This window comes from Schistocerca gregaria, chromosome 2 (genome assembly GCF_023897955.1).
Source record: "Schistocerca gregaria isolate iqSchGreg1 chromosome 2, iqSchGreg1.2, whole genome shotgun sequence".
NCBI classification, from domain to species: Eukaryota; Metazoa; Arthropoda; class Insecta; order Orthoptera; family Acrididae; genus Schistocerca; species Schistocerca gregaria.
In genome coordinates this window covers 368,992,170-369,064,258 of record NC_064921.1, presented here as the reverse complement: position 1 = coordinate 369,064,258, position 72,089 = coordinate 368,992,170, and positions in this window count along the sequence as shown.

Genomic DNA, 72,089 nt, shown 5'->3' with positions numbered 1-72,089 from the left:
TATTTTGAAAAAAAGAAAGAAATAAAAAGTAACTGAAAGTAATCAAAATTGATTTTTTATCAATATGAAATCATAACTAATCATTGAAACTCTGTTCTGTGATTAAAACATTTTTTTACATCAATATTACAGGCGTCACTCCAAACAACACCTAAAAGATCTCTGGATCTTCACCTAACTTCCATATCAACACCTCTGGACTGCTTCAGCTGTTATTGGTTCATTAATAAATATTGGCTTAAATCTTCAAATTTTTTATGATCATCTACGTCTACATTAATTCTAATTGCTTGGTTTGTGTCTTTATGTTCTAAAATCAGAGTGTCTTTTGCTTTAAGCAATGGAACATTATTTCTGTCAATAATCACAAGTTCTTCTTGATTGAAAACTTGAAAATTTTGAATTACCTACAGTGCTTTATCATATTCCAAAAACTGAGAGTGGAATTAATGTATCTATTAATGTTTTATACTTTTGATGAAAAATATGTAGTATGCTTTACTTTTTACATAATTTATCTGGATATGATTCCACTTTATTTATGATAATAAAGACATACATTTATTACCAGAAAATGAAGATAGATATATTAATTTTGGAAATAAGTCACAATCATTGAAGATGAGATTTACTGACATATTTAAATAGATGGCTTCTTCAGCTGACAAACTTTTATCAAATGAATAATATTAGAAAATTTTACACAAACAATTTATTGCATCTAGTGATCATCAATGGTTTTTATCTATGTGATTACATGGATTCTTGGGAAAAATTTGAAGAAAACTATTACCAGCAAAAGAATAATTTTACAATAAACTGAATGACAGCAAAATAAGTAATAAAAATTATAAAATTGCAAAATGAGTTTGGAAAAAATGTAATATGTAAAATATTGGTGAATATCACGTTTTATATCTGAAAACTTATGTAATGTTGATGTCTGATGTGTTTGAAAATTTTAGAAAAACTTGTATGAAAGCATATGGTTTAGATCCATCTTGGTATTATATTGTACCTGGTTTACCTCTGATGCAATATTGAAAATGACTAAGCCACCATTTGATTTATTATGTGATTATGATACAGTTCTTATAGTGGAAAAAAGAATAAGAGAAGGAATATCTTATTGATGTAAAAGATATGTAAAAGCAAATAATAAATAGTTGAAAGACTATGATGACAAAAAATATTGAATTTTTAGCATATTTATGTGCTATGAGACTATTTGTCATTTAATGGACTTGAATGGGATGAACGAAGTAATTTTGATTGGTCCAAAGACCTGATCATCTCGTGCAATTTTACAAACATAAATGAAATATCAGATACGATTAAAACTAGATATATTTTCGAGGTAGAGTTACAATACCAGAAAGAGTTACATGATTTACATAAAGATTTACCACTCGCTCCTGAAAGTAAAGTTTTTGTGGGAACTCAAGAAAGCAAATTCAGATAACAAAAATAATAATGTAGTTCACGACACAAATGTTAAAAATTATCTGTCTCTTGGAATGAAAATAACAAATAAAGATAGAGTTTTAAAATGAAATCCACCAGATTGGCTGAAGAAGTATATAGATTTCAGTACAGAAATAAGAACAAAAGCCAAACCTGATTTTGAAAAAGATTTTAATTAACTGATGAGTAATTGAATGTTTGGAAAATTAATGGAAAAAATTAGAAACAGAGTGGATATAAAATTATTTTCAGATGGGGAAAAATCTGATAAATTAATAGCAAAGCCAAACTTAAAAGAAGTACAATATGTAATGAAAATCTTGTTGCCATTAATGTGCATAAGACAAAAATCACACTTAATATGCCTATCTATGTTGAAATCAGCATACTGTATTTATCCAAAGATTTGATAGATGATTTTCACTATACAATAATAAATCGAAAATAATGGGAAAATACTTAAATTACATTTACAGATACCGATGCTTTCATACACAATATAGAAACTGAAGATTTGTATAAAGACTTAAAATGGATGATTAATTACTTTCATACAAGTGATTATCCAGTAAAAAGTATTTATGAAATTTCACAAGTAAATAAGAAAGTTCTACAAAAAATGAAAGACGAGTGTAATGACAAACTAATGGAAGAATTCTGCGGTTTAAGAGAAAAGAAAGAGAACTAACTCGTGAGTCAGCTAGTGAGTCAAAACTGAGCCAGAACATACAGAATGTAACTACTGAATATAATAAACCTTCTTGATACTCATAAGCTTATGTCCACAAATCAGCATGGTTTTATAAAAAGTATAGCTTGTGAGAAACTCAAATTGCTTTTTCTGACGTGATATACTGAGAACAATAGACGAAGGGCAACAGGCAGATTCCATATTTCTAGATTTCAGGAATGCATTTGACACATGACTCATTGCAACTTGTTAACGAAGATATGAACAAATGGAAAAAGTTTTCAGGTTCGTGAGTGGCTCGAAGACGCCTTAGATAATAGAACCCAGTATGCTTTCCTCAGTGGCGAGTGTTCATCAGAGACAACGGCATCATCAGGAATGCCACAGGAATGTGTGATAGTCCTGCTGTTGTTCTATATACACATAGATGATTTGGTGGAGAGGGATGGACAGCAATTTGCGGTAGTTTGATGATGATACTGTGGTGTACTGTAAGGTGCCGAAGTTGAGTGACTGTGGGAAGATACAGCACGAATAAGACAAAATTACCAATTGGCGCGATGAATGACAGCTCGCTCTAGATGGGTAAAAATGTAAGTTAAAGCGGATGGGTAGGAAGAACAAACCTGTAATGTTCGGATACAGTATTAGTAGTGTCCTGCTTGACACAGTCAAGTCGTCTAAATATTTTAGCGTAACATTGCAGAGTGATATGAGGTGGAACGACATGTGAGAACTGTAGCAGGAAAGGCGAATAGTCGACTTCGGTTTATTGGCAGAACTTTAGGAGAGAGTCGTTTACCTGTCAAGGAGAGTGTCAGTTCCGCTAGAGTGTATCGGATCCGTACCAGGTCGGATTGAAGGAAGCTATCGAAGCAATTCAGAGGCGAGCTGCTACATTTGTTACCGTTTGGTTTAAACAACACGTAAGAGTTAGGCCAAGTTTCGGGAACTGAAATGGGAACCCCGGGGGGATGGCGACGTTCTTCTCGAGAAATATTATCGAGAAAATTTAGAGAACTGGCATTTGAAGCTGACTGCCGGACGATTGTGCTGCCGCCAACATATGTCTGCTGCCGCCAACATACATCAGGACAGCAATCTTTCATTTTATTCGTGATGGAGACGTCTGACCTTTTAAAGTGCATTATTGTGCATAACAATCACTTAAATGCTTAGGATCGAAACCTGTCGTTTCGTTTGAACTTATTTGCTTTTTTGCGTTAAGTATGCTGTGGATCATTTATGTTACATCACAGGTGTTTCACTTTTATTTTCAAGGAATCTTTGGTGTTGGTTCTATGAAAACAGTGACGGAAAGAAATGGCAACACCAAGAAGGATTTGTATGACAGAAACGAAAGTTGGCAGGTGTCTTTCTATATTTTAAAGACGACGTCTGCTTATGTTTCGCGCCAGTCTCATAAGAGTGGCAGAGCAGCGCTGCTATGAGAGTGCAAATCTGGTTTGCTTTAAATATCACATTTGCTGTAAATAGACGCTTTATTGGTCGTGTGCATTAGTTACCTTTGAGATTGGAAATGGTTTGATGATGCTGGCCAAGAATGCTTTTAAGGCGACAACCACGCCATTATCGACACTTCACCGAGTTTGGACCAGATAGTGTAATAGGTCTACGGGAACTTGGATATTCTTTCTGCAATACTGCTGAAACACTTGAGAGGAATGTAGCCACTGTACAAGATTGACGGCTGCGGTTGTCACCAGAATGTACGGCCGCAGGAAGATGGCCACGTGGCACTACCGAGAGGAGTCCATCGTGCTCGGCGTATGGCTCTGGCGTATCGTACTGCATCTGCAGCGTTAATTGAGCTGCACAGTGCCACAACGAACTGTAACAAATCAGTTATTTTAAGGACAGCTCTGTTGCATCTTGTAGGGTTCAGTACACTGAACTCAAACAATCGCCATTTGCAACTTCGGTGGTGTCGAGCGAGTTCTCATTGGCGTGCGGGATGGAGGTCTGTTGCGTTTCCTGATAGAAGCTGATTCTGCCTCTGTAGCAGTGCTGGCAGTGTGGTGGTTAAAGGGACAGCAGTTGAGGCCTGCAACGAACCCGTCTGTGTGCTTAACACGCTGGACCTACACCTGTAGTTACGTTCACGGGTGCGATTTTGTATGACACCAGAACCACTCTCGTTGTTATCCCACTGCAAATTTGTCCGTCAATCTGGTGATTCGACCTATTGTGCTGCCTTTCATGGGCAGCATTCCAAGGGGTGTTTTCCCACAAGATAAAGCTCGCCCATAAACCGCTGTTGTAACCCATCGTGCTCTATAGTGTCAACATGTTGCCTTGGTCTGCTTGATCACCAGATCTGTCTCCCACAAAGCACGTGTGAGACATTATCGGACGACAACTCCAGCGTCATCCACAATCAGCATTAACTGCCCCTTTATTTGAGTGACCAAGGGCAACAGGCATGAAACTCTATCCCACAAACTGATATCCGGAAACCGCACTACACAGTAAATGCACGTGTTCACGTTTGGCATCAAAATTTTGGCGGCTACCATCTCACTTTTCCAACGCCTTATCTCGTGCTTAAATTAACCTGTGATATTGCAATGTTAAGCACTCACATTTGTTACCTACACAAGTGTATTCCCGAAATTTGATTACTGTACATTATTTTTCGATGTAGCCATGTATTTCCATTAGTGCAACAAATGAGTGCGTGCTGACCTCCGAATTTTTTGTATAAAACTCCTTGTAGCTTTTTAAAAATAAAACTGACGTTATTGATATATTGCCACTTTATTCTTCATGTCTACGTATTTATTTCGCAAAGTAGTTACCATGGCGACGAACACATTTCTCCAAAAGAGAGGCCATCTTGTTGGTACCGTCTCTGTGCAATGTTTGACTTCGTGCATGGAAACACACTCTCAGCTCTGCCTACACCGCTTCATCACTATTAAGGTTGAGTCCTCGAAGGCGTTCCTAAGTTTCGGAAATATATGAAAATCAGGTAGGACCTTAAGTTGAGACTTTATGGGAGACGAACGATGTCAGTGAACCCAAAGGATCGGATTGTTCCAGATGACGTAGCGCTCGTGTGTGGTCTGGTATTGTCTTGTTCAACGGGAGGCTACTCCAAGTGTGGACGAACTCTTCGATTTCGAAACTCGATTACAGCACGCTGTTTCTCACACACCGACATAGGTACGTTACACACCACGATGTTAAATGCTACAATTGGGAGGCTTTCAACGGCATGGGGTTGCAGATAAGAACACATGAAGAACGATGATGTAAAATGTTAATAATGTTTGTCCTATTTTAAAAAACGTTAATAGTTTTCATATAAAAAATTCGGAGGCATTACTTTTCAGCAAGCTCCCGTAAACAATAATTTACTACATTATCATTTAGATTAAAGAAAAGATTTTCCTTAAAAATTTGCTATACTCTACTTGTAACGTTCATTATAACTTCTTACATGCTTTGAAGAAGAAAGTATTGTCCCTCATTGTTAGCAAATTAACTCACTTGCAGAATAAACCTTCATAATTTTTCTGTGTTGAAATAGTAAACTGGAGAGCAACGAGGATCCATCTATACAATTCTAAACATGTAGGACAAACAGCGGGCGTCAGGGTGTAGAAATATACCTCCAACAGTGACCATAGGATCTGTTGAGGGAACAGTGAAAAGAGCAGGACGTATCAAAACCTCTTTACAGCGATTACGTTGCCATGATTTGTTGGTCAGGGGGTTATGATCCTCTGGCAAAGAATGTTGTTGTTGCGAGACTTTTCCTACCGTACTAACTCTTCTAGATATTCACCAGATCTCTTTGTAGCACGATTAACTTTTCTCTCACGTTACCTCACGAAGCAATTCTTTATACGCCAATTATTCATCCCTCTAAGTGGTAACGTCATATTAAATTGAATAATCAAGCTATCAGTTTTTAAATTATTGCAACCGTTTAAGAATCGCAGTACTACACGACGTCTGACGTCACTGTCACTTAAAAGTGTCATCACTCAGGTGTAGAGCTGACAGATTGCTGCTACCATCATTGTTATCTCAACCAATTTATTAACATAAAATGTCAGTTTACTAATGTAATTTGCATTTTTTGAGCTTTTATAAGCGTTTGGTATTTATGGCATACTAACAGATATGATTCCTGAAGCAGAGATGTTTGTTTCCTTTCTTTAAGTGTATTTGAAAGTAATATTTTTTGCTAGCTAATGTAGCGTCTCCTGGCCAGTCGTCATAAAAAGCGTGTGATTTTATCCGTGTGTAAGACCAGTTAACATATATCGTTATAGTGCCTCGCATAAGGCGAAAGTGAAATAATTTAAACACGACCAATTGAAGTAATAAAGCAAGACTGTGTAGACATTTCACGAATGTACTATGTATGTACGTAGAACATTAGTAATTATTTGACGTTTAATGCATTTGTTAACTTTGAATTCATGACATATTATTATATTCGAAAATCTTGTTATATGAATTAATGATTATGATCTGTGCCTCAGATAAAAGAACAATTCAGTACATGTAAAAATAGTAAAAAGCATTGTAATAATCTCTTTCATCTCTTTTGGGTTCGCTACCAGTAACACTCGCGTGTTAAGCAAATCTATATGCTAGCTGTGAGTCTTTAGTTCATGAACCTTGAGATCCGCCACTAGGTGAGTTGTTGTAAATAGGTGTCTAAAATTAATGCATTTTTGTTTGAATATATAGAGTTTGAGCAAATATGTTTTTAAAATAATTTGTAAAGTTGCCAGCAATTCGTCCCGGAAATAATTTAGACATTTTCAGCATTTAATTTAGCGGAAGCCGCTGTACGAATCTGCGAGGGCAGCGGCCGCAGACGCGGCACATTTAAAAGATATTTATTTCAGGCATCGCAGTCGCCTAGCCGGTAAAGCGAGGTAACATAATAATATTCAACATTTTCTTACAGCTTCCAGCAGTGTCAGCAGGCTAGATCTTAGATATTATTTATGGAAGGTGCTGTGCGACATGTTCCACGCGGCCGCAAAATATAAAACGAATAACTGTGTTATGACTTTATCGTTTTCACATTCTGTGGCAAGGTCTGCTCTGCGAAACTAAAGCAATATTTTACATTTTTTCCCTGAGATTAAGAGAACTCGGGCTAGCCGCACGCCTATTCTAATTAACAGTAATAAAAAATCCACTGCATAACGTAAACAACAATCAGTACTGTAACGATCATTTGAATTTCAGTACTAACTTTTCTGAATATTATGCAAGGTAGTGAGTTCAGATACAGTTCTCTTTCTTTCTTGATTACGTTACAGCAGCAAGTGAATGTTCCCTACATAATTATCCAGAGCAGATGTGGAAAAGCAATAATTTGATGCACGGTGTGCCACACTTATTATAAAAGTGTTTATTCCCTCTCCCACTCCATAACCACAAGCCGAATAAAATTATCTCCAGTAGTAAAAAAGTGAGAGGTGGAGTAAGGGAGACGGAATACTAAAAATGATCGAGCATGTTCTCTGTAGATTCTGTAACTAACACAAATGAGATATATACACTCCTGGAAATGGAAAAAAGAAGACATTGACACCGGTGTGTCAGACCCACCATACTTGCTCCGGATACTGCGAGACGGCTGTACAAGCAATGATCACACGCGCAGCACAGCGGACACACCAGGAACCGAGGTGTTGGCCGTCGAATGGCGCTAGCTGCGCAGCATTTGTGCACCGCCGCCGTCAGTGTCAGCCAGTTTGCCGTGGCATACGGAGCTCCACCGCAGTATTTAACATTGGTAGCATGCCGCGACAGCGTGGAGGTGAACCGTATGTGCAGTTGACGGACTTTGAGCGAGGGCGTATAATGGGCATGCGGGAGGCCGGGTGGACGTACTGCCGAATTGCTCAACACGTGGGGCGTGAGGTCTCCACAGTACATCGATGTTGTCGCCAGTGGTCGGCGGAAGCTGCACGTGCCCGTCGACCTGGGACCGGACCGCAGCGACGCACGGATGCACGCCAAGACCGTAGGATATTATGTAGTGCCTTAGGGGACTTCACCGCCACTTCCCAGCAAATTAGGGACACTGTTGCTCCTGGGGTATCGGCGAGGACCATTCGCAACCTTCTCCATGAAGCTGGGCTACGGTCCCGCACACCGTTAGGCCGTCTTCCACTCACGCCCCAACATCGTGCAGCCCGCCTCCAGTGGTGTCGCGACAGGCGTGAATGGAGGGACAAATGGAGACGTGTCGTCTTCAGCGATGAGAGTCGCTTCTGCCTTGGTGCCAATGATGGTCGTATGCGTGTTTGGCGCCGTGCAATCAGGACTGCATACGACCGAGGCACACAGGGCCAACACCCGGCATCGTGGTGTGGGAGCGATCTCCTACACTGGCCGTACACCTCTGGTGATCGTCGAGGGGACACTGAATAGTGCACGGTACATCCAAACCGTCATCGAACCCATCGTTCTACCATTCCTAGACCGGCAAGGGAACTTGCTGTTCCAACAGGACAATGCACGTCCGCATGTATCCCGTGCCATCCAACGAGCTCTAGAAGGTGTAAGTCAACTACCCTGGCCAGCAAGATCTCCGGATCTGTCCCCCATTGAGCATGTTTGGGACTGGATGAAGCGTCGTCTCACGCGGTCTGCATGTCCAGCACGAACGCTGGTCCAACTGAGGCGCCAGGTGGAAATGGCATGGCAAGCCGTTCCACAGGACTACATCCAGCATCTCTACGATCGTCTCCATGGGAGAATAGCAGCGTGCATTGCTGCGAAAGGTGGATATACACTGTACTAGTGCCGACATTGTGCATGCTCTGTTGCCTGTGTCTATGTGCCTGTGGTTCTGTCAGTGTGATCATGTGATGTATCTGACCCCAGGAATGTGTCAATAAAGTTTCCCCTTCCTCGGACAATGAATTCACGGTGTTCTTATTTCAATTTCCAGGAGTGTAGATTATGCACAACTATCGTACATTTGCATCATTATTTAACTTGCGAGAATCTCACAGGTTGTTTTTCAACTATTAATAACTCGTTTTGAGCGACATGTAAAGTCAACTGCCCTAATCTTTTTTGCATCTTGTGACTAGGACTGATGACATAAATGCACAATATCCCTGAAGAAAACATTGTTACCAGTCACATTCTTTGAATGATGGATTTTTTTCGTCCTAACTACACTGCGCAACAGAATTAAAGAATCACTTTGTCGTAACGCCGTAAATGTATCCCACTGCGACGGAGGAGTTCGAAATTTGTGTCAAACTTGTCTACAGTCTTCCTCTATAAGGACTGAAAAGCGTGGCGCTGTGCGACGTCACCCTCGAGCCCGGAGTCGCTTCAAACAATAAGGCATCGATACACTCGAAAAAACGTCAGAGCTCAGTAGTTCATGTCAGGTGCAATGTGGGTTAATTATGGCATTATTGCCACCAAATTTCACCAAATTCTGTCTAACGCCGCAGTGAATGAATCACATGATAGAAACGTCTTTCCTCTACCTCTTACTCACATTTCACATTTCACCCTTCTTTTGACGCCTTTGCGATGGAGGTCATGGTTGAAATCAGGCAGATTTCTTACGGGTGACTAAGAAAAACATATCAGACACACCGACGCTCACAATCGACTTGCAAAGGCGTTAGGCCGCATTCTACGTAAGCGAGAGAAGCGACCAATGGCGCGCGACAGCTTCAGGTGACAAAACACAAACTCAGGTATAGTTAAGGAAGTGTCCTAATGTAAGCGACATCTGTGTCGCTGCCTGTATCCCTCTGCAACAGGCGACGTTTGAATTCAGACGTTTGAATCTTGTCAGTGCAGCACGCGCGACAGAGAGCGATAGCCACGTGTGTTCTAGGAAAATCAGTGGAGCGGACGCGACGGCAGCTATGAATTACTTAACATCCGATTTTAAGAAAACTGTTCGGTGATAAAATTTGATTTTTTCGAGTCTAATAGCATGATATGTTTGAACGATAGAGGACTGATTTTTTTTCCTTATTCGTCATAGTTACTCTGCTGCACGAAATTGGGTACATGGCTGCACGAATTTTTTAAGAATTCGCAGAGGGAAAACCACATTGCGTAAACTTTCCGTATTAATTTATGGCCATAAATTATTGCGTATGAAATGTATCCAATATATGTAAATTGTATTTAAAGTTGAGACCGAAATGATTTCTCTTTTCATTCTTGAGATATTGGTTGTTATATCAGCGGCGCGTCCGAAACTTTCCTGCGCTTCGGGAATCAAGTGGTAGTAAAAATCGTCGGAACTCAGAAACGATTCAATATATCGAAACGAAGATTTTTGGAAATAGGAGCATGCAGAAAGGACTATTTTGTCGTATGATTAACACTAGATACGTTTTTGTAAACATGTGAGCAGAGCGAAAACAAGACTCCCTGTAAATTACACCATGAGGTTTTGTCCAAATTTTCAGAACCAAACAAGGCAGAGAAACAGGTAAACGCGGTATCAAAGCGACCATCATGAAGTCTAATTTGGCATGAAAATATTTAACTGCTTGAAAAGAATCAGGGTAACTAACTAAAACTTAATTAATAAGCTGAGGAAAAACTGAAATATTCCACGATAAGCTGCTGCCAGGCTATGTAAATGAAATGTCAAAAGTTTTATCTGTTCAAGACCTAGCTATTTTTCACGTAAAAAGATACACTAGTGTGGTATTTAAATGTCAAAAAGGCTTCCTTCCCAATAAGTACGTTTAGAAGGCAAACCAGAAGGCAGTAATATCATGCTTTCTGAATAACAATTGAAATTAAAAAATTATAGAAACCAGTCCAATATTTTATGAAATTATTTGTGTAAAACATATATGTAGATCAGAGAAATGATCTACGTGCCTTTGAATGATGCTCGAAATCATGAACAGAACATGAGTAGCACCAAACATTTTCCTAATATTTTTTATTTTATTCTTTTAGACAAATCAATTTTTTCTTTTTAAAAAAAATTGTATGCTTTACTTTTACATACTATTTAGAGTAATTGAAACGCTTGGCCTTAACATTAACTTTGTCTGTTAACTTTGACTCCTAACCCCAACTCCCACAAAAAAATTAAAAATATTGTGTGTCATGTAATATTTTGCGTAATGTAATATCTTGTATAGGCACCTTTTACTAACCTGACACGTTCCACATCATTACGCAGTGTCTTATTCATGATCTACGGAACAAGTACTAATCACAATCTAATCTAATCTAATCTCTAATATCTGTAAAATTTCATGGTTCATTGTAATTGATTAGGAATTAAATGTGAGAGATATACTGGGATAGGTGTGAAGATCAAATTCTTTGCAAGACCTTATAAATATACTTAGCGACACAGTGTAAGCAGTATACATGAACTTAGTATACAGAATTATAACTGAGCCACTAAAACAATAAAAACGACCCGATATCGAACCCAGGACATTTTCGTAACACGTAATCAAAAAATGTAACGCCCCCCCTTTTTTTATACAAATGGATAAAGGAAAGCCGTTCCTCTTCGGATACATAAACATAATAATAGGAAGTCGTCCCGTTGCTGTGTTGTTTCCGTTGTTTGTTCAATCTCATAAAAAAAGGAACTGGAAAGAGGTGCTACGGTTATCTTCTCACGTCATCGATAATCCAGCTGCGAGGCGGATTATGGTATGCGCTCCAAAGAAAATTTGAAAAATAGTGCCTGTATTTAGGGTTCTTGATGATCGCACAGTGTCGTTCGTTGAGGTAATACCAAAAATCGGGTACTGTCTTTTCGCCATTGCCGAATAGGTAGTGAACAGTGTGGCCGCTAATCCACGTCACAGAGTTGTGTTTTTGCTATAGGGAAATACATCTCATCGGGGAAAAGAAGTGATCGGGTAGTTACCCTGTCGGGAGTCGTGCGTGTGAGAAAATACATTATCTGGCGCACCAAATACCAAACGTCCTGTGCCGACCCGCATTCGAAACGATGTGCATTCAAGGGAGGTGGCATTCACTGCCTGCCACCGAGGCACGTCACTTTGTAGTGGGGTGTTTGCTTTCAATCACATTCGGCGTCCTGTTCGTTTGCATGGCAGCATACATCGCCCGCGTTATCTTCAAGCGTGTGGGTGGTAGTGCGGTACGGATGTAGCTTAATTCAAGGAAGAATTATCTAATGCAGAGGAAAGGTCCTGGGATGTCTGATATCATCACAGGGGATGCGAGTGAGGTCGGTCGTAAGGCCTCCAGTAAGAGGCTTGTGAGGCACGTCGGGCTACAGTGCCACAGTTGCAGGTGACAGCTGACGAACAGGGCCTTCGCTCTGTTCTGAACATGACAATGGCCTAAACCCCCTCTGCTCCTCTGGAGGATTAGGGACTCGTGACGAATCTTAAATAACACGCCCGTATTAACAAAGAATCCTAAAACGGCCAACATGCGGTGAGGCAGATTAGGTGGTATCGGGAGTATGTGTGCAAAATGGGGGATACGTGACGCCAAACAGATGTTAGCATATTGCGTCCGTTGCAAGAGGTTTAGATGTCTAAGACGGTGGTCACTTATTCCTGCTCTCATCTGATTCAATAAAGGCTGGTAGTTAAGGCTGTTGAGCGCTTCATGTCAGATATGAATTCAATGCCAAGACAGCGAATTGTGTACTGATTCGTAGCTGTGCTACGCTCTCGTCGGGTAAACATCTGCCTACAGACAGGGCGTGCTATTTGTGGAGATTGAGATTGCTCCTCGATGCCGCGCCGTAGGTCGCCATCCACGCCAGTGCTGCACAAACATCGTCATTACTGCTAAAAAGGAGTACCACATCATCTGCATAGGCAGTGCAGCAAAAAGTGTGTCCATCAGGGGACATCCCAGTCAGGCGTTGTCGGAGGCCACAGAGGAGTGGTTCCAAGACGAGGGCGTACTTATCACCGAAAGAGGGCAGCCTTCACGCACCGATCGTTGGATCTGTATTGGCGGCGTGCAACGGCCACTATATAACATCTTAGACGTCGCGCAGCGTAGGAGACGCATCAGCACATTAACTATGTTGTCCGTATACCCCATGTGTCCCAGTGCCTCCATCAAAAATGTGTGGTCGACTCTATCAAAAGCCTGGCTAAAGTCGAGTGAGAACAAAATTCCAGGCAGTTGGCGAGCTTTGGCTAGCGTGATCGTATCTCGATATCGGTACAGTGCAGTGAAAATATTATGGTCACCACCTAATGATGCCTGGTCCTGCGACAGAACACATTGTACTGATGCTTGCCGCCTGAAGCCGGGTGAAAATCCTTAAGTCAATGTTGAGTACGGTCAAGGGACGATACTCACTGACCCTGGATCCGCCTCGTGGTTTGTGTGTTAGCACAATCAGTCCTTGTAGGAACACCCCAGGGATCTGTGTCGTGGGAGACATAAGATCGCGAAAATATCAGTCCATGCTGGTGCCATCAATTGTTGATATGTCCGGTAAAATTCCAGAGGATGGCCACCAAGTCCTGGGGACTAATGAGCAGCCCCCGCCTGTATTGCTTCAATGGTTTCCTCTTCCGTTATATCTGCAGTCAAATCCGCCGACGCTGTCGGAGAGATCGTGCCATAAGTGAGATAACTGACTTCGGCGATCCAGGGGGATATCGGTGTTCCGAGTACACCCTAGTGTAGTGAGCATGAAGGGCGTTTCCTATATCACGCTGGGTATCAAGGCGTCGTCCGTCTTCCGTCGTCATAGCATGGATCAGTGTCCTGCAGTGACGTGGTACATGGACGGTTCCTCCTGGGCCATTCTGTCTTGAGTGCGCGCTCTGACGAACACACCCTCAAGGTGGCAACGTCTTAATCTGTTGGTATGTGCCTTGGCACGTTTCACAGTCACCTGCCTTGCAGGTCATTACGGCAATGTCGTACAGTCCCTTAATATGTTGTAGTAAAAGTCAATGGTATGTCTCTCCCATACTGCAACATCTCGTGCGTAGCCTATCAAGTACTTCCGGAGAACTGGCTTGGCGCAGAGTAACTACAACGACAGTGTAGAGCGGTAGGTGCCACGCAGGTGGCTACAAGAATTTGATTACTGTACATTATTTTTCGATGTAGCCATCTATTTCCAAAAGTGCAACAAATGAGTGCGTGCTCAGCACCGAATTTTTTTTTATGAAACTCCTTATAGTTTTTAAAAATAAAACTGACGTTATTGATATATTGCCACGTTATTCTTCATGTCTACGTATTTATTTCGCAAAGTAGTTACCATGGCGACGAACACATTTCTCCAAAAGAGAGGCCATCTTGTTGGTACCGTCTCTGTGCAATGTTTGACTTCGTGCACGGAAGCACACTCTCAGCTCTGCCTACACCGCTTCATCACTATTAAGGTTGAGTCCTCGAAGGCGCTCCTAAGTTTCGAAAATATATGAAAATCAGGTAGGCGCTTAAGTTGAGACTTTATGAGAGACGAGCGATGTCAGTGAACCCAAAGAGTCGGATTGTTGCAGATGACGTAGCGCTCGTGTGTGGTCTGGTATTGTCTTGTTCAACGGGAGGCTACTCCACGTGCGGATGAACTCTTCGAATTCGAAACTCGGTTACAGCACGCTGTTTTTCACACACCGACATAGGTACGTTACACACCACGATGTTACATGCTACAGTTGGGAGACTTTCAGCGGCATGGGGTTGCAGATAAGAACACATGAAGAACGAAGATGTAAAATGTTAATAATGTTTGTCCTATTTTAAAAACGTTAATAGTTTTCATATAAAAATTCGGAGGCATTACGTTTCAGCAAGCTCCCGTAAACAATAATTTCCTACATTATCATTTAGATTAAGAAAAGATTTTCCTTAAAAATTAGCTATACTCTACTTGTAACGTTCATTAGACCTTCTTACATGATTTGAAGAAGATAGTATTGTCCCTCATTGTTAGGAAATTAACTCACTTGCAGAATAAACCTTCATAATTTTTCTGTGTTGAAATAGCTGGTGTAGTGAGTAAATCCGGGCCGATCGCCACAGCAATGTTCCCACGAGTCCATCAATTGAACGTTATTTATAACTGTCGAAAGTTCTGTGCAGGGAGAATGATGAGGAAACTCATCCTTAGGTGCTTGGCTACAGTTGAAGTCCCGTCCGAACATCAGGGCGTCTTGACGGCCCATAAAGAGGCGCGTTATTGTATGAGCGAGAAAGGTGGATCGTTTGGACGCCGACTATATCCTAACGGCGCATAGGTATTAATAAGTTTGACTCCTTGCACAGTAAGAGCCATGCCTCTAGCGTCAGGGAGATACTCGACGTCTTCTGCGGGAATCCCTTCGCTGAGGAGGATCGCCACACCACTGCCATTGGCCGACGCATGTGAGCCCCAAGTCTTGTAGCCATAGGGTTCCTTGAAGTCTGCGACATACACCTCTTGAAGGGGGGCAATGTCCATGTCTGCTGCTTTGAGTAGATCCTGTAGCATCACTATGTTATGTCGGGCACGTACGTTGTTGATGTTAATCGTTGCTAGACGTTATGTATGGTTAGCCAGGTCGGCAACTGGGTTGTTTAGGAGGCCAGGTGTGGGCTGTAGGGACGGCCCCACATAGGTTGACGATACAGCCTTAGTCACTGTGGTTAGTCGGGGCTGAGTACAGCCGAGGGAGCATCTCTGCCCTCGGCATCCTGCTGATGCTGTGGCTCATCCTCGATATCATCCGCCCACGAATCAGATGTAGAAATTGATAACTGTTGATTAGTGCTGTCAGTAGAGCGCTCGCGCGCCTGTTCAGTAGTAGAAGTGGTATTGTCAGACCGAGGCTCAGAAACGGTATTCTCCGTAATATCGTGACAGAAATGGTCAGTCGTGGCGGTAGAGTCCTGAGTGTCGTCCGACGCCAGATGTTCGTTCGGCTCACACATCCGAGGCAAGCAATCATCGGATGGCGTATGGCGCCGTTTCTTGCGTTTTTGAGGGGACCGTTGTTTACGGACATGTTGTTCTGTGTCAGAGTGCGGGCGACAATCGTCTGATGCGGTCTCCATTGGCAGGAAGGCAGAAGGCGGCACAGTTTCTGTTTCTACTTCCATCTTCTCTTTAGGCTCGTCTTGGTGGCACAATTGGTCACCGTCTTGAGGCAAGTCTGCCGATGACGTCATGGAGGAGGATATGCTGACCGCCACACTGTCATCGACCATTGACTGCAATATGGTGTTTCAATCTTGGGCAGGAACAGCTGTTACGGTTGTAGCCGCTGCATTCGTAATGGGGAGTGAAGTAGGCGACGCCGTGGATGAAACTTCACCAACCGGTGTCTGAGTCAGTCGGCGTTGAAATCTGGCCGATCGGACATGTCCTTCCTGGCCGCAGCCGGCGCAAGTACGCGGTTGTCCGTTGTACATGACAATGGCTCTAAAACCGCCAATTACTAAGTAGGATGGCACATGCTTCGTCAGTTCAATCTTAATTTGTCTCAAACGTTTGCCATTTTTCAGCTAGGTGGCTTAGCACGTTGACGAACGGTTTGTAAGCTGTCATCACAAGATCTGGTGGGACTTCAAACGGCTGCTCGGTGACCCTCAGAGTGCGAAGGTCTAATCCAGTGTGGTCGATCGTTACAGTTCCTATGTGGCCTTCGGAGATGCTTAAATTTAAGTCTATGAGTGTGTCGACACACAAGATCACTGCACGCCTCTTCATTGATCTGTTTTATGTATACGACACTTTGTGCTATAGAAAACTGGATCCCAATGATGTCTTGAGGTGCAATATGAAGTTCTTCCCGGATGAATCGTTCAATGTCAAGTGCTCGAGGTCTAGCGTAGTCGTTTGGAAAGTGATCTTAATTGTGGACTTGCAGTACGAGTGCGCCATGGCACTACACAGACACGGACGCGTAAGACTCGTCGCAGCGGAACAGTAAACAATCGCGCGCGGTGCGCAATCAGGCGGGACACAGGCACGACGACCTTGCCCCACCGCTGCTAACAGCGGACTGACCACTACGCTACAACTAGCTGTCTTTTTCTGCTTTTGATCTGTGTACTTACGTTTGCATTTAGCATAGTTAGTCATGAAGAGTCATTCTTCCGCATTTATTGCCTGTTAAAAGTTCTTGATCATGTAAAATACCTTTGTATTTAATTTACTGATGAGATAGTCGAATGCTCCTCTGCTCATTCGTGTGTATTTCTCCATGGAGATTCCTTCCTTTGTAAATTTCATTCCTTTTCGCTCTATTTTCTTAAGTAAACCTAATTTTGTAGGCTTTCTCTCCATCTACAGTATTCTTTAGGTTAGGGACGCCGTTTTATAAAAACAGCTGGTTGGCTCTAAGGAGCCATCTTGTGGGGCGACATGGTCTCTCACGCGCACAACACCCGAGCTTTTCGCCCGATGCTGTCGCTTGTCGCTAGAGTGTCGCGCATCCAGAAATCGCTCGCTGTCGGTTACTTCTGTCGCTCACGTAGGACACGGCCTTAGGGAATGGCATAGATGACGTCATTGAACATGATCACACTCGTTTGAAGTCAGGATCGACTACAGTTTTTGTTCCATTGAGCACTCATTCATTGCAGTCAGCAGTGTCAAAGGTTATGAAGAACTCCGTGATGCTGCTCATCGCACTGCGAACTATCATTTTCGGTAGCGAAATGTGTGGGATTTAGCGATCCAAAGGTTGTACTGGCGTCATTGACGTCCTTATGATACTCTCTAACGTCTTTGAATCTCAGTGGCTGTTTGTCTGAACGGTTGTCCTCGGCCATCCACAAGAAAACCGAATGATTTCAACTCTGGGTGTCCTGGTGCTAATATACATTGCTGAGGCGTCAAAAGAAGGGATGAAATCTGAGTAAGAAGAGGGATGAAGTCCTTTCCATGGTGCAACATGTCCACAGTGGCGTTCGGCTAATTGTGGTGAAATTTTGTGCCAGTGTGACCCAATGAAGCAACCTCACACCTCACATGAATTAAGTTCTGCTTTTCTCTTCACATGTGTCGATACCTAGCTGTTTGAAGCGTCGCCAACTTTCGTGTTGACGTCTCTCACGCCGTGGCTTTGCACCTTCACAGAGGAGCGTTCTGTGAGCCTTTGAGCCCAATTTCGAACTCCCACATGGAAATTGGGCACAGTTACAGAGTTACGAAAAACTGATTCTTTGGTTGTGATGCACAGTGTAGTTTCTGGCTTCGGCACAGCATGGGACGGCAGCGAGGATTTACTTTAAGCATTACACCATAGACGTCTACTTTGCTGATATGCCACACACGCAGTCTTGAGTTCCGTCACATTAGTTTCACACGTTAATACAAACCAAAACTATATTTTCTTAGCTGTAAACCATTGTATTTCACTACTTACGGAATAGCACTAAAATTCGAATCAGTTTCATGTAATCAGTATCTTTGGCGACTTTGTGCCCATCGGCGATTTAGATACTAACGTCAACACGTACACAAAGCGGTATATTTACTTGAGAGAGTGTTACGTTGCAATAGTGAAGGAGAAATTCGTTTGCACTTTTATGGCGACGATCTAGTTGAGGCCATTTTGAGGATATCGAATAACGCCTTCAGAGTCGCAGAGCTCCGTTGCGACGACTTTGCCGGCTGAGAGCGCTGCTTTGAGCCTTTTCTTTGGAGAAGAGGTGGCGTTGCACCACTCCATGGATCATAGTTTTGTTTCCGATTCGAAGTGGTGAAATATCGTTGCATCGTCTGTGACAATGTTCGACAAACAATTGTCACCATCAGCGTCGTAACATGCAAGCAGTTCCTCACAAGAAAAAAGAAAACAAATGGCTCTTAGCACTTTGGGACTTAACTGCTGAATTCATCAGGCCCCTAGAACTTAGAACTAATTAAACCTAACTAACCTAAGGACATCACACACATCCATGCCCGAGGCAGGATTCGAACCTGCGACCGTAGCGCAGTTCCTCACAGATTGTCCTTTGTTGCTCTTTATGCTCTTCTGTTAGGAGGCGAGAAACACAGTGTGTAAAAACCTTTGAGTACCATAACTGATGGACGAGTGTGTCAGCACTACCAACAGAGGCATCAAGTTGTGCAGCGAAGCGTTTGATTGTGATTCGTCGATTATCTTGAATGAGAGTATCCGCACGTTACAGCGTTGCAGGAATCACAGCTGTGTGTAGCTGGCTTGCAGGCTAGAGATCCGGCAGGTTTGCGTGACGTGGCTGTGATGACAACAGACGCCTCGCCTAACGGCTCACCGCGCTTTTGTTGACTTCCACTACTCCTTAGGCACTCTGCAAGCGGCAATGAATACCTGCGATGCTCTGAAAATCCATCAAAAGAAACTCAATGACAGCTCTCTGCTTGGAACTCATCTACGTGACAAACGCCATTTTGAAGGCTACGTGTAGCGCCGCTGCCTATAGGAAATTAATGAAACTAAAGAAAATGAAACGGAAATGTACCACTATGTCCCACAACAAATCCCGAACTTTTTTTTCTACAGAAACTGGCAGAGAAAAAAAAGGTGTTGATTACTTACTGAATGTTCACATGCATTCCTGACATCTACGAACAGAACTTTCTACTGGTGTTGAGGGCAGTGCAATATATTCAGTCTAACGTGTTTGTGTGTTTTGCACTCTGCGGTCGTAGTCTGGGTGGACCATGAGTGCAGAGCGCCGGCCAGCATTGTGTGGGGTGTCAAAGGCAGATAATCCCCCCTCTTCCGGCGTAGCGCGGAGTAAACGCCTGCAGTGCGGGTTGCAGACCTTCGGGGCCAGCTGCCGCGCGTTTCTGCACCCACGAAATCCACCCAAGTTTCAGGACCGTGTTGTCCCTACACCCTCCACATCTGGAAAATGCGCTGCCTCTGACCGGCGCCAAATCTGGCAAGTTTATAGCCTTTTATTTTATCCTTTGTTTTTCTCTTTCTGACGCTGCTCCGGACTCCATTGTCCATTCGTGGTGAAATACAAAGGGCACAGTGAGTCGTCTCAGAACAGTACGTGTTTAATCTGTGCGTCCGGTGAAAACAAGTGTGAGGGTTGTTTCCCGGCGAAATGTTAGATACTTAGTTCCAACACGGAAAATTGTTTTCAATATCTTTCATGCCCCAGGTTCACAGTATTCCTGAAACGAATATTAATGTTTTACGGTTCCAAACAACCACTGCCACAATCAACATATCTTTCATTTTAAAGTGAGAATGTGGGTTACCTCTTCCGTATACAGACAACAATGGCCGCATTAGAGTTACGAATTTTTTATTTGTTACAAAATAATTGACTAGTGCCAAGGAGATTTCAGTGGATATAATTAAAATGGAGTTGATTGAGCTATGTTTTGTGTTTTGTTTTTATTGATCATAAAGTGAGTCCATGAACTTTGTTTAGCAGATTCCAAGTGTGTGGGTAGGAACCGTGCCAATCAAAACTTTTCGACTGGCTGAAACTGCAAACTATAACTTGGCGTTTCACCGGTAAAGCTATTATATGGAACAAATTTCCTTGTAGCCTCTCCTGTTACAACACATTTTATGTTATATGCCTTGCATCACTAATATAATAGATATTGTCCACTTCGTTTGCAGTGTGTGTCTTAAGAAATTGATTGACTTCATCTTTTGTAACTATTTATATGAAACTGACATTTTACAAGTAATTTAGGTCATTTAAATGCAGTGATCTTAGTCTTAGCTTGTAATACGTTATTCTCTGGAAGAAGTCTAGCGGACGTCATCAGCAACTCTTTCTAAAAGTTTCTGAATGCCAGTAAGTATCCCAGTAGGGCTAAGAAATGTGAAAATAACCGTTTCATTAAAAACTGTTTATTCTAATACCAGTCTGTGGTCCAACCTCAGTTGTAAACTTTCCCAAAAGAATTGCACTGTGCAGAAGTGCCTAAGAAAACAATTTTTTTCTATGTGAGGACATTATGAATTAAATCAATGAATTAGTGTTCAGTTTTAAATGTGTTATCAGACCATAGTGACCTCCTCAGGATAGCAACCGACATGACTCTCTGACGTTTTATTGACAAAGACCATTATGATATTTCTTAAAAGACATCATGGTCGTCGTTGACAGTATGAAATATGTTTTATTATGATTGCAATTTCGCCCTTAGGGCCATTTTCAAGTAACACTGCCAAAGTTACATTCTGTCAGAATGTAAGACTATCTGACATTAGTAAATATTCTATTCTGACAGAATGTATCTTTTGAAGTGTTACTTGAAAATGGCGCAAGGCCGAAATTATTATCATAATAATAAATATTTCATACAGTCAATGGCGACTATGATGTCTTTTAAGAAATATTATATGGCTGTCAATCCCAACCAAGAGAAATTAACCAGTACGATAGTTAATACACTGTGGCAGAATCCTTTGGAAGGAACATGAAAAGCATCAATGGAAATGGTTGTGAATTCATAACGTCATGTATTTCTATGTAAATGTTTAACGTCATGCATTTCCATCTAAATTTCTCTCCAACTTTAACATGTGTTTCTCTAACGAAAACTTAGAAATATGACACCAGTAGTCAATTAAACAAACCTTGGAAAACAAAAGTAATTAAAATAACTTGCAATGTAGAGAGACAACTGCAAGAATTATTAGTATACAAAATACGTGCAACTATGTTAATATTATAGAAGTGTATTGTGTTTTATTCGGAAGAGTTATAAGGAAATAAAGCTGCACGTTACGTCAAGGGTTAATGTTCCCGAAAATAAAACTAAAATGTTAAGGGGCACAGTTATAAGAGGCTACTTTGGAACGAGAACTTACAGGAATTTAAAAAAGTGACCAAATGATAAGTGACACCAAACTTTTAGAAAGGCTCTGTAATAGTAAAGTTCTAAATGTACCCAAGGATTCTGTGTAGTCAGTTTTTCTATGTATTATTAAGTAGTCAATAAATTGTAGACCACTCCACCATCGTCCAAGAAAGTAAGAAAAATAACGAACTCCTCAAAATCAAAGTTACTCCTGGAGGTAATAAAATTTGAGATAAAGTATTAAAATCATGTTCTCCTGAAACAATTACGATATTCAGCAATATTTTTACTGCACCAGTTGCAGGATGTACAATCTTACACAGACTAAACTAAGCCATTGCTGTACTTTTCTTCAACAAAGTTATTGGGATAGATATTAGTAACCAAGGTCGTATTTCAATAGTAACTTACTTTTGAGCAGTTTTCGAAAAAAAAACAATGTTGTAAGAACTATTGAGCGTCTTTCTTGGAGGTCTTCTCCACTGGACATGCCATCAATGGTTTCACTCGATGTGCTCAAAATATCTAAATGACTAATGTGTTCTAACTGGGATCGCTTGTTTCTGCCTAAGGCATTTCACTTTGCAAGTCTCAACATTATATAAGAGAAAGTTAATGATTGTTGGCTACTGTGGAGCAATGTGTATTGGTCCACTTGATATTTAATTTGTAGGAGAAAAAGATCGTATTATATAGCTCATGTAGCGTTCATGATGAATCTTCATCAAAGTGGGAACAAAAGTACTGGCGTTGCACATGTTTCCGCTCTAAGGCTATTCTTGTTCGTGCTATATGCAAATCAGATTTCTATGTAATACCCATTGCCGAGGATGCAAGAACACGGTTAAGCCCAACAGAGCTTTAAGCAGACAATGACCAAAAATTAAAATAAAGTAATATTTTTGGGCTCTTGGTAAATGATTTATCACTTAATCTCCAAAAAAGTTCAGTTTATTCAATTCTGTACAACTCTGGTTACATCATCAATAACTATAGAACTGAGGAAAAGGAAATATACGAACATGATTGTTCAAAACTGCTAAGCGTACTGATTGATCAGAACTTGAACTGCAAATCACGTATTTTAGATTCTCACAATTGCCTGAGTTCTGCAACATTTTCTCTAGGAATTGTTGCCAATTTTGGTCATGAAAGTACTAGAAAGTTGTTTTTCTTTTGATAAAAATTTTAAAAACGTTTACTTACTATCATCGAAAGTAAACGACTGTTGTCATTGTCACGATCGCTTTAACATACACTCCTGGAAATTGAAATAAGAACACCGTGGATTCATTGTCCCAGGAAGGGGAAACTTTATTGACACATTCCTGGGGTCAGATACATCACATGATCACACTGACAGAACCACAGGCACATAGACAAAGGCAACAGAGCATGCACAATGTCGGCACTAGTACAGTGTATATCCACCTTTCGCAGCAATGCAGGCTGCTATTCTCCCATGGAGACGATCGTAGAGATGCTGGATGTAGTCCTGTGGAACGGCTTGCCATGCCATTTCCACCTGGCGCCTCAGTTGGACCAGCGTTCGTGCTGGACGTGCCGACCGCGTGAGACGACGTTTCATCCAGTCCCAAACATGCTCAATGGGGGACAGATCCGGAGATCTTGCTGGCCAGGGTAGTTGACTTACACCTTCTAGAGCACGTTGGGTGGCACGGGATACATGCGGAAGTGCATTGTCCTGTAGGAACAGCAAGTTCCCTTGCCGGTCTAGGAATGGTAGAACGATGGGTTCGATGACGGTTTGGATGTACCGTGCACTATTCAGTGTCCCCTCGACGATCACCAGAGGTGTACGGCCAGTGTAGGAGATCGCTCCCCACACCATGATGCCGGGTTTTGGCCCTGTGTGCCTCGGTTGTATGCAGTCCTGATTGTGGCGCTCACCTGCACGGCGCCAAACACGCATACGACCATCATTTGCACCAAGGCAGAAGCGACTCTCATCGCTGAAGACGACACGTCTCCATTCGTCCCTCCATTCACGCCTGTCGCGACACCACTGGAAGCGGGCTGCACGATGTTGGGGAGTGAGCGGAAGACGGCCTAACGGTGTGCGGGAATGTAGCCCAGCTTCATGGAGACGGTTGCGAATGGTCCTCGCCGATACCCCAGGAGCAACAGTGTCCCTAATTTGCTGGGAAGTGGCGGTGCGGTCCCCTACGGCACTGCGTAGGTTCCTACGGTCTTGGCGTGCATCCGTGCGTCGCTGCAGTCCGGTCCCAGGTCGACGGGCACGTGCACCTTCCGCCGACCACTGGCGACAACATCGATGTACTGTGGAGACCTCACGCCCCACGTGTTGAGCAATTCGGCGGTATGTCCACCCGGCCTCCCGCATGCCCATTATACGCCCTCGCTCAAAGTCCGTCAACTGCACATACGGTTCACGTCCACGCTGTCGCGGCATGCTACCAGTGTTAAAGACTGCGATGGAGCTCCGTATGCCACGGCAAACTGGCTGACACTGACGGCGGCGGTGCACAAATGCTGCGCAGCTAGCGCCATTCGACCTGCCAACACCATGGTTCCTGGTGTGTCCGCTGTGCCGTGCGTGTGATCATTGCTAGTAGAGCCCTCTCGCAGTATCCGGAGCAAGTATGGTGGGTCTGACACACCGGTGTCAATGTGTTCTTTTTTACATTTCCAGGAGTGTATATAAAATATTCACGTTGTTGGTTTAAGCAAGTAGTTGCCATTTTCAGATGAGTTTAATCCAATAAAAAGATTTGTGCAGGTAAGTTAATAATACATGAAGACACATAAACATCATGAAGTCATCTCACGTTCCTAGAAACTTTGTTCTGAGAGATCAGGCACAATTTGAAAGTAATCGTAGCATTCATAGCAAAAACTTAGAAACAATACTAGCCTCCACAGCAGCAGTTCCTATTGAATTTGAAACCAGTTGTATTTGAAAAGCAGTGACATTCATTCCGGTACCTGTGTGTGAGGTTTTCTTAAGCTTGTCTTACATCTTGCTACATAGCTACTGGTGTTACAGCATTGCTTGCAGACACATTGGTCAACCCGCGTTGATATATCAACAAATGGGGCAGCTTTATTCATGGTGTGGTCACAGGCACAGCTCATTGCTGCCATTTTGACTTGTCTTCTCGTCAGCCGGTATTACTGAACTGATTCCATTCAACGGACTACCACGTCCACACCTCTTCCTATATCAAGACTTACTGCGTCCACGGTAGAGTGTCACATGGCTGCCTTCTATTAGCGGTGGTCAAATGCAAATGATCAGTGCCTTAATGGAAAAATACTTAGGTTGCCTATGGAACAGTGATTGTACCCATGAGTGCACCCCTTCCTCCGAATGAAATCGACGGCCTAGAATGGTATACAGTTGGATAAATGTATTAACAGTTATGGCAATTAGTTTTGAAATAACGAAAAGCTTACTTCCTTTTCTTCCATCTGTCTGCCAATCATAGAAGTTCTACACCAGTTCGGAGTACTCACTAAAATAGTGAAAACTTTGACACTAGCGTGTAACAATTCATGGAACTTGATCGCCTTATGTCACGTTTCGTAACAAAGTTTTTAAAACAGCAATAACGAGGAATACGTTTTGTGTCTTGTTTGACCTAAATGTTGTTCAATAATGTAGGTAAGTCAAAAAGTGACCTGTATTAAATTCCTCCCTTCGTCATGCGAGACAGATTTGTTTGGCACCTTGCACTACTATCCACAGAAATATATGAGAAACCGAACCATCTTAACTGCATATTACGAATAAGTGAAGCACCGACAGTAGTTTTATCTGAAAGCTTATTCGTATTTAATTTCGGACGTCTATGGTTACGTGAAGCTAAATCTTTACAATATGACATATGTGTGTGTATGTGAAAGGTGCAAGATATGTTCTGTTACCGCCTTCTTTGATGGTCCAGAAGTTATAACACAACAACGCCATAAGTGCGGCACTGGACGGCTCAAATCAGTGGTTGCGTGTATCTGCGCTTATCCCCCATTACGGAAGCTCAATGGAAGGTCTGTCAGAATAGTGAGTGGTATTGGATGACGCCGAAGTTGATACAAAGTTTGGCTGTTGGTAGAATTGCTTGAGGCGATCCAACGCCTTGACACACAATCTGCTTATTAGGAGGCGTCGCTGATAACCGTATTGTCAGTTTATCTTACTCTGTCGGCGGCAAGAATTGCAACACGAGCAATGAAATTTTACTTATTGGGTCTATACAATACAGTAGGAAGAATGAATGATTCAATAATTTTTAAGTGATTAACTATTTTTAAGCTGATACGATGTAAATATTTGTCGTGCGTAACTCTTCTCGAATGGAACTGAATATAAAAGCAATTTATGGGGCCGTTGCTGACTGACCCACAAAAACTGCGCTGGCGGAGGGGCGCTGATTTCCCTTGCGAGTTAACTCAAAATACAATATCTCAACATCCGAACGTTTTTTATGAGAGTCGATCGTTAGGCAACGGCTAAAACCATAATTTTTTTCTGACATAGATAGCAGCATCTTACTTTTAAGTTTACCACAGGTCGACTCTGGTATTCCAGACGATGGACGACGTAATGTATCAATCTATAAAATGCCAAATGTCGCTTGCCGCATTGAATTTCACTGTCTTATACATTATTCATTGTTTAACGAGTAGAAGTAAAAATGCCCCTACTGGGTGTACAAATAAAGTTGCAGTTGGTGTCAGGCTACGGACGTTAGATGAAGGAAAATGGGCCACTTGCGTAGTAGCATGTTGTTCATCCCTTACTTCGCGTTCTGCTAAATGTGTATGCCACTTGTACCAACTTCACAGACACCACGGACACTACATGTAACCTTCACATATGTACTTTCGACGCTCTAGAAACAATTCTCAAGGCAAGAAAATTTCGAGCAGTGTCGTTAAAGAATTAACTCCCAAAATTGCGACTATGTTGTCGCCTCAGCTGTACTGTTAAAAGAAAACTAGTTGCTCAATTTTATTTCATAAACGAATGTCTATTTTCATTTCATACACTGTCTCCAGAAAATGTTTTAGATCCACAGGACTTTTTTTTTTTTGAAATTAGTAACGAGTAAACAAACGTTGTCATTTCGATATAAGCTTAAAGAGCATTCGATAAGTGTACTGAAAGGAAAATGAATCTATGTTTTACCAGTATTTGTTATGCCAAGAAAATATGGGTGTAACAATCACCATAAATTTTCAATACATTCTCAATAATTTTGTTCCTCACCGGTACAACCTACGTCTTTTCATTCTCTTTTTAATAATACACGTAGAGTTCCTCATGTCATAGATATAATTTTATCTAATCTTCAGATGTTCAAATGATATACGTAAATCCATGGAAAATTGTTTTTTCTTATTCACTGAACGGAATTCATAAATTACTTACCAGTGACAAAGTAAATTTTTTGGGGAGACTTCGATTACAGGAATTGCATTCCAAGAAAACAGATGTATATTATAAGAATAATATATCGTGTTAGATGTAGAGACCTCATGAATTAACCATGCTATTTCGATGAATATATTTAGAAGAATATGAGTCCCTTAACGTCTTCTCTCATTACAAATTGCTTTATTTACTCGTAATAAGATAATGAAAGTATTTATAGTGCTACGACAGAAAGAAATCTTTCGAAATACTTCACAGGTTTAATGTTAGCGCAGAAATCAGTTGATATGTGTCCTGCAGCACGTGATTGATCATGTCTTGTCCGTAATATAGTAGAATTGTAAGAGCTTATCACAATGTAATGTGCTGACGAAGTTTTAGGTCTTAATTAACAAGTATCCTTACAGATATTCTAAACTTCAATATGTTTAACTGTTATACAGTTCGTGATAGTACTTTAAAACACTCCATTTTATAACTAACTCACTTAATTGTTTTGCTTTCTTGCAAAGAACCATTCTGCCACATATGTGTAGAGATCTTTGCAAGCTATAGAGGATACAGTTTAAAATTTGTGAACAATAATTACCAGCGGAAAAATGCTCTTGTCGTCGAATATCTTCCTGTTTCGAAGACACTTATGGAAAAGTGGTTAACCAGCTTCCTAATTACTCATTTCGTCTTCCTCACATGCGAACATCTTAGCTCTCTTTTAACGCAGAACATTATATATCCATTTACCCAATCTCTCTTTGTATTTAGCATCACCCTCTCATTGCCACTGCCACTGTCTCCTTTTCTGTCATTGGTATTTTCACTTGTCTGTCTCTCTCATTGGCACTGTCTTCATCTCTTTCTATTGCTCTTCCTTAGCACTGTCTCTTCTCTTCGAGTTGTACTGTCTCTCTCTCACTGTAATTGTCTTTGTCCCTTTCTATTTCACTCCCATTGCTACTCTCTCCTTCTTTCCCACTTACAGTCTTTATCTTCAGTCAACACTCTCTCCTCTTCACACGTGTCCTAGGGTGGGGTTCCTCGAGCTTCTCAAGCCTAAACCAAGAACTTTAACATGTGGATATTCTCTCTTGCATCCATTGTCTCTTACTGATCATTAGTACATCCTCTCTCTCTCTTTGTATATCACTGCTATTGTCTTCATAGATCTCTCTCTTCCCTTTTCACTTACACCTTTTCTCTTCCACCATTACTGTTTCTTCTCTGTTTCTCTCATAGCGACATTCTCTGCTTTATCGTCCACTGTCGTTGTTTCTCTGCTCCTCTCCTGTAGCACAAGTTTTGGTGAGGAAGGCGGAATGAGGACTGAAGCAGCTGGTTCCGTACTTTTCTGTCGGTGGCTTTTAAAACGGAATATTTCACCTTTTTTTGTGATCCGACGAGAGCACTTTTTCGTGTTTCTGATTTTTCCCTGCTACAGCAGGGTGTGGTGCTCTGTTAAACAAATTTCATAGCTCAGTAAACTTTTTGCAGTTTCTTTCTGTACTATAACACATAGTCTTTCACACATAGAAACATCATATACGAATGCTTACCATAAGATTAACACACAAGGCAGAACAGTCGCTCTTTTCGTCCAAATGGGAATCGATTTTTTGTTAGTTCAAACACAAAACATCGAGATCTACTTTAAATTGAACTAAATTTTAAAACAGCCACATGAAGAATAAAGCAAGTAGGTTTTAAATCGATACTACAAATATACCGTGTAAAGTGACCCCACCACAAAACTGATGCTTTTTCAAGTTTAAGTGAGCGAAGGGCTCTCACTTAACGCAAATTCAGTTTACACTACTCTGCATGAAAACATTTTTAGGCTACACCTGCAGCATACCAAAAGTGTGGCTTTTTATTTGAAATGGCAAAGAATTTCGTATGAGAAAATAAATATTTGTGAGGTATTTACGAAGCCGGATGGCGCCATAAAATAATTACAGGTCAAGAAAGCCTTTATTGATGTGAGGGGCCCATTATAGCAGAGACAGCGAGCAACGAAGTTTTACTGGTGAAGAAATACTGACAAAAAACTTGGTTCAGATCTTTTTTATTTAATTTCATTTTATGTTATTTATTTATTTTAATGATTTTGTGATACCTCCATCTGCCATTCTCTTTGCTCTACGTAGGATTACACAATTTCGGCCTTAGGCTATTTTCAGTTACCTGAAACGGACATTATAAACTGGATAGATTAGTGTCACTCATGATTTTAATGTAGGAACAAGGCACATCTTAGATATACTAGCCGCATTATAATTTAATTTGTGGACGATTCTTTTGTGGTTTATTATGACATGTTCCCTTGAATGAATGTAATTTTCATAAAATAAACTGGAACATGCTTTTTGAAATTTTACGAGCACTTCACTTTCGAACAGTTGTCGTAAAGTCCCTATTGATGATAATGATGTTTGGTTTGTGGGGCACTCAACTGCGCAGTCATCAGCGCCCATACAGAGTCCCAATTTTTTCACAGTCCAATTTTTTTTCGCTGTCCAATCTAACCGATCCCGAAGGATGAGAATGATAATGAAATGATGAGGACAACACAAACACCCAGTCCCTCTCTTAATGTAAAGAGCGTAAACGTTGGATGATTGAACAGTGGATAAACGTTATGCAGAGTGACGAATCACGGTACACAATATGGCGATCCGATGGCAGGGTGTGGGTATGATGAATGCCCAGTGAACATCATCTGCTAGTATGTGTAGTGCCAACTGTAAAATTCGGAGGCGGTGGTGTTATGGTGTAGTTGTGTTTTCATGGAGGGAGCTTGCACGCCTGGTTCTTTTGTGTGGCACTATCACAGCACAGGCCTACATTGATGTTTCAAGCAGCCTCTTGCTTCCCACTGTTGATGATCAGTTTGGGGATGGCGATTGCATCTTTCAGCATGGTCGACAACCTGTTCATAATGCACGGCCTGTGGCGGAGTCATGTCACGACGATAACATACCTGTAATTAACTGACCTGCACAGAGTCCTGACCTGAATCCAATAGAACACCTTTGGGATGTTTTGGACGCCGTGCCACCCCTCACCGACCCACATCGATATCTTTCCTCAGTGTGGCACTCCGTGACGAATGGGCTGCTATTCCTAAAGTATTTTCCAGCACCTGATTTAATGTATGCCTGCGAGAGTGGAAGGCTAACGGTGGGCCAAAACCATAGTGAATTCCAAAATTACCGATGGAGGGCGCCACGAACTTCTAAGTCATTTTCAACCAGGGGTCCGAATACTTTTGATCACATAGAGTGAAAGGTCGATTTTTTAACGTATGATGACCCCAGTACACTTGTCAAGTATTCACTACGTCAATTAAAACTGTATTGATACCTTAGACCAGATATAACATGCATATTTTAGGTGCAAAAGGAATGCTACTACGAACCCCTGGATCTCGCTAATGGATAATGATAGGGAAAGTTGTTCCGAAGTTCCCTGAATATTTTATCTTGAGAATATATGGTAAAATTTAGATTGGGATGAATAGGAATTATAGAAGTGGTCATCCCAACAACACGTATGTTTGGTAGCCTAAAGTCATAGTCTTTCGGCGTATTCTCAAGAACCTCCGATGAACCAATTGTGTTTTTATAAACTGCCTAAGATTCACACTAAACAAAACTAGATGAAAAATAACCGACCGATTTCCTCAGTTTCCATTGCCTGCAGGAAGTCGATGTTGGTGCAGTTTTAGGCCTGTACTGAAGCATAGATGCAGCATACATGTTAATCCTAGATGTATACAAATTATCGCTAAGCCAAGGATTATCGAATAGATATGATGCCTTACCTTTGTGACCAATAGAACCCCAGATATGACCCCAGAAGAATCGTATATTAACGCGCGGATTTTTCTAAGGCATTTCTGCCTATAACATAACGATCTTATGATACGATTTATATGAATGAGTGTATTTCAAATATGGCTAGCTTAAACTATTGTAGCGGCACCACCATTTAGGACAGGCAAAGTTAGTTTTGTGCAATATTCGGAGCACGAGTTACAGCCAGGTATGGGACAGATTGCAGTAAGTTACGCATAAGAGCGGTTGCAAATTCAAGTAGACGCCACAGGGGCGCAGAACTGCCGGGGAAGGCACACACAGCAGTTTGCATGGCGCAAGTCGTAGGCAGAAGGGGCCTGCTGGCCAGCCTAGTGTGTTATGCGTACGTGACTCGGAGCGGCGAGTTAACGAAACAGAGGCGCGCAGCTAAGTATAAATAGGTACTCTTTTCTAACAACATTTTTTCAAGTGTGACAGCTCTCCAGGATGGCGAGGCGTGTCACACCGCCGGCTACACGGAGCAACAGATGGGGCGTTAGTTCAACCCTCTGAGGCCGACGCGGCCGACACATGCTGGAGACTTCTGAGGCGAGGGCCGCAGTTAAGGCGCCGGATCGTGGGTGGACGTTGCCGCCGACGCTCTTTAATGGTTGGCAATCGAGAAACGCGGTCGGCCTGTACTCTTTTGTGCTGTACGTCTCCGGTTTCGGCTTCACTATCACATCGGAAGCAGTGGACCTCGGGATGTTTAGGAATGTGGAAATCTCCCGTACAGACGTATGACCAACTGACACAAAATCACCTGACGACGTTCGAAGTCAATGAGTCCCTCGGAGGGCTCCATACTGCTCTCTCACGATGTCTCATGACTACTGAGGTCACTGATATGGAGTACCCGGCAGTAGGTGACAGCACAATGCACCTAATATGGAAAACGGAAGGTTTTGGCGGTGCCCGGATACTTTTGATCACTAGTGTATGTCTAGGCTCGTACTGCAACACTAGAAAGGGGAGGCGGAATTGTTACTATCAGTTCGAGGATGTCTCCGTATCAGTACTGACGACTCAGTTCCGTTAACGACGTGTGTAACACAATAATTAAGGTCTGTCGAACTTTGTCTAGTATTTAAATATTAGCAAATCAACCCTCATTTTACTTCTTTGACAAGATTTTAAACAGATGTGATTGTGCACAAACGGAAAAGTAATCAGACTTTGTTTCCACATAAGTATGAGGTAGCTATTGAAAGGATGAAGAGAAAATCTTTTGGGAATCAAATCAACGGTCTGTAGCCCTAGCCCAAAAACGTACAAATGTGTAGAAATGAAAATTAAAGACGGTAGACAGCCAAGACTCGACAAAGCTAATTTCAACAAACTTTGTAGCCAACGTTTCCCGATCTAAGTTAGCTGTCAAATTACATCTTACTGCAGCAATAAAATTTTAGGAACCAGAGACGGATGGCAGGCAGTAGCAACGCAGACAGTTGTGAATTGTCGATTATCAAGCAAACTTAATGCAACAGACTGCTTTATACTAATGTATATTAGTAATGAAAAATAATGACTGCACTGTGTCACGTAACTGGGGAAAGCATTAATAACTGAAACATGGTGGATGGCCGTGAAACATTTCATATGATACTCTGCACTTTAGAAATATTTACCATGCAGTTGTATTACTTATATGAACACTAGTTATAATTGTTGCCTACTGATGAGCTTTTTCGTGGCACAGGTCGCGATTTGCTCATAGGGACCAGAAGCTGTTATTGCTAAGATTGGACGTTTCCAGCCAAACTAAGCCAGAAGTGTACACAATTCTCAAGAACAAAACGAACTTTTAATAAACTTCCACTTAACCGTAGCAATCACTATTACTTGGGGGGGGGGGGCTTTAAATGTCATGTACCATACGTTTCCTTCTAACCAATAAGGACAAGAAGAAACAATAGCAATACGTGTACATAAACACAAACAATTTTCACTAGTACACACGTTTTACGTATGTATATTTGGCATTTGCGTTGCATCTGCTGTAGCAAGTAACCTATCTTGTCAGCACTCTCTCTACTCAAAACTTAATGTTCCGTGAAATGTTTGAACTTATCTCCTTGTGTTAAACCTTAAGGAAATAGTTTTTTACTGATATGAGCTCTTTGACACAAGGATCCACTGTCAAGTTTAAAATAAATACGCAAATGAATTTAACACTTTTTCAATGATTTTCGTTATTCATGTCAACACTTTCATTTTGTTTTGAAGCTCTGGCTATTCTTGGAATATGAGCCTAAGAAGGTAGTAAAGCAAGGTATGCGACACACAACACTTGAAAGATTGGTTCATGCGTAAAAGTACAAAACTAAACATTACTTTGCATCAAATTACATATGGACATATGGAGGTAGTCTTCCGTGGCGATGAAACAACTCAGTATGATTCACTCATGGCTCTTGATGCGATTTGCTCTATGTATTCTACTTAGCACCGTAATTGTAAATTTTAGAGCAAACCAATAAATGTCGTAATATTAATACTGATAACAACTTCCACTCGAGGCGTTTTAAGTCACTTATCTAGTAACTTTACCCTCAATGAACTCTCTATATGCTCACAGAGTCCTTGCAACACTAAGCCTAGTCGCCCTAACTCCATCCCATCCACGTTTCTCTTGGCGCATAAACCTTTGCAATCTGCAGGGAATTACCTCCATCTTTTACTACTACATACAACAATGAAGTTGACTTGAATGCCTGGATGAACAGACATTACTACTTCGGATGGTTGTATATCGTCAACAATATTTCTTCATCCAGACATGCAAGTAAATATTACACGCCGAAACGGTCAAAACGACAATAATGTCCTAGGTTGTAAAACGATAGCTCTTTGGATTACAAACTTTTTCCTTTCCACTTTCCTGCTACTAAGTGTTTTCTGTGAAACAGATACTGCCAATAATTGCACTTAATTTTTCCTATGAAATGTTTAATCTTCAATTGCTATACTATTCTACATTATAAAACTGGAAGAATAGTAAATGTAATCTAGTTGTGCGTGGACAAGCAGGTTTAGTCAGAGTTATACGTTATTGTCAAAGAGTGTATTGAAGTTGCAATAGCAGTTTCACTGGGAGTGCGAGCTTGCTGTTGTACGATATAGAACGGTGTTGAGGTGCGGAGAGTCGAGTCGAGTTGCGTACAGAGGACGGTGGAGAGAGTAGCGACGCGACTTGTGTGTGGAGCTAGGGCAGCCGTGCTAAAATGTGCAATGGCTCTGTGGAAGTTTGATGTGGCCAGCCAGAAACAGTATAAGGCATTTAGAGGGCACAGCGCAATCACTGCAAGAGGATACCAATTAACATGAAGAGTATGTGGATCCAATTTTCCATACTGCGGAGGTGCAAGAAGAAGAGTCGGTGCCACATATCATCGAAGAACAATGCCTTATATGCACCGACGAGGACTCAACACGAAGTAAGATCTTACCAATTATTTTATAAGGCTTCTATACACATAGCAAGCATCGTAGTTAATTTTGCGACTTCATAATAGCAGGACATTTAAAAATGTTGATTATCAGTTCAACCTGAAACAGTTTTCAAGAGTAGGTTCCAACCTACCCTTTGATACTTAGCTGAGAACTTCATAAAGAATGAGAAGAACTTGTAAAGATTTCTTGTAAAAGAATTTAGTCAAATAAAGTAATTACGCAGTGAGTAACGTTTTTCTATGCTGAAAAAAGCACTAGTAATTAAATTTTCAATTGTTTGCAACACACAAATTCATTACGCGTAGTAATTTAAACAGTAATTTCAAAAGCAGTTCTTAATAAAGTAAAATTTAGTAACAAATACTTTGTTGTGTGTTTCTCAATAGCCAACGGCCTTGCCGCAGTGGTAACACCGGTTCCCGTCAGGTCACCGAATTTAATCGCTGTCGGGCAGGGCTAGCACTTGGATGGGTGACCATCCTGCCTGCCGAGCGCTGTTGTCAAGCGAGTGCACTCAGCCTTTGTGAGGCAAACTGACGAGCTACTTGATAGAGAAGTAGCGGCTCCGGTCTCAGAAACTGACATACGGCCAGAAGCGCGGTGTGTTGACCTCATGCCCCTCCATATTAGCATCCAGTTACGCTTGTGGGCTGAGGATGACACGGTGGCCGGTCGGTACCGGTGGACCTTCATGGCCTGTTCGGATGGAATTTAGTTTAGTTTTAGTATTTTTCAATGATAAATAAGTTTTCATTTTACGCTAGTGCGTCCGGTCAGAAATGTTTAAGTATTCCAGTAAAATTGGGGTAGTAATTGTAAAAACTGATTTTGAGTGCCTGTTCATGATAATTGTGAAAGCTGAAGTTGTTTGAGGTCAATAAGTGAGTACAATCATTTTTCCATTTTCGACATACTTTTCTAATTGAAACTTTTGTTTTGCAGATTATGGAGCTGTGAATTACATGAAAGTTATAACTGAGCATGGCTCTCATCATTACGATGTTTCCAATTTAGTGATGAATAATTATAAATGCCTATTTGCACAAAACTATCGCCAGTTTCATCAAAATGAGTGACGTCCCGGATTTTGCATTTTACAAAAATATTCACAACTAATGAAAATTTGTTGTTCTCCGTTCATTACTAAATTCTTTCCATGCTTTACATTTTAACTGAAAGTATTTGACCTTTGTGACACAACCATTTCAAAACATGTTAATGTAATACTTAATAATTTCGTGCTACATGCGCCTGCCAAAAAATCAAGTATTCTTACATAAATTTACCAGTAGTATGAATCAGTAATTACAGAAAGAATAATTTTTCTCACATGGTGAGCTAGAAATTGTTAATTTTCCTTATTCGTTAACTAAATTCGTAACACTTTTTTCCAAATTTTAGTAACTATTTTGACACCTTTTCTTTCATTATTTTCATTTTACTGCAACCAAAGTTCATTTTATTAACGTTATTGCTGAGAGCACTGAGCATTGGCATTTCGCTTGCACTAACACTTATTTTTCGCGGGTTTCATTTATTCTTCGGAGTAGAGGCCTTTCCCGCACAACAGATAACTTTAGTAATGCGGTTCATTTAAATCCCAACTAAGAGAAAGTGTTAAGGGTTGTTATAAGGTCTCAATTGTTCATATTCTCATTCTGATTGGTGCAATAAATGAGTATAGCTGAGAGCATTTAGTGACGAATGTAGGTGGCTATGTAGATAGTGTGATATGCGGAAGTTTAAATAGGTCCAGGGGGCGTGCACGGATATCCTATTGCTTAAAGCAGCTGCTCGCTTTGACCAGTCCCCTGTTCGGCACAAATTTGCATATGTAACCAGTAAATAATACATCTATCACTAATGCAGCTGAAAGCAAGTTATTTCTCAATAATAAAGTCTTTGCAAATTATCCACATTAATTAACAATTGGTAATTACTTATTACGTAAGGACGTAGATTTTAAAATGATATTTACAAAACTGAGACAAATATTGGTACCCATCATTAAATCAAAGAACTTGACACTTATAGACGTTACATAATAGATATCTTACCTAAGTGTCGCAGACCCTATACCTGTTACAGGAAGAAACTGTTAATTTTCTGTTTATCTTTGACATTCTCAGTGGAGAGGTAAGCAACCTGTTGCTTTGAAACATGTTTGGCTAGGAAGTCTAGTTCAAGATCGCAAATTTCTGTATTGATTACCGGTTTAGGCTGGTTACTAAGCCATCTTGAGATCAATCTAAGATGTTGTTAAGGGTGTGAGACTCATTACATATCGTCGTATTTTTTAAAGTCACCCTGAAGTGAATGCATTGGTTTCGTAATTAGTGATTAACGTTTTTAATTTACAAACTCAACTACGATTCTCACTTTAGAGGGGATTAGCTCCAAAAATACGACGATATGTAACCAGTGCCACATAGTGAACAATATTTCAGATTGATTGAATGTGGCTCAGTAGTGAAATGAAACAGGTAATCAGTAAGGAAACTGCGATATTCACGTTGGATTTTTTCGACGTATGTTTAAACTTTTGTCCATTTCCTCCATGTGAGAATTTGGCAATTATTAGATTTGATATAAAATTAATGATTGTGTTAACTTTAACACCACTAAGGGAGAAATGAAATGTACCATATTTACGTGTCATCTTACAAACCCAACATCTTGTATGTTACTGATGATCTACATCCCTTTTCAGTAGCCCAACAACGGACACAGTGATGTAGTTAGGGTAACTAGCATAGGCAATGGCAAATGTAGACATTCCACCTTCGTTCTCCCCTGCACTCTCCCCCACACTCCCTAAGTTTTCGTTTAATTCTCATAGCAGTTTTACCTCTTTATTGGTTTATTGAGATCGGTATGTTTACACAGTGACTGTATCAACAATTTTGCTGTGTATGATACCATTTCAGATGTGAAACTAACAGTAAAATGTTGAATACCCAGCTACAATAACGTGATATAGCCATCTGACTGTGTCGTTAAAGCTCAATACAAAATAACAACAATATACAAATGCAGACAACAATATTTACCCTTTTTTTGAGATGGCTCATCCGACATAACAAGACTGGCACCATCTTCATCTACATCTACATGACCATTCTGCAATTCACACTTAAGTGCCTGGCAGACGGTTCTTCGAACCACTTTCCGACTCTTTTTCTATCGTTCCAAAAGCCTGAGGGAGAAACGAACACTCAGATCTTTCACTACGGGCTCTGATGTCTCTTATTTTATCACCACGACCATTCCTTCGTGTATAGGTTGGCGACAGTAAAATTTTTTAGCATTAACAGGTAAAAGCTGATGACAGAAATGACATGAAAAGATCTCGTCGAAACTAAAAGTCTATGTTTTAGTGGTTGCCACCCGAGTACGCTTTCCATAACCATGGTACTCTCTCCCCTATTTCAGAGTAACACAAGACGAGTTGCCCTTCTTTGAGCTTTTCCGTTGTCCTCCGTCAACCTTATGTCGTAAGGATACCATACCGCACAGGAATTATCTAGCAGATGACAAATAAGCCTCATGTACTTAGCCCTTCAGCAGACCTGTTGCATTCTTTAATTGTTCTGAGAGTAAGAAGAGGTCTTTTGTTTGCCTTCCCACTACATTTCCTATTTGACCGTTCTCATTCCCGTTTTTCGTACTTGGAATTCCTAGGTGTTTAGTTGAACTGTCCAACTTTAGATTTGTATGATTTATCATGTACCCAAAATATATCAGATTTCTTTTTGCACTAATGTGGATGACCTCACAAGTTAGTCACAACGATTTCCACTTTTAGCATCATACAGATATCATTTCTGTTTTATTCGATGACTTTCCGTCAGTTATTACAAACTGTGACCTTTCTGACAGGAAACCACGAATCCAGTTAAGCACCTGAAGAAATACTCCGTAAGTACGCAAATTGATTAGAAGTCTCTTGTGAGGAAGAGTGTAAAAATCAAGACCCTGTAGAAATCCTTGAATAACTGATGAAAGGAGAAAATCTAAAAATCCAGCTAATTAATCAGGCGAAAGGGAATACAAACTTTTAAGAAATGACGTTGATAGGAAGTGCAAAATAGCTAATCAGGACTAGTTAGAGGACAAATGTAACGATTTAGAAGTGTATTTCATTAGGGGAAAGGTAGATACCAACTACAGAAAAGAGAAGCAGTTGTATGAATACCAAGAGCTCAGATGGAAAACCAGTCCTGAGCAAAGAAGGCAAATCTGAAAGGTGGAAGGAGTATATAGAGGGTATATACAAAGGAGACGAACAAAAAGGCAGTGTTATAGATACGGAACTGGACGTAGATGTAGAAGAGATGGGAGATATAATACCGCTTTAAGAATTTGATAAAGCTCTGAGAGATCTAAGACGATGAGGTCCCGGAGATAGACGAAATTCCGTCAGAACTATTGAGAGCCTTGTGAGAACCAGCCGTGACAAAACTCTTCTATCTGGCGTGGGATGTGTTTCAGATAGAGGAATACCCTTGAATTCAAAAAGAAAATAGTAATTCCAATTCCAAAGAAGACAGTCGCTGACAGGCGTGAAAATTACTGAACTGTCAGTTTAATAAGTCGTGGTTGCAAAATACTAAGACGAATTCTTTACAAAGAAATGGAAAAATTGGTAGAAACCGACCTCAGGGAGGTCAATTTGGATTCCAGATAAATATGGGATGAAGAGCTGCAATCTTAGATGACAGGTTAAGAAATGCCAAATCAATGTTTGTGGCATTTGTAAACTTAGATAAAGCTTGTGACAGTGCTGACTGGAATACTCTCTTTGAAATTCTGAAGGTAGCAGAAGTAAGCTACAGTGAACGAAAGGCTACTTACAACTAGTACAGAAAACAGACGGCAGTTTAAAGAGACGAGGGGCATGGAAGAGAAACAATGGGTGAGAAGAGAGTGAGAAAGGGTTGTAGCCTATCTCCAGGGTAATTCGACCTACACATTGAACAAGCAGTAAAGGAAATCAAAGACAAAATTGGAGTAGGAATTTAAGTTCGCTAATGACATTGTAATTCTGTCAGAGACAGCAAAGAACTCGGAAGAGCAGCTGAACGGAAAGGACAGTGTCTTCAAAGGGGTTTATAAGATGATCATCAAGAAAAGCAACACGAGAATAATAGCACTTAGTAGAATTAAATTAGGTGATGCTGAGAAAATTAGATCATGAAACGAGACACTTGAAGTAGTAGATGAGTTTTGATATTTGGGCTAAAGGGTATATCAAATGTAGAATCGCAATGGCAAGAACAGCATTTCTGAAGAATATAAATTTGTTAACATGTAATATAGATGCAAGTGTTAGGAAGTCTTTTCTGGAAGTATTTGTCTGGAGTGCAATCATTTATGGAAGTGAAACAATGACGGCAAACGGTTTAGACTAAAAGAGAACAGAAACTTTAGAAATGAAGTGCTACAGAAGAATGTTGAAGTGTAGATGGGTGGATCAAGGTATTAAAGAAGAGATACTGAATACAATTGGGGAGACGAGAAATTTGTAGCACAGCTTAATCAAAAAAAGGAATCGCTGATAGTACTTGTTCTGAGACATAAACGAATCAGGAATTTAGTACTGCAGAAAAATTTAGGGGTGCAAATCGTAGAGGGAATCAGAGATGAATACGGCAAGCAGATTCTGAAGGATGTAGGCTGCAGTAGTTATAATTAATACAGACTTGTGTGTTGCGGATTCATGGTTATTTGTGAATTCCTACCCTCTAAAACCCCTGAAGTACTACCAAAACGCGTAAACATAAAGTAGGGCAAAACATTTTTTTTTAAAAAAAAGTGTGATAATACTCCCTGAGAGGGGGAGGGGAGGGGGTCACTTTAGAATACTAGCTTCAGTTCGTTTAAGTTAAAAACCTAGAAACATCGTGAAGACAAAATTCGAATATTTATAGAACAGCATTTTCATTTGTCAATCAGTTGTAAAAATTATATTTATTCGACAGGTTTGGGGTGTTTGATCCATCTTCAACCGGAGGAAAGAATTATAACATCCGTTGGTTAAAATGCATACTCCTCATAGAAGACACTTTCATATACCAAATGGAGCAATGGTAAAATGTAGCATAATCGGAGTCTGAGAAAGCTTAGATAAATTACACATGCACACCTGACAGTTAACAGTCAGTCATAAAGATGTTTTTCTTTTAAATATCTTGCGGCTGTGGGCAGTTACCTACATAAATTCTTAAAGAAAAAATATGAGATATGGAGAGTAGTATCAAATTAGTTTCAAATAAATTCAACAATACATACTCTTTCTACTCTGCTTCTGAAAATAATCTTCTTGCTAAACGAATGCAACAAAGAAGGTTCGTCAACACACCCCATCAGTTCAAAACGCCAGTTTGTAGAATAGATTGGTACATGTTAACTCACAATATTAAAGCATACTTCAGAACGAAGACAGATCCAACTCTCTGAATAATAATAATTATGAATAGCGTTAGCAAAGCTATAGGACACAGATAATATCCGGAATGTTATAGGAAACTCAAGATTCCTAGGAAGAAGAAGAAAAAACATAACAACATATTTCATCAGATAAAAAAAAAACAGCGCACGAAATATTGTAGCCGGCCGGTATGAGCGAACGGTTCTAAGTGCTTCAGTCTGGAACCGCGCGACCGCTACGGTCGCAGGTTCGAATCCTGCCTCGCGCATCGATGTCTGTCATTTCCTTAGGTATGTTAGGTTTAAGTGGTTCTAAGTTCTGTGGAAATGATGAACTCAGATGTTAAGTCCCATAGTGCTCAGAGCCATTTGAACCATTTTTGAAATATTGTTGGGCCATGAAGGAAGGTCTACAGATGACGATTTTGCGTGGTCCCTGATCAATAAAAGGGGAATAAGATGAGACTAATGTATCAACAACGCTCCTATTAATACATGTGACGTGTAATGTATTAAGCTGATTCCACGTCTCTGAGACTACATAGGGGTACACGGCTACATAGCATAGGTTAAGAAGTTGCGAATAAGCTCGGAAAAGCAAAACCACAAGTTAAATGCAGACTTCCCTCTGTTGTCATCGGAGAAGCATTCGAGGCGAGGAAATTTCTTGCAATAACCTGCCTCTGACTAGTTTCCTAACAGTTTTTCAGATATCTCAAACAAATCTGAAGAGATTGTCCGCCGTTTTTGAGAGGGAGTTTACATTGTTCGTCTGAGGTAATCTTACGGCACGAGAGTCTTTTGTCAAACCAGTATACTTTATGATAGAGACATCACCAAATCATAATCGTACAAACAGGCGCTCTATTCCCAATAACGAACGTTGCAGAACAGAAATGTCAGCCGAAGGTCACCTCATAAGCACCTTTTGATGGTGTGTTATCGATCTAGGATGACATCACAGTTGGCACAAATAAATGTATAGAGGACGATGCCGATCCACTCCAAAGAGAACATTACTACTGGTCGTAAAATCTTGATTGAAAACTGTTAATTTAACTTTTGTTCCATGATTATCAGTATCCGAAAATGAGTAAGAGACCTCGTTAGCATAATCGTACGAAATATGCAAATACTACTAATGCAGTAAGTTTCCGGTTTAGAAAAATTAAACAAAAATAATAATATTAGTATCATTGGTCGAAAGACATCTTCAATTATTTGTGTTGAAAAGCTAAGTAAAGATTAAGATTGAGAATGTGTTTCTGATATAACATGTGTATTCTGCATGCCTAAGTATCGGGCTGTATGAAGGGCATGGTTCTTGGTTGGCATGCAGCACGAGCTCTCGGAAAAATGGATTTCGGTGGCATGCAGAATACGTAAACTGATATCCAGAATTTCATTTCTCCTGACGTGGACGAATGTATCAGACAGCAACAAAATGTAGTGTTGCTGATAAGGGACAAAGTTTTTAATTTACGGGATGTACGCGATGCCGCGGATTTTTATGGTAAAACGATTTTCATAATGCTCCATTTCAAATAATGACTGTAGTAAGACTGGACAACGGTTTCTTTATATGGTTTGGAGTCACTCCCGGCTAACATAAAAAGAGGAGAAGACATAGTAGAGCGCAGTTGGTCTATGATACTACAGACTCTAAAGTGATATGAAGTTGTGAACTAATGTATGTACGTTACACGCTAGGAACCACTGCAAGATCGTCAACAATGCAGCAGTGATTTACTTATTTATTTATTCTTTCTACAGTGTGATATAAGGCTCAGTAAATAGCATATACGACGCAACCCTGCATCCGTAAACGAAATGTCGGAAACTGTTTCGTAAGTCAGTACGACGGCATCTTGAATGATTGAAGTACGTTAACATGGTGGCAATGCCTGGATAGATGTAGACTGCCAGGAAACCAAGCAGTAAACACACAGGTTTAACTTATAAAGCATATAGATGACCATACTCTGTAGTACGTTAATAGGAAACAGTTTTTGCCGATGGTATAAGTTATGGCTATATTTTAATGGTCTGAGTGAATTAATGAGCATAAAGATTAATGGTGTCACTTAAAGGAATGAAAAGAATGAACATGAATTAGGGACCATTTACGAATGTCAGCCAACAGCATCAGTACTATACAGCTGTGGTAGAAAATTTGATAAGGTTAGCCTGCCTTCCTAGCGTTAATTTGTGTCACTTCCTTAGGCAGTAGTTCGATGATCATTGCGGAGGCGTGGTTCAGAAAGAGAGAACAAGTCTACAGGAGACTCTCGCCAGAGAAAGGAAAAGTTTTGAGGGTTATGTTCCAAGCCAGCTGAACTAAACATAAAAGTTATAAAACTAGGAAGAATTGGCACTTCTAGAGTTCCAAGTTTTATTGTGTATTCCAGTGTAAGACAGATACCGCGATGAAGAATTAATGGAGTTATGTGAAGCATGAACTATACAGAACAACACATTGATTCGTATTCATTAAATCAGCGTCATCCAAACCCTCTAAAATACCGGTACAAAATATTATTGAGCTTTAAGAGTTGTATGATGGGATACTGACTTCAGATTTTGGTGAAACGTACTCTTCAAGGTAATTTCTTCTCCAAAAGGTGTCAGACTCGCAGCGTCGTTGGAGAGACTGCAAAACCGCTAGGGCAGTGAGGGATGCGTTGGGATGTGTAACGATTCCATAACATGAACCGATATTGTTGGAGAACTAGCCTGGCATGAATATATAATTTTAGAATACTGTTCAAAATTCCCTTCACATACCCAGAGACTCGATGTTTTTCACCTGTCCTGCTTGATTCCTTAGCTGCTGTTCGACTACGAAATCGAAAGAACGTAGCGTTTTTATGGCATGGCATTACGGCACAGGAGATCCTGGCTCTGGTCGTTCAGCTGCCTGGTGCAAATCTTTCTATTCGACGTCACTTCGATGTCCTGTGCGTCTTTGTGAAGCAGATGAAATTAAATGATTTAACAATACAAATGCCCAGACCCTGAGAGAGGAAAATCTCTGACCGTACAATCCAGAGGCAGCACCGCTAATCACAAAGCCAGTTGAGTCGCAGGCGTGACAGAATGGCAGAAAGAAGCTATCGTATCTGGACATGTCTGTGACGAAAAAGCAAATTAAGGGGAGTATCAGAGTGGTATCAACGTAGACAGCCCAATTTGTCTACAAGATATAGAGTACGATTCATTGCTACTTCACGCAGCGTAAGAACAATAGCCACCGAAAGACGCTAATCTACAGGTACCTTGTAAAAGGCAAGATGTTTCACATCCTACGTGAATTGCTGTTGAGAGTGCATGTAATGCCATCCCAAGGAAACTACATGAGACGGACATGCCGTGTCGCATATCCCATAAAGGGTCAATGTAAACATTGGCCAATTAATCTAAGCATCTTGAATTCAGCCGACGGTTCAGTAACCATGCAATGGTGTGCAGTGTGATATGACATATCGCGAGTTTGCTTCTTTTCAATTCATACAAGGTGACGAGTGCATAGACGGTCGAATCAAGAGTTAAAGCTGCAGTTTGTGGAGGGTGTATCTCGAACCAGAGATCGATCTGTGATGTTTTGGGTGCGTTTTCCCTAACACGCCTTGGGTTCACTCGCTCAGCTTACCATAAACATGAAATAGAGTATTGAGCCGTGCGAGGCTCGCGGTCATGCCGTTTGTTGCTCGTCATCTTGTCTTATAGTTCTTTCGCTTCTGTTTTTTTTTTTAATTCGATTTACTGGCGTCACTAAGTTGCTGGTTTGCTTGCCCATGACTGGCAGCATCAGCGCTTGACGATAAGTGCACTGTCGTACTATTTCTGGAGCGACCGATAGTATTTCCGGGTTGTGGTCTGTCCGAGTCAAGTCTGGACTCAGCAGCACTGAAGTTCTTTGGAGGCGCAGCAGGAGTGAAGTCGGGGACGGAGCGCCAGTGAGGTGCGGACAGCTAGTGCTCGCCGACCGCTGGCGACACAAATGAACTGTTCGACGGAAGGAGATTGGATCGGGATGACCGATGGTTGGTCGTTCGGTTGGTCGTCTCATCGGGTGACGTGTATTTGGTCCTTTGACCGTTTCTGGGCCTCGTTAGTTGGTCATCTTGCCGGACGTGGGTCAGTTCCTTCCTTGTGCAGAGATGTCTTGGCCAATGGGCAAGAGTTACCTCTGCATGGTTGGGTCAGATCCAGTGTGGCCGGTTAGCCGTGTCTCAGAATTCCGAACGGACATCGAGTTAAGTTGGGTTGGAGCTGTAGTCAGCTTCGGACAACCAAGACTCACCCGACCGTTGTCGACAGGTGTAATTTCAGTGGGAACGACTTTGTTTGGTGGTCCTTCGGTCGGGTGTCTCATCGGACGACCTGTATTTGGTCGCCGACTCTCTGCGAGTCGAATTCATTAGTCCTTGTTGTTCCACAGTGATTGATTTTACGAATGTTCGAATTCTTGTGCAAGTCTGTGAAACGGTGTGTAGCTTCTGTAATTTCCACTGAGCAGATGAATGCTGTCTGCGTACTGGAGTAGTCAGTCCGTCGGTTGAAATAAAACAGCGAGTGTGTCGGGTGGAACGGAGCTGATTAGGCTGTTGGCTGGTTCTTCAGCCGTCCCTAGCTCGAGTTGCCACACGATTGTTTAGTGATACCCTTGGCTGCCTGTCTCACCTAGACTGTGGTTAGAGATTTCTCCCCAGGCCCACCCTTGCAACGTTTCTGAGCACCTCTGTTTGTTGTTTGTGACTGTCATTTTATTTGGTCGTAGGTACTGTGCCAGGCCTTCAGCCATGTATTAATATTGCCTGCTTTGTGTTTAGTATATGGGCTTCAGCAGAACGTTTAACAACTTTAAGATTAGGCCTTCAGCCGTGTTTCATTTAAAATTCATGTTGCTCTGTATTTAGACCTTCAGTCGCGTTTGTTTCTGAATTTGTGGCTTTAATATCTAAATCCTTGTCTGTAAGGTTTCCCTTAAGGTTGTCTTTAATTATTCTTCAGTAATTGTTTGGGCCTTCAGCCAACAAGATACTTCAAGTTTTCTTAAGATGTTTTTCTTTTGTACTGTGTCAAATCTTATTTTTAAAGTCTGTCTTTTATTATGTAAAGAAAATTTTTCTTCGTCGAAGAATTATCTTGCATTTTCCTTAATATGGCCTTTAGCCGGAATTTGTAAATTCTTGGCTTTTAAAGAATTCCTTAGCTAATCAGAAATATTATTTCGGCCTTTAGCCGAGAAGATATTGTAATTTTGCTTCAGCAAGGCCTTCAGCTGTTACTTTAAATCCTGGTGTTGTAAAAGCAGTCATTCAAACTTATTCTGGAGAAGTTACTTGGGCCCTCAGTCGTATATTGATCTTTGTTGTTTTAAAGAGAAAACTGTTCATTGGTTTTATCAGTAAGGTTGTGGGTGTTCTTGTATAACTAACAGTAATTCACCTTGTCCCCTTTCCACAACGTGATCCGCTTTGTCCTGCGAAACCAGATTTCAAGTGTTTATACGAATAGTCTGGGTGACCAAGTACTGACCTTGCTTCTACATTTTCATGATGAGTCTGCTGTGGAGAGTTCCGTCTTTTAAGAAAACAGCAGCCACGTTCAAAAGACAGCACACACAAACACACATTTCTCGTTTGGCGAAAACTCAGGCAACCTATCGCACTTCGTCTGGTTGGTTAATCATGCGACATATTTTAATCAGGTATTGCTTCCCACGGTTCTATGTTGTGCAATCAGTTCGGAGCCACCATCAGATATTATAAAATACACTGTAAGAAGGAAAATAAAATCTCACAACTTTTCAGTCAGTCATCCCTTACCTGCCCCTGTAAATGAGCCATAGCTTTTGATTATATTCACTCTATTTTAACTGATTTTATTGTTGTATTTGTTAATTTTACTCTGAGATCCATTATAACATCAGTGACTCCAACAGCTATAATTACAGCGACAGCAACAACTACTACTGGTATCAAAAAATTTCAATACCATCTACATCTAGTAACACTAATTATATATATTCCTGCTACGGTACTTTTTGATAATGTTTGAGTCGCTCACCCGACAGAGCACAGTTAAGTGGTATATTGCGTTGTATCACAACACTCAGTTTTTCTTTATAGTGGTCTAACAAATACCTAAATCCACTTTACAGTTACGGGATTGTAACTCGTGTTTGTGGTTTCTGTGAAATTTCTTTATGATCACATGTAAAATCATTCAGATGGCGTCAGCATGTTTGCACAATTAGGGCACGTCGTATTCTACATCCACAGTCCGAATCGCCAAATATTTCATAGGGTATTGTAGACAAGGATGAAACTAAAACAGATCAATTATTTTTTCTCATCCACGACCATTGCAAGTGAGAGAACCATCTGTAACGGTCTCGCTGTCGGCGTTCGTTACGCAATGTCCTGCCTAACGATATTGCAGTTTTAAGAGGCGACCATCTCTTCTTCCATCGTACATGCGCACGCTACATGCGAACCATTGATCGGGCACAGAGCCAAAGGTTAAATTGAATTTTGTTCTCTTTTACGGTAGATCCATTCTCGCTTTCAGGATTACTCACGATCAAAAGCAAGGGCGATCGCAATTTCTAGCGACACACACAGATGAGATCTAATTACAGTACTCTGCTTAATGGCAGTGAGCACAAAAGAGTTCAGCACTAGAGTCATCGACGTGTAAAAGGATTCCCTCATACTCTTTTATCGTATTCTGCTTCAGTTAGCTATATCCGTGGTGTAGTCTGTGGCTTTGAAAAAATGTGACGGGAATCAGCACACCGGGCCAAAAAATTGGTCGCATCCGGGAGATAAAGAGCTAATAACGTTTAACACCGCCTCTAGCCCTGATAATTACTCCAGTTCGGCGAAGACGTATGTTCAAGCCACTAACTGACGTCCAGATTCCACGGAATTTCAAAATTGCAGTGATATTGATCGTTTCGTTTTACCCACTGTTACAGATAGAAATTTTCTAGCGTTTAAAGTCGAGTGGTTTCATATTTACTGATACCACTGCTCTTATAACGCCCTGTAAGCTGTAGCAAATATCTAATAAGACAGGAAAATGACGCATCACAAAGGAACTATCCGAATGGGACGGAAATGCAATCCGAAAACAAAGGAAGTAGGTTACAGTACGCTTGTTCGCCCACTGCTTGAATACTGCTCAGTAGTGTGGGATCCGTACCAGATAGGGTTGATAGAAGAAATAAGATCCAACGGAGAACAGAGCGCTTCGTTACAGCATCATTTAGTAATCGCGAAAGCGTTAAGGAGATGATAGATTAACTCCTGTGGCAGACTCTGCAGGAGAGACGCTCAGTAGCTCGGTACGGGCTTTTGTTAAAGTTTCGAGAACATACCTTCACCGAGGAGTCAAGTAGTATATTTCTCCCTCCTACATATATATCGCGAAGTGACCGTGGGGATAAAATCAGAGAGATTATAGCCCCCACAGAGGCATACCGACAATACTTCTTTCCACGAACAATACGAGACTGGAATAGAAGGGGGAACGTATAGAGGTACTCAAGGTACCCTGAGCCACACACCGTCAGATGGCTTGCGGAGTATGGACGTAGATATAGATGTAGATGTGATGTAGATATACAGACTGCATGACATTGACAGAGATATTGAACGTCCTCCTGATAGATACCGCACCAGATTCTGTCCAATTGGCGTATTATATCTCAAAATCCCGAGATCGATGGAGGGCACTACCCATAATGCATCAAATTTTCTCAGTTGGGAGATATTCGTAGACCTCACTTCCGAATGTAGCGTTTTACGTGCGCGAAGTCAAGCAGTAGAAACCCTCTGCGTGTGCGGGCGGGCACTATGTTACTCAAATGTAAGTCCAGGATCAATTGGCATTAAGGGCAGGAAAACGGTGAGTAGAATATCGTCTTCCGTTATGCTCTATGGGTGCCGCGGATGACAACATCATGGCTCCTCCTACAAAAAGAAATGGTATTACAGGACCAATCAATGATGGTTGTCTTCGTATGGTGGGCAACAGTCAGGTTGGTATCCCTCTGCTATCTCCACGTGCCTGGAAAGGCCTCAGACAGCGATACTGTGGCGAAGTAACCGTCGCCCGCCATACGGCACCACATCCGGGACTGATGGGCTGCGATGACAGCCTTCCCACAGCAGGATGCCACGGCACCATTACAGCGATTACCATACACTCAGTTTACTTGCCCTTCATGGCAATCTAGACTGGGCTTACATTTTAGCCATATAATGCCCGCCCGTCCAAGAGTTTCTACTGCTTGCCTTCATGCTTGCCAAATCCTAGCTTGGCCATAAGGATCGCCGTATCTCTCTTAACTGAGCAAATTTTGTGTATTACGGGTAGCGCCCTCCAACCACCTCGGGAATTTGACGATGTGCGTCAATTGCACATAAATTGGTTCGCTGTCCCTCAGGAGAACATCCAAAACTCTGTCAGACAGTGCCAAACCGAAGAACTGTTTGCATAAGTGGATCAACTCGTCATTGACTTGCTCAGTTTGTGAAGCTCTTTCTCTTTAATAAATCACTCAATTTTTCTGAAATAATTGCTCTGTGTACATTCATCACATTTACTGATTAGCGTTCCATTCGATAATTCCTTCGTAGTCAGATTTTTTTCCTTCGTATCTCATATAGCCTGATGCAGAATTAAGCAAGGACGATTTTGGTATAACGATCTATGATAATCCTATTTCCTCGTTTGTAACTAAAGAATATACTCAATTCACTAAAAAAAAATTTGACAATAAGATTCTACCCGCTTCCTGCTCCCTATTTTGTCTTTCCGTTCGTCACGTTCGGTCCGATTCAGTTTTATTGTTCCCCACCCTCATTCTTTACCTATGGTATGGAGTGGAAACGTTTTCTTTACTTTCTCCTTTTCTTCTTTTTATTTTCCTATTCTTGAAACATATATACATACTTACTGAAATCACCGAGTATTTCTGTAATGTGTGATAATTTTGAAAACATAGCACCACGCAAAATACAACATCACACTTTTTGCATCTTATGCATATCATCTTTGGTTGTTAATTAGCAGCACATAATACATGGCGTCTCTGATGAATCTCCTTTTTCTCCGTTTTTCCAAGGAATCCTGAGTGATGTCCTTATCTGTTTTGTGGTCGAAATGGATTTTCTTGCTTTACTGTCTGTGGGATCTGAGTTTTACATGTTTCCCCTTGAAATTCATCCAGCAACTGACGGATTACATACAAATGCAATTTCGTCAGAGGCATTTTCTGTTTCTTTTTTATTTCAAAAATGATTTTTACATTCATCTCACAAAAGTGAGTCAACTGGAAGAATGCCCTCTTGTACCGGTTCATTGTCTACTGAGTGCTTTGTACAGACTCTAAAATTTGGTCGTCTAATCAAGAGCGCCCACAGACTTACTATAACCAACCATCCACGTCCCTTTCAACTTATTTTGGCATGTTTTAAGTTCTTTCTTTCCAGATTCAACCAAATCTGGTAGATATACGTTTCACAGCATCTAGACTTTATTGTGGTCCATCCATTTTGGAGTCAACAGCATTCCACTCGACTTAAATTGCATTTCCTGTTTTTTTCAGTTTGTCAGGTAACAGTGGAAAATATTTCTTGTTTTGCGCGTTGTTCCACTGGAATTGGTACATTTCTCATGGAATAATAGGAATAATGTCGAGCTCGAATACCACTTGTCTAAATAGATGGAATGACCTTAGATGAGATATGGCATTAACAAACTCACAACAACATCACCTGATTTTCCCCGGTTACCATATCTGGATTCTATTTCCGTGGTTGTACGAGTGTAGACGATATAATGTAGAATATAATTACTTTGCACATTACAAACAACGGAAATGTTAATTCCGAAACGTTTACATTTTCTGACGGTACGTCACATAAATGGAGAATTGGAGAAAGGAAAGGAAGTTTTTGTGTGAATTATAAATTATTTCAAGACTGTGTACGTGTGCGCGATGTATAACAAATAGTAAAAAAATGTAAGTCATTATTATCAAAACACAAGTATCGATGAAATTAACAAAAGAGTTTTGTTTGGTATAATTTCTGTGTAACATGGGCCATGAAGATCAGAGACAATGCTTTGATTGAACCAGCTCTCCTGTTTTGTTTCGTCTAGCGGTAGGCCGCCATTGTAGTGCTGTCTGATAATTAACGTAAGTTCCATCTGTGTTTTCAAAAATATAGTTGAAATTGTCATTAGAAAGTGTGTATTATTGACTTAGTTGTCACCTCTCATGGCTGCAACCGTTAATTATAATTAACAAAATTTTTACAGAACTTCGTAGTGCCGGGAGTTCATCTCCCCTAGCAGGATTTAGTTGACCTTTACGCTGACTGTTTTATTTCATTAAAATATCAACTCACAGTATTAAATGTAAATGCGAGAGACTTCTCAGTTTTGATCTTCCATTAATTTCAAAGTTAAAAAGAGTCAGAATAGATTTGTTTTATTAATATTTAGAATACTGAGTGAGTTCAGTATGTTTCATTTTGGCCGCTTGACGGCGGACGAAATTCTCTCTAGTTTTGCCTTGCAAATAATGAAAAAGAAATATTGAAGAGCATTACATTCCGCAATATCTCAGTTCATCTTTGTGTAATTTGGTACATGAGTAACCAGTAACCCCTGAGACCGATATTAATAATTACAGTTTGAGCAAGAACACGTATATTTTCGAAATAGCACCGCTCACGCAAACTATTTATTAGAAGGCGGTGAGTCACGCGCTGTGTTTAAAAAATATTATATAGTGCATACTTCGGGGCAGCCGATGTCCGTACGAGTGTTATCGCGGTATAAGTTAATTAAAAGTCTCATGCTAGTCCATAATATTTAAAGCCACCCCAACCAAAATTATAACATGTATAATTATAAAAATAAAAAATATACACTTATACTGTGATAATTACTTTGGTGTATAGTGCTTAAATCACAGACTTTTTATGAACTGTAGCAGACTTTCATCTATTACTAAATTTTCAAAGGGGTATGGCTCGGAATTTTTTCCTTGTGTGCTCTAAAATGAGCCATACATTCACAAGAATAACTTGAGATACTGCTGAATTTTCACTAAACTGCATTAGATGTAGAATCAGGATATACCAGTCCCTGGCTATTAAGTGTGAAAATAATGGTGTTTCAAACAAAGGATATGTTTGAGCAACATTCATTCACCTCTAATTTTTTAGCTCTTGGCATGAGCATGGAACACAAAACAAAGCAATAAAATTTTACATGCCCTAAATGCTCCCATATTGCTAACGTGCTATTTACTGTCGTCCTTTATAGGTAAGAAATGTATAGCAATGATTTTTTCCTTTACAAACGCCAGAAACAAATTCATATGACAAAAGTATAAAAACAAGTGTAAATGACTTGCTGAATCGCCGCCGTCTGTTTTTATATTGCTAAAAATATTCTCGTAAAGGTGAAATTTCACCACAGGATGATTATCTAACTAGTCATAAGTTCTTTTTTGTGAAAAGGTTGCGCTTACCGCTTCAGCTTCTCTTCCTTCTTCAGACGAAGACGCTTCTGACAATGTTGAAGATTCAGCAGTATACCCAGACACATTGGGAACTTCGTCCAAAGAAAGATTTACAAATTTCACTACCATCTTCGTCACAGCTATTCATGAGGATTTGCATCATTTTCTTATCCAATAAATTATGTCTCGATATAGCAAAGGCAATACAGGCAAACGTCGCCTCACCAAAGGAGAAAAACGAGTGGTCCAGTGCACGACTCGTAAGTTCTGGGAGAAGGTAAAAGCTGTTACCAAGAAGACCAGATAATGACTGCTCTGGCAGAAATGTTGTAATGCGGACAACAGTGAATCACCATCCTACTGTGCTTGTTTACCTGCTCCAACACCTAAGCATACAGTAATGCCTTTAGACATCAGGTCTCTACCTGCATAGCATAAGTGAATGCCCATAGCCATCAGAACATTTTACCAGCTGGGTATACAGGTACACCCTTGGTCATTTGGGTTTTCTGCCTGCAGGACATACATGTATGCCTGTAGCAGTGAGAAGGTTAAATGGACGCGGTACATCAATATGTATCATTTGAAAAGGTTTTTCATACTTCAGTAATCTCTGAAGATGTATATTTCGGCTACTCATATCTGCTCCTCGAAGAAATCAAATGCAGTTTCTTTACATGTTGCTTCACATCATAATATCATGTTCTCCACCAAAAACTTTCACTCAGTTCGTGTGTCAGTAGCTCTTCCACCTTCATGTCCTGATACTGTACGCTCATGTGCTTGTCATAACACTTTGGTTTGTAGTGCAGGAGTAAAGACGATGTGTGGTCTGCACTTAGTTGCCTTCTTGCTTAAGAAACTATGGTTATTTGCTGTGTACTTGGCATTCGTTAGCCGCTCCTTATGACTATTACAAATCTTCTAGTTGCAGTCTTGATAATTGCAATATTCACAGTTTTCTTACTGGGCGTATCAATATTTATGTGCTTGACATCGGGCTTGTGGAAATTCACACAGTTTCAGTACCCATCTTGTTTGTGGACTTGAAGGCTCTTTTAGTCCTAATAACTTCTTCAAGGATGCATGAGCAACAATTTAAATTTACAGCCATATAGGTAGTAACGGACATGCAAAATAGCGTATATCAAAGCTAACATCTCCTCTGCTATGGTAGAACACCTATTATCAGCCTTATTCGGCTGGTGAGATGTATAAGCTACCAGGTGCTCTTGTCCAGATGCAGTTTGACTTAAAAGAACCCCTAAAGCTGTATTACTTGCATCACACGTAATGTAAAACCAAGAAAAATTAATACTTGACCCGAAGTCAATATCTGTATGAAAGATTGCTTGACATTCTGGTGTCCACCAAAATGTCAACCCTTTCTTTAAGAATCTAGTCAATGGTTGCACGATTACTGAAAAGCCTTTGACAAAATTTTGGTAATAATTTGCCATTCCAAGAAATGACTCTCATTGCTCAGCCGTTTGTGGAAGCGAAAAGTCAAGTACAGCTGAAGTGAGATAGGAATTCGTTCTCACTCCATCTTGCCTAATCATAAGCCGCACGTAAGAAATGTGTGACTGGATAAATGGCACTTGTCAATGTTTATTGCGAGACCGGCTGTTTTTTCAGTCTCACTCAGGCACTCTGCATGTTCATCTAGAGCTTTTGAAATAACAACTGTATCTTCCAAATAGAGCACTCCATCTAACAAACGTTGAAATGTTTCACGTGTGATTTTTGACACTAAAGGCACTCTGTGCTACTAATAGTGACTGGCAACTGTAAAATATGTTTTCAGCTTACCTTCTGGAAATACATCAATCTGATGATAACAGCTCCTTAAATCTATCATAGACAACAAGTTACACTCTCCCACGTTATTTAAAGTATCAGTCATATTTAGAATCGGATTTGAATCGATTGCTGTCAGTTCGTCTATAAAACAAATAATACAACGGAATATATATTTTCTGATTTTGTCAGATGATTCCTTTGGCATACTATACTGGGTGACATAAAGCTAATGTTGCGCTCTATTATGCCTTCTTTAAGCTGTTTTTCTATAAACTGCTCTATTATTGACTGGTGCTTTCCTACCCATTGGAATATGATGCTCTGTTATGGGTGTGACAGATGAAGGATCCTCTGAACTAAACAAACACCTGTACTGAACTAACAACGACGTTTTTAGTCACTAACCTTGTTACGCAATACCTATGTGTTGACAGTTTACGTGACACGGTGTCTTCTTGAAGATGTTCCTGCAGTGTAACTTACACCAATCCCTTTCGAAGACCCACTTTGTTCATTCCAAAACCATCCACCATAATCTGGCCATTTAGTTCCCTAAAATGTGCTACATTTCTTAACATAAAACAATACTCCTGGTACAGTGATATGTGCCGTCTGGGGTAGCCGTGCAGTCTAAGGCGTCTTGTCACTGTTCGCGCTGCCCCCGCCCCTCCCCCCCCCCCCCCCCTCCGTCGGAGGTTCGAGTCCTCCCTCGGGCATGGGTGTGTTGTCCTTAGCGTAAGTTACTTTGAATTAGATTAAGGTAGATGATGTGCGTAAGCCTAGGGACCGATGACCCACCAGTTTGGTCCCATAGCCATAAACACAAATTTACAGTTTTCTGTTATTCAAAATAACCTTGCACAGAGTTCACCGCTGAGTTCAATTGTTACTTGCCAAAGGTCGATTTCAGCGCAATAGCGAACCAGAAAGTCGTATCCAATTATTGTGGAAAGTCGTTGACCCACAATTGGCACCACTTCCTTTTGCTCCTGAAACGGCGTGTTTTCTACCCTAAATCGAAGATGTGTTGTTCTCACTGAATAGTGCAGTCGATACTTCGATGTTTTCAATCACCTCATGTCGACAAGGTCCAGACTCCTAACTAGTACGTGTACCCCAGCATCTACTAAAACTTATTTTTATTTCTCCAAGTTATCAAGCAACACTCATGTCTGCCTAGGTTTTTACAGTACTGCTATTTACACGGAACGCTTTCCAACGGAAGGGACATTGCTATTCATGTTTAACTGTTTCTATTTTCCAATGTACTTGCCCTGTTTTTTAAATTAGCAATCCCGAGCGTTATAGCTGAATTGTTGCTGCTTATAGCATTGTGATTAGCGACAGTGTGTCTTTTTTATGACCACAGTGGCAATATTCTCTACTAGATCTGTATATCTTCCGTTAACTACGTATCCTATCTGCACTATCTACTTCATGTAAATGTGTAGAACACGAAGTGCTGTTGCTAAATCCTCTGGGTTTTCCATTTCTGCCCGTTATGAGTATCTGGATAAATTCCTCTGAGAACCATGTGGAAAACTATTTTCCGCTTCTTTGAGCAATACTGTCCTCATCTAGTCGTGCGTCAGCAGTGATTTTGTGTAGTATGACAGAAAATTATTCAACTGTTTCAGTCGCGTTCTTTGCTAAACTACTAAGTTTATCCCTAAGAAACTGTGTTCTGTTCCGTTTTCTACACCTCTGCCGCAAATCTTCCGCTAACTCACTGAATATGGATGGATACCTTATTAAGCACCTCATGATGCAAGACAGTGACACATAAAGTTACCATCCGCAATCGTGTTTTATCAGACTAACTATTTAACGTGGTCGTGGCTAAAACATCATCCATAAACATCCTGTGCCCTTTTCCTGGCGAAAGGGGCTGCAAGATCCATCTTTGAAGGATCAGCGGATGAAGGGAGGACATTTACTATAGTTCTCACATCATTCAGCCCTGACTGTGGCTGCTGTTCTGCCAATAAAACTGGAAGTGCTGACTTAGCTTTCTGTTGTCGGTTGTGAACTAACAGTTTGAATACTTTCTCCATAAAAGCGTCCATCGCCTTGCTGGTACTAGCTGGCCGCATTTGTCATTTTTGTTCAATTTGGCTCTCTCTCTTTTACAAGAATGAAACTCTGACGATAACTTAATAGCCACAGTTGCAAAAATAGAAACATTACATCTAACTCCTGCCTTTAAGCATTAACCAACGAGACTCCGAAGAATCGTCTGCTACATGAAAGTATTTTCTACGCTTAGTACATGTTGTTGGTAGAAAATATGTCACATGGCGCATTTCGTCCCATTAAATTAGAATTTTCTCAAAGGGTCGAAACAAGATATTCTTGCCGACTATTGATATTGAACTGTGATAAACATCTTTAAGTCTTAAACTGGACGTAGCAGACAACACAATTTTGTCCTTTCAGAACAAATTACAATGTCTTCTCTTTGACTCATCCTCTGTGCCTGTTACTGATTTTGGTGCGTCGGATCGTTGCCCTCCAGCCCTTACTGCTGCTAGACTGGAGCACTTTTGATCACCAATTTGTAGCAAGCAGCAACTGCTGGGCTTTAAAGCCCTACTGCTTTATTAGTGTGCAGACCGAGGTCCTGTTTGGCGTCGTTAGATGCGATAACAGCATTCATAATTGTTCCACTTATTACTCGGAATACAAATCGTTGCCATGTCTTATGCAATGGCTGGTGGCTGTGTAATCCGGTGAGGAATCCGCTAAATCCAACAGCCGACTCCAGGCTGCTGGAGACACTGCATCAGTTCAGAGTGGAAGTCAGTATCATCCTGATTCGGCGGCTTGCTACCCGCTGGCGATATAGGCACGTCATGTCGACAGCCCGGCTTGGAGGTGTCGGTGACTGCGACATGTGTGTTTGTAGCACACGCCATTTCGGGGGGTACTCAGATCGTCCCAGATGACGTTCCGAGTTGTCCCCTCAGGTTGACCGCGATGCCAGATGCAGTGACGTGCCGAATGTCGAACATGACGAGCAGGTATGGTAGGCCGTCAGACTCGTGCGACACTGAAGTTTTAGGACAGCTTCTGCCTTGGACGGAGCCTTGTTGGTAGACATCTGGATCAGTGCTGGCTGCTGTGCTGACTTCAGTAGTGGATGCTGCACTTCATTATCCGTGGCTACGGATCATTGACCTTTCCTGCCCAAAGCTAGAACAATTTGACACACAAGATTGTACCGTATTGCAAACAGAGAATCTAGTGCAAACGATATGAATGCCATCGATTCTGCTTACAGAGTTCTCTAGGCTAGTGGGAGTAAGCTATTCATGTCGTCAAGGAGAGGCTCCACCGTACAACGTCATTCGTAATGCTGAATTCTGGAAAGATCCCCCAAGCTGTGGCTAAGCCATGTGTCCGCAATATCTTTTATTTCAGGAGTGCTAGTTCTGCAAGGTTCGCAGGAGAGCTTCTGTAAAGTTAGGAAGGTAGGAGACGAGGTACTGGCAGAAGTAAAACTGTGAGGACCGGGCGTGAGTCGTGCTTCGGTAGCTCTGATGGTTGAGCACTTGCCCACGAAAGGCAAAGGTCCCGAGTTCGAGTCTCGGTAGGGAACACAGTTTTAATCTGCCAGGAAGTTTCGTCATTCGTAATGACCGAAGTAATTTTGCTCTTCTCGAGCCAACAGCAGTTTCCCTACATTTACTTGACGAATAAGCTATAGTGTCTTCATATCTAAGTCAAACATCACCTAATGGGCCTTACATAACGATTTTCTTCTAACGATTTTCTGATGAGCTCGCTATCCGTCTCGCTCGGGAGTATCGAGGTTGTTGTCTTCCTGACCGAATAATAGTGTTGAAATTTTTACACTTTCTGGCTGGTGGCTTTGATACTTCCGCGTGGTTGAGTAACGCCAAAAAATGTTTCAAATGGCTCTGAGTACTATGGGACTTAGTATCTGAGGTCATCAATCCCCTAGAACGTAGAACTACTTAAACCTAACTAACCTAATGACATCACACACAGCCATGCCCGAGGCAGGATTCGAACCTGCGACCTTAGCGGTCGCGCGGCTCCGCACGGAAGCGCCTAGAACCGCTTGACCGCAACGGCCGGCTGAGTAACCCCGCTTGTTTAAATTTTACTTCCTACTAATTTTTCATGTAACATAGCTTATAATTACACTTAGCTTAGCTTAGCTTAGCTTAAACCCAAAGATAAATACCTACCATGGTAAAGCAAGAAGAATTTCAAGTACGAGTGTTTCAATTTAGCATACAAATTTCATTAAGAAACACGATTCCTTGGGCATAAAGATCAGTTTATAGCAACACTGACCAGGAAACAGAATTTCACTACAAAGATCTTTAAGAGCGTGTAAGACAGAAACGTAACTGAATTACAGGCCGGTGGCTATGCAGATAAGCTTTGTTATTGTTGAATGTAATTTAAGACTTAAATGATGTTTAGATAAAGTACAAGAAATCCATGAATAAATATTTTGAGGGACCTTAGGCTTATATTTGTATTCGCATTCGGGAGTACAAAATAATTGCTCTGAGCACTATGGGACTTCTGAGGTCATCACTCCCATAGAACTTAGAACTACTTAAACCTAACTAACCTAAGCACAGCACACACATCAATGACCGAGGCAGGATTCGAGCCTGCGACCGTAGCGGTCGCGTGGCTCAGGGCTGAAGCGCCTAGAACCGCTCGGCCACCCCGGCCAGCCAGAGTACATAGGTTATCAGGTTTACAAAGACAGAGAGCTTTTCGACACATTAGTCGGTCCAAAAATGAGACGGTGCTGTTTAGACTTTCTTATGTACGAATTAGAAAAAATAAGTTGCATTAAATCATAAGGAAAATTTATTATTGTTACAAATGTTCCCTTTTATAAAATATAAACAATTAAAATGCAGGGCGTAAAAAATTTACTGCACATATTACGTCACACATTCCTCTCACGTAGATGAAGAAATAATGTTATATGAACGTGGGTCTGGGAACGCTTTGTTTCCATGTCACAACTCATTTTCTCCAACTCATTAATCATGGAAAACACACAACAACAGAACGTTAGAATCATGGGGAACATTCACTCTTGGAGACGCCTGATTGCGTCTTCCACCGTCAGGATTTTGTTATAAATGTACCTGTTGTCACTCGACGTACGTAACTGCTTGTTTACAGTTCACGTGAACTTCTCCAGCAATCTGTACTACCGCTGCAAGCACACGGGTTACTACGTAATTACACACTTGGCTCGTGCAATTTGCAGTGTACATAAATGGAGAGATGGCAGATGCCCATCTGATTTATGGACTAGTTGGCGCCCGCTCTCAACGTTTGTAACGGGAGAGATTTCCTGGACGAAGGTACCCCGATACAGAACTTGGAGTAAATAAAACTGGTACTCGAGAATGGGGGAGGCCTAGACTAAAACACTGCAACAGAACGTGACAATTATTCTTCATGCAGTTGACGACGACCCTAGTGTAAGTACAAGACATGTAGGTGCAATACTGATGGTTTATCACTTGACTGTCCAGTGAGTGTTGCACGAGGACCATCTGTATCCATACCATTCACAGCGAATGCAGGCACTATCAGCAGCTGATTTCCCTCTCAGGTATTCGTCTGGGAATGGTTTATTCAACAAAGTATCAACTCTAATTTTAGTGCAACTGTGCTCTTCACAGATGATGCACCGTTTCAACGAAATCACATTGGAAAGTTCCACAATCGGCATGTATGGTCAGACGTCAGTCCTCACGCAACTGTTGAAGTAAGTCATCAGCAAAAATTTTCTGTCAATGTTTGGGCAGGCGTTGTTGGTGACTGTTTTGTAGGACCTCACTTTCTTCCACTCAGGCTCAACAGACAAGTTACCATACTTTCGCAGACAATGTTCTACCTGACCTGTTGGCAAATGTACCTTTACCTGTGTGACAAAACATGCACTTCATACACGATGGAGCACCTCTTCATTTCAGTGCTAATGCCCGTCAGCTTTTAAGTAACAGATATGGTGACAAACGGATAGGTAGGGCTGGATCAATTGCCTGGCCTCCATGCTCTCCGGACCTAAATCCACTGGACTTTTATTTGTGGGTGTATTTGAAAGATCTGGCGATTAGACATCTTGTAAAAGACGTCCAGAATCTCCGTCCTCGTATTATGGAAGGCTGCGAAAAGATACACAGTACTCCAGGGATGCGTCAGTGCCTCAGAGAGTCTGCGGGTTGATGCCTGTATCAAGACCCACGGGGGGCATGTTGAACATCTGGTGTGAGAGAGGGTTGCATATGGTATGTTTGTGCGTTTCGTCCGTATGTATTTCTCATGATTAATGAGTTGGAGAAAATGAACTGTAACATGGAAACAAAGCATTTCCAGATCCATGTTCATACAATATAATAGCTTCGTCTACGCGTGAGATTGTGTCCTGTAATTTTTGCTGTACATTTTTGTTAACCTTCAAGGCGAAAGCTTAATCTCAAGGGTTACAGGTAAGCAAACATCGGCAGTAGCCAACCAAAAATACAGAAAGAATCAACTAAGGCTTGTGGGCAGAAACGGCAAACAAATAAATATTAATATAAGTGTCAAACATTCAGGTAATTCGAAAAACAGCTAATAACAAGTAATGTGCATTTCTAGAATTATCTGGACAGTTGTCCCATCAAAACACAGACCTTTGCCACAAATTTACATTACAAAATGATTTGGTGAAAGCAACAATACCAAACAAAGCACACAGTGTGGCCCCTTTCCAGGTTTCCTCCTGAATTCAAAAAATAAAGCTTTAAATAATAGTCAGTCTGGCCTGTAAGGTACACACATAACCAGTATTGAACACTTCGTTAATAAAATACAAAAGACTATTGACTAAAACAGTTTATATAAGCAGTTAAAGTGGTGAACACTGTTCTAATAAAATACAAAACAGCAATTTATACAACAAATTTGGCTAACATTGGATACGTTAAGGACTATTCTAATAAAATACAAAAAACAACAATGAATACAAATGAATAAAACAAGTCCGGGTAAAACTGAGTATTCATTGTGGCTGACAAGTGGTTCACAGTTAAGATTACAGACAAATTTAACAGAAAGTGCAGGACTGCTTAGAGAAATAACCGGGCCATGCCACCCAATAACATGGGAAGAAAGAAACAAAAATCATATTATAATGCACGTTCGCAACAAACCTTGGATACGCGTGAACCAAATCGGCTAAACACTGCCTGGTAGAAAAATACAAACAAGCACTTGCACTCAGAACACAAACGACTACAAATGCCACTTTGACCCAAACGGAATTAGGATGTAGTATTTCACACATCAGTTAAGAACAAAATTACACCTTTTACAAAAGGCCACATCATATAGTTCACGATATTGGCACGCTAAAGCTACCCAAACAGTCTCCTTCTTCCAACAGTTGAGTAACTGACAATTAAACTCCAACTGGCGTGATGGCGGAAATAGCACTTCACAGGCCAGGCCACCGCCTTCCATTCGCGTTTGCCCGAACGGAGCGCTCACATGTCCTCGGGAAACTCACACCTCAAACGGTCCATACCAATGCCAGCAAGTCACTCCCCTCGTACTTACCAGACACGCCTCTCTGTTGTTGGGCACCGCTACTCACGTGCCCCCTTCGGGTAGGCATCGTCTGGTAACACAGCAACCGCTCTGAGTGCAAAGAATGTCGCTCACTCACCGACCAATACTATTTGTCCACATTCATACACCCACACACAAGCATTAACATAGCATATCACAACAGAGGGACTAATATGAATGTAGTATGCCACCCTACACAGAAAATACGTATACTCGTATTTAAATCTCCAAGGTGCGCGAGCCCCCCTATAGCCACACAACTGGATACTGGTTGAAACTCTAGGTAAAAACAAAATACAGACAGTCTATACAAATAAGCAGAGACTTAATTGAAAATTGGCTGCAGCAATTGGAATTCCATACCTTGTAAACCTCGCCTGCTTAAATCACAGACAAACGTTAATGTACTCTCCTTTTTTTGACTAACTTTTAATTAAAAATTGACCTCAATGTTTTATGTTAGTAGGAGTGCCCATGCGGTTAGAACAACCAGCTAGAAACATGTCACAAAAAATCGCAATGAGGCAGACTTTCAGGTTTGTGTTGACGGTACGCAGTGGATACATGCAAGTAAACATGTTTCATTTGCTTGATGACTTTCGCCAAATAGCGCTGCCATACAAGCTCAGAGAAAGAGCATTTCTGGAGTTGTGATCCTCTGTCATTTGATTCACAGTGGAAACATTTAGTACATTTTCTAACCAAAGAATAACCTAAGAATCTCCACGAAACATTTATAAGGTCCTCATTTGATGTCTTAAGGGCGTCTTTGTTCTTCCAACATATGTTTATGGCCGACAGAAATTCAGCCAAAGCTCCATAAATATTTGTTGATGTGAAAGTTGATGCAAAACATTTATGTTCTTTCATCAGTACCATCTAATCATTTGATTTTCATAACGTATCAAAAACTAATCACGTTTAAATAAAACGTTTAGGTGGTGCATTACACAGATGTAATACAACTGAATTGTAATTAATTTTGTTTCCCGTATAACATTTACTATAGACCACAACCAAATTTTGCTATGGTTATCGATCTCAGAATGGGATGATGGCACCGAAACTACATTTGCAGTAATTATGAATTAAGTTTCTCTTGGTTCTTTAGTATTTAGTCTTATCATTAACCCTGCTGTTTATCATTTCATGGGTACTTTCCTATGTGAACATTTGCAGCTTTGAGACGAACTTAGAAAAATAGCACAAAGGCTCACAATAATGTGTGTTAAAGGTTGTCTTACTTCTGATAAAATCAGGTGACAGAAGATGTACTTGGACCTAGTAGAGTCTTGCCCACCATCAGTGGTGTGTTTTCGCAGACCCTTGCTCGTTGCACGAAGTTAGTAGTTTGAGCTAAGCTGTGTTAAATCCAAAGGCAAAGATAGAAATTTGTTTATAATTTCATATATTCCATTGCCTAGGTTTTGTCCTCATCCCGTCAATATCAATAATTTTGAAACAGAATCGCGACATTCGACAGTGAGAGTGTGTGGAAGGTGTTCTTTTCTACCGGGAATTTTTCGTTTCATGGATTACCACTGGGATCAGAAGACCTCAAGTACTTTAATCAGATGTACTGGCAATATTTTAAAGAAATAACACAAATACAGCTATTACAGTTATTCAGAGTCATAGTAACGAATCTATTTTCAATAAATATTATGTTAAAGAAATAGAAAAAAAATTATATTAGTGTCGTATCGACGCCTGTGACATTCACTGTCAGTGCAAGAAACCATGAATTAAATTTAATGAGTTGTAAATAGCAAACAGAACAAACATCACTGGATACAGTTGTCTCAGAGAGAGAAAGTCATATATTTAGAAAAAGAAAATGCTTTAAAAAAAGGGGAGATACGAATTTCCAATGTTTTTATGGGGTCATATTGATCCGATCGTTACTAAGAAGGGTACTACAGTAGCTGACAATGGGTACAAGCGGGAAATAATATTTTAATTCTTGCTGGTTTGATATAACTCCTGTTCAGAATTATATCGATCATATACTTTCGTGAATGTTACATTCAAGAAAAAAAAGAAAAAGTTTGAGTTCACATCCACCCCAGTAGTAGTACTTAGTGCAAAAATGATCAATAAATTTTAATATGTTGTAAATCCCCCCCCATGAACCATGGACCTTGCCGTTGGCGGAGAGGCTTGGGTGCCTCAGCGATACAGATAGCCGTGCCGTAGGTTCAACCACAACGGAGGGGTATCTGTTGAGAGGCCAGACAAACGTGTGGTTCCTGAAGAGGGGCAGCAGCCTTTTCAGTAGTTGCAGGGGCAACAGTCTGGATGATTGACTGATCTGGCCATGTAACATTAAGCAAAAAGGCCTTGCTGTTCTGGTACTGCGAACGTCTGAAAGCAAGGGGAAACTACAGCCGTAATTTTTCGCGAGTGCATGCAGCATTACTGTATGATTAAATTATGATGGGGTCCTCTTGGGTAAAATATTCCGGAGGTAAAATAGTCCCCCATAAGTATCTCCGGGCGGGGACTACTCAAGAGGACGTTGTTATCAGGAGAAAGAAAACTGGCGTTCTACGGGTCGGAGCGTGGAATGTCCGATCCCTTAATCGGGCAGGTAGGTTAGAAAATTTAAAAAGGGAAATGGATAGGTTAAAGTCAGGTACAGTGGGAATAAGTGAAGTTCGGTGGCAAGAGAAACAAGACTTCTGGTCAGGTGAATACAGGTTTATAAATACAAAATCAAATAGGGGTAGTGGAGGAGTAGGTTTAATAATGAAAAAAAAATAGGTGTATGGGTAAGCTACTACAAACTGCATAGTGAACGCATTATTGTGGCCAAGATAGATACGAAGCCCACACCTACTACAGTAGTACAAGTTTATATGCCAACTAGCTCTGCAGATGAACAAGAAATTGATGAAATCTATGATGAGATAAAAGAAATTATTCGGATAGTGAAGGGAGACGAAAATTTAATAGTCATGGGTGAGTGGAATTCATCAGTAGGAAAAAGGAGAGAAGGAAACGTAGTAGGTGAATATGGATTGGGGCTACGAAATGAAAGAGGAAGCCCCTGTTAGAATTTTGCGCAGAGCATAACTTAATCATATCTAATACTTGGTTTCAGAATCATAAAAGAGGGCTGTATACATAGAAGAACCCTGGAGATACTAAAAGTTATCGGATAGATTATATAATGTTAAGACAGAGATTTAAGAACAAGGTTTTAAATTGTAAGACATATCCAGGGGCAGATGTGGACTCTGACCACAATTTATTGGTTATGAACTGTATATCAAAACTGAAGAAAGTGCAAAAAGGTGGGAATTTAAGGAGAAGGGACCTGGATAAACTGACTAAACAAGAGGTTGTACAGAGTTTCAGGGAGAGCATAAGGGAACAATTGACAGGAATGAAGGAAAGAAATACAGTAGAAGAAGAAAGCGTAGCTTTGAGGGATGAAAAATAGTAAAGGCGGCAGAGGATCAAATAGGTAAAATGACGAGGGCTAGTAGAAACACTTGGGTAACAGAAGAAATATTGAATTTAATTGATGAAAGGAGAAAATATAAAAATGCTGTGAATGAAGCAGGCAAAAAGGAATACAAACGTCTCAAAAAATATATCGACAGGAAGTGCAAAATGGCTAAGCAGGGATGGCTAGAGGACAAATGTAATGGTGTAGAGGCTTATCTCACTAGGGGTAAGATAGATACTGACTACAGGAAAATTAAAGAGACCTTTGGAGAAAAGAGAACCACTTGTATGAATATCAAGAGCTTTGATGGAAATCCTGTTCTAAGCAAAGAAGGGAAAGCATAAAGGTGGAAAGAGTATATAGAATGTCTATACAAGGGCGATGTACTTGAGGACAATATTATGGAAATGAAAGAGGATGTAGATGAAGATGAAATGGGAGATACTGCGTGAAGAATTTGACACGGCCCTGAAAGACCCGAGTCGAAACAAGGCCCCCGGAGTAGACAACATTCCATTAGAACTATTGATGGTCTTGGGAGAGCCAGTCTTGACAAAACTCTACCATCTGGTGAGCAAGATGTATGAGACTGGCGAAATACCCTCAGACATAAAGAAGAATACAATAATCCCAATCCAAAAGAAAGCAGGTGCTGACAGATGTGAAAATTACCAAACTATCAGTTTAATAAGTCACAGCTGCAAAATACTAACGCGAATTATTTACAGACGAATGGAAAAACTGATAGAAGCCAACCTCGGGGAAGATCAGTTTGGATTCCGTAGAAATGTTGGAACACGTGAGGCAATACTGACCCTACGACTTAACTTAGAAGAAAGATTAAGGAAAGGCAAACCTACGTTTCTAGTATTTGTAGACTTAGAGAAAGCTTTTGACAATATTGATTGGAATACTCTCTTTCAAATTCTGAAGATGGCAGGGATAAAATACAGAGAGCGAAAGGCTATTTACATTTTGTACAGAAATCAATGGCAGTTATAAGAGTCCAGAAGTATGAAAGGGTAGCAGTGGTTGGGAAGGGAGTGAGACGGGGTTGTAGTCTATCCCCGATGTTTTTCAAACTGTATATGGAGCAAGCAGTAAAGGAAACAAAAGAAAAGTTTGGAGTAGGTATTAAAATCCATGGAGAAGAAATAAAAACTTTGAGGTTCACCGATGACATTGTAATTCTGTCAGAGACAGCAAAGGACCTGGAAGAGCAGTTGAACGGAATAGACAGTGTCTTGAAAGGAGGGTATAAGATGAACATCAACAAAAGCAAAACGAGGATAATGGAATGTAGTCGAATTAAGTCACGTGATGCTGAGGGAATTAGATTAGGAGATGAGGCACTTAAAGTAGTAAAGGAGTTTTGCTATTTGGGGAGCAAAATAACTGATGATGGTCGCAGTAGAGAGGATGTAAAATGTAGGCCGGCAGTGGCAAGGAAAGCGTTTCTTAAGAAGAGAAATTTGTTAACATGGAGTATTGATGTAAGTGTCAGGAAGTCGTTTCTGAAAGTATTTGTATGGAGTGCAGCCATGTATGGGAGTGAAACGTGGACGATAAATAGCTTAGACAAGAAGAGAATAGAAGCTTTCTAAATGTGGTGCTACAGAAGAATGCTGAAGATTAGATGGGTTGATCACATAACTAATGAGGAAGTATTGAATAGAAGTGGGGAGAAGAGGAGCTTGTGGCACAACTTGGCTAGAAGAAGGGATCGGTTGGTAGGACATGTTCTGGGTCAACGAGGGATCACTAATTTACTATTGGAGGGCAGCGTGGAGGGTAAAAATCTTAGAGGGAGGCCAATAGATGAATACACTAAACATATTCAGCAGGATGTAGGTTGTAGCAGGTACTGGGAGATGAAGAAGCTTGCACAAGATAGAGTAGCATGGAGAGCTGCATCAAACGAGTCTCAGGACTGAAGACCACAACAACAACATGTTGTAAATATGAAAATGAACGAAACATTAATGGATACAATTCGGTTTGTCAATAACAGTTGTGCAAACAGAAGGAGACAGTTTCCAATGTGCTTATGGAATCATACTGACTCTAGTGATGGTAGGAGGGTTAACCAATTTCTTATACAGAAATCAATATAGTATCAACTCTGGTACCAGGCTTATGGGCACAGAGTTAGGAACTGTGTATTTTAGCGGAGAGCAACTAACCTGAGATGTCTACTGTACTCTGTGCCCCGTCTAAATTAACGGCATCAACTGTCTAGTCTTCCCAATGTCACTAATGAGCTCTTTAGGCAAATACAATATAAACACAAATTGTGGTTTAAGTACTTTCTGATAAATGTGTTCTTCCTCCCTACCTAGAAAGTCTTCCCATATAGACAGTGTATAATTCAGAAATGACAAACCCACATTGTAGTTTAATTGACTCTAATGTAACATCTTTTATGCCATTAAATTGACACAAAATGTAAACGACTTCGAACTAAGAATGAAATACTTGAAAATAATTTAATTGAAAAATTCACAGATAAAAACGTAACAAAGTATTTATTGTAAAAGAGATCTAATCGTGTGACACATTAATTACACTTGTATGTAACATTGCTACAGTCATTCACATTAACTACATAATTGAATTAACACTGAAAAAAAACCTTAAATGAGTGTGGAACGTAAGAAGGAAATCCATACGAGAGCAATATTAAAAAAAAAATGTTTTCCAGTATAGAAGTATTTCCCAAAATTCGTCAGGTTGCCCTAATGAGATATAATCGACCATACACGCTTTGACTGTCATTTACCATAATTTCACGACAGGATGCTCCTCTTGTAGACACCTTCGTCAGTTGTCCTAATGGAGTAATCTTGTCTGAGCCAATTACATGTAAATTGTGTGAATTTAGCTATGTTTGTTTTAGTAACATAACAGTTTTTACATTTTGGTCCTGGACACACTTGCTATACAGGTATGGCTGAGCATCTACCCTGAGATGAACTGGTTTATCTGATCGGCTTGCCTCAATTCAATGTGTGAATTTGATTCGGGCTAGGTTCACTGATGACGGAAACTAATGTGATGCCTGTTAAGTTATACGAACAAGTCATAAAAGTTAATTCTGGATTTCCAACAAACATCAGAAGGACGATATATAAGATTTCTAAAATAAAAGCATTGAATATATGAGACAAATAAAAATAGAATTATATCGGAGAAGAGAAGATCATCTAAAATCAAACAAAATATTTCAGGAAACTATAAGAGGTAACAAAGGGTCGTTTTTCTTGTGCCTTTGTTCCACATGGGCGCAGGGTCGGCTTTGTTATTAGCGGATTTGGTTAATTTACGGGGTGGCCGGATGCTCGTCCTTTTGCCACCGCGTTACCCCCCCCCCCCCCCTCCCAGGGTAGAATACGTGTACCTCAACTGTATGAATATAGTGTGAGCGAAAGCTGTGCTAATGTTTGTGCATCGTGTAACTGAGGCACGACTTGGATACCAGCCCCATGTTCACCTATTGGAATGTGGGAAACCGTGTAAAAACCACTACCACATTGAGCGGCACAATGACCATCGTCATTAAGTCTCTCTATCTTTATACAGATTCGATCTCCCCTATCGGAACAACCGCTTTAACACGCGCGGGTGACCGGGCTGCTAAGAAATACTAAAGGGGTAGTTACAACCACAACGCCTAAAGGAAGCGGGCGTATAAAGGGTGTTACAAAAAGTTACGACCAAACTTTCAGGAAACATTCCTCACACAAAGAAAGAAAATATGTTATGCGGACAAGTGTCCGGAAACGCTTACTCTCTATGTTAGAGCTCATTTTATTACTTCTCTTCAAATTACATTAATCATGGAATGGAAACACACATCAACAGAACGTACCAGCGTGACTGCAAACACTTTGTTGCAGGACATGTTCAAAACGTCCTCGGTTAGCGAGGATACATGCATCCACCCTCCGTCACATGGAATCCCTGATGCTCTGATGGAGAATGGCGTATTGTATCACAGCCGTCCACAGTACAAGGACGAAGAGTATCTACATTTGGTACCGGGGTTGCGTAGACAAGAGCTGTCAAATGCCCCCATAAATGAAAGTGAAGAGGGTTGAGCTCAGGAGAGCGTGGAGGCCATGGAATTGGTCCGCCTCTAGCAATCCATCGGTCACCAAATCTGTTGTTGAGAAGCGTACGAACACTTTGACTGAAATGTGCAGGAGCTCCATCGTACATGAATCACATGTTGTTGTGTCGTACTTGTAAAGGAAAATGTTCTAGCAGCACAGGTTGAGTATCCCGTATGAAATCATAATAACGTGCTACATGGAGCGTAGGTGGAAGAAATTAAAATGAGCTCTAACGTGGAAATTAAGCGTTTCCGGACACATGTCCACATAACATCTTTTCTTTATTTGTTTGTGAGGAATGTTTCCTGAAAGTTTGGCCGTAGCTTTTTGTAACACCCTGCATGTTTTGAGGCATCGAGGCAGTGATAGATGCAGCTGGAAGTTTAGATTGATTGTGATAGCTACAATCCTTGGCCACGTTAAGGTATAATTCAGTAGCAGTACGCCAACATTGGAGCTCTGCAACATAAACTGAATACGTAATGTTTTCCACCAAATTCTAAAACAGGTTTTGCGTACAGATGTCAGTTACAGGCACCTGCTGCAGAGTGCATGTGTATTTTCCTCTTTACAGCATCTACTGACGTTTTTCCGACAACGCTTACGCTACAGCAGCTCTTACAGGCAGACAGGCGCCTAGCTGCGCTCGCTGATAATGACGCGGGAGGGCTGCAGCCGCCGCTGACGCCGCTGTCGTGACTGCTAGCAGCAGCCCGGCGAATCATAACGGGCTGCGCTGCCGCGCGGCGGCTGACGACGGCGCCACATGGCAGCCACCCGCTGACGTCACATTACTGCATCCCACCTCCACCTGAGCCAATAAAGCGTACAAACGGCTCGCTTCTGCTAAGGAGCATCGGTGAAGCACAGCAGGAAGCTGCGTCTGAATACACGTCAAGCAAAGGTAGGAACAGAATGTCTGTTTCATTCGTCATTGGTGCATATCTCGATACGTGAAAAAAAAAAAAAGAAGCACTGAAGGAACTTACGATCACACTTTTGTGTTCCAGTTATTAGTTCTATACATGTCGTGCCCCAACAGAATAAATGAGGCAACTCAAAATGTTTAAAGAACTCTATACGACTTCTATTGAAATAGTATGTAACGCCGGAAATGCATACCCTCCTATTTCCATCTATTGTACTATAATTTTTTTCCTTATTTTGTTTCCTGAAGATATGACATTTCTGTGTCTTTATATATTGTAACTGTTCTACTATTTGTATATATATTTATGCACTTATGTCGATGTATAATTGGTTTGTTTACTAATATTGTTTGTATTTTTACGCTGGGTCTGGCCTAGGGAAAACTATGCTATCGAACAATTACATCGATAGGTCGTGTGGAGAACCAAAGTGTTTACGATCTTTGGTAGTGTTAACTCTGCCGCATGGAGCGCGGGCAGAGGAGTCTGGCGGGAGTAGGGCGGTGGAGCAGGTAGTTGTGTGACGCTCCCGCGAGTTGCCGCGCTTTCGGGGTTTGGCAGCATGTAATTGCGCTCGACTTGCTATGTTAGTTTCTGACACGGTGTCGCGGACGGGAAGCATTAGCTGGAGCGCATCAAGAGCCCGTTTCGCCTGGTGACCGTGTCGAGAGGAAGGTGCGCCAACATCCAGCTTCTGCAACAGCGACGGCCGACAATGAGTGACTGTCGTCGCCACCTCCCCGATCGACGACTGCAAACCTTCAATCAACCAACAAGGAAGACTAAAAGCACGTAAAGTATTAGAGCTGTACGGCAGACCTCAGCTTATCAAACTGGTGCATGACAAAAGTACAGCAACTTAGTATGAACCTTTGTTGTTCATTGTCCCAATTGCATTACCAAGCAGGGTTCCTTCCTTTTCTGGAATGAACCCGAGTGTCGTTGAAATTCATGCACCAGCATTAAAGTAATATCAATCCATTTCACTGCCTTAATTTCAAAGTTCAGTTGAAGTATTCATAGCTGGCTACAATATTTAGATTACACAAACAGAAATTAAGAGTGCGAGTTTTTTTACCATATTTTAGCTTACCTGTGACTGCAGCTCAGCTTGGTACGTACTAAATTTCACTATTGTTAATTGTTCAGAATCATTTAACTCAAGTTCAAAGTTAAATCTCTTATTTCTAAATTGGGTAGATTCAAGTAGCTTTTGAAATGATTGTTGTGGAAGCCCAAGACTAACCTTAATTCATTCAATTTCGTAGTGCTTCAGAAACAAAGTTCACTATTAATTTCAGTCACTAAATTAACTTTCAATTTTCTGGTTTTATTAATTCTTTTGCAGAATTAAGTCAGAGTGCAGCGAAATTTATTACTTCTGACAGACATTTAGTTTTCACACAACACGTGTCAACCATCAGTTGCCACGCTTTTGAGTGCTAATTACATGTGCATTAATCTTTAATTTTCAGTTATTATAGTAGACGTCCATAGGACAGGCGACCGAAATTTTCTCCAAATCTCAAATAACTAACTAACGAAAATTAATTGTTAACGTAACGACCGCAC